The following is a 68,934-nucleotide window of genomic DNA, read 5'->3' on the forward strand; positions in this document are numbered from 1 at the left end:
ACTGCCCTGAGGAGGTACACTGGTTCAGATCCTCAGTATTTTGTCTGCTCTGAAGCCCATAGTCCCAAAGGCCTGGATAGTTTTGCCATGAATAGCAGGAAGCATAATTCCCATTGCTATGGGCACTGCAGGGTCTGAGGACCTCAGTCACCATCCTGCTTGTCTGTGCACCTCTGTATCCAGCCTGGGGCTGAAGCAGCCATCACCCATCTTGCTTGATTTATGGTCATCCTACTGAACTCAGTAAGACTTTCCTGAATGTAGGACATGAATCACACCTGGCACATGAGTTAGAGCTTACCCATTGGTGGAGATGACCATGTTGGTGGCTTGGTCCAAAACACAAAGGTCCCATGTCTAGCTTTCTGTCCTAGGAAGAAATCTCTGAATTATCAGAGAAGTTAGAATTGAAAGTGATCAATTGCAGTGGAGCCTGGCTAGAGAGGAGGCATGGTCCCACCTGGGAATCAGAGGCATAAAGAGCTTCAACAGCTGCCGTAAGTTTGGACAGATCTCTGCAGTCAGAGCCCTACTGCTGCCCCACAGCCTTCCTCAGCATGTGAACAAACTTGCCTATAGGGAAGGGGATTACTCTGGTTCCCGCCTCCAGGCTGCCCTGGCAGCAGCATGCCTGGTGTGGGAGAGCTGCTCCTGACCTGTCTGGATAACCACCTAGGTTCACCTTCCTCAGGGGGATCCCAGTCTCAGGCACATTTTTTAGAACAAGTCTCAACCTACTCCTGATTCTACCCAAAATTTGCCTTATTGTGAGCCCTTCTATGCATGTCATCAAGCTGTGCCCCTTTGCAGGCTGCCTGCAGAACCCACACCCTGCTGCAGGCTCCCATCAGCAGTAGAGAGCAGAGACCAGTGCAAAGGAATATGACAGTTCCTAATGAATTGAACATCAGAAACAAGGCTTAAACACCATGCACAAAATAATTCCCCTTTTATCCCACAACAGCTGAAATAGATTGCTTTAGCTGAGCAGGGACTTGGGGAACACCAAGTTAGTCCCTGGGGCAAGGTCCTACGTGAGCAGGGCTGTGGTGCATGCAGTGGTGGGTGCACATTGCTGGGCTCGATGCCAAGCAGGGACACATGCTCAGGCTAAAGGGTTGCTCCATCTGGGTGGGACACTCAACAGGATGCACAGCCACAGTGCATGATGCACGTACATGTACACACATATAGGGGTATGTGGAAGGGGTTTGCAGAGATGCACATCTTGCCATATTTAAAGGAAGTGCACTTGAAGAGCTGGATTGTACATAGAGCTGACACAAACAGGGACATGCGGGAATGTTTATGAGGCTGTTTCCAGGTTGAGGATGTGCAGACATCTCTATTTGCAGCAGCAGATGCACATTTATATTTTGTATCTCTGCTCCAGGGCAGGAGCATTTGCCTCATAAGCTGCACCCAGGACACATCCCCTCCACTTTCCTCGGGCTTCCACCCTGCAGGAAAAGTCATTGTGGACTCCATCTATGCTTCTTCCCCTCATGGTGGAAGGAGGAGTACAGAGTTGGCCCCCTCTGAGGTTTCAGCCTCCCAGCCTGAGGAGCTTGGTGTGGGAGAGGCCAGGGCTGCAGGACAGGATGCAGGAGATGGGCAGGGAGAAGTTGGAAGGGGGGCATTTTCTGAGGGAACGTCAGGGTTTGGGGCACTGACAGCTGCAGTTTTCAGGGAACAGCCCAGGGTTTCATTTTCACATTTTGGCAAAAGGGAAGTATGGACCCAAACTGGAGATTTCAGGTTTGACAGTCCAAGAGCAAGACACAAGTGGTGCACATCAGCACTCAGCCTTCCGGGTTCCTCAAAGGGAAGATAAGAGGCATGGAAGAAGCCACCAGTCAAGGCTGGGGAGGGGAGAAGAGACCTGGAGGGTTCAGGGATGGGGAGAACCGGATTAAACAAAACGCCACGAGTTTGAAGTCACCTCACATTTCACCCCAAAAAGGGTGTGTGTGCAAAAATGTGCTGCAGTGATTGTGGCGCTGGGGGCTCGGCCAGGGCTTCAGCGTGGAGTGGCAACAATATACAGGGATAAAAGAAGCAAAGAGGAGTCAGGCCATGCTCTCTGTTCCCATGCCAGCTGATTTGTTCAAAGGACCCAAGAGAAATGTGCTATAAAGTGCAGATTCTGGCCCTCCAGTCACCAGGGAGAGAACTATTCGCACCTACCACCACTGGGCTTCCGGGGATGCCTGTGGGGTGGGAAAGGAGTGGCCGGCGGTGAAGGGAAAAAAAAAAAAAAAAAGATCAAAATGTTTGCCTTTATTTGATTTTTCTTCCCAGAAATATTGCCAAAATCAGAAACCAAAGAGCTGGGCTCCCTTCCAGACCCAGAATTCAATTTTCCAACAATTGATTATTTCCAAACGTTAAGTCTTTAAGTAGTTCCAATTTTTCCCTTTCAAACTGCTTGGGGGTTAGGGTTGGTTTTGATTTTTTTCCCTCGTATTTTGTAACAACGACTTCAAATTCAATTGCTTAAAAAATTTACAGCCAGTTAAGAGTTATTTCAAAGCTTTTCGGATTCCAGATGACATAAATATTAAATGGATCCTATCGAGAATAAAATAGCAGAATAGTTGCAAACTAATAAGCGTTTTTAATAATTTTAAGCACGATTGTCACGAGAAGAGAGGAACTGGTAAAAGAAATCACTCTTTTCTTTTAAAATAATAACGTTCCTCTTGCTTTATTGTGACATAAAATATCACACTGAATTTTCAGCGTAAAATCGTCGAAGGACAGAAAGGTTATTATCAGTTTGGAAGCCGCACTAAACTATTTCCACGGCAAAGCGGGCTCAAAATTTTTGCAACATGTTATAAAGAAGAATAGCTGAAGGGAATCGAGATCTCAGAAGCACGCGGTATGACAAAAATTCGAAAATAGGTAATGCCGATAAATAAATTAGCCCAAGTGCAAATTCTCGGGGAGCCAGGTGGAAAGGCAAAGTCCTCTCCGACGCTGCTCCTGCGGTCGCTGCACCCGCGGAAGGCAGAGGCGAGGCTGCTGCTGCCGGAGCAGCGCGGCGGGGTCCGCCGGCCGCGAACCGCCGCGCACCAGCCTGCTCGAGGGTTTCCGTGAAACGGAGTGAAATCACATTTCCGAAAATCAGCGTTTCCTTTCCCTCTGTTAATGAGGGTGTCTGTGCGCGTTGGGCTGCCTGGGTGCTTCTGCTGGTGGATCCCACTCCTTTTCTTTCCGCGCTTTGAATAAACAATAAATAAAGATAAATAAAATGACAAACTAGCAGGAAAATCTGCAGCCAGTCGCTTTGTCCGCGGATCCCCCTTCAGGCTCAGTCCGGGCCACCTCGGAGGTTCCTCCCCGCAAAGCCGCCGCGGGTCCGTTCCTCGCAGCCGCCGGGACCCACGGAGCAGCCCCGACGGCGGCCGCAGCTCCCGCCGCAGAGAAGCCCCCGAAGTAAACAGGCCCTTAACTTTCAACTTGGCCTTGACCTCCGGATTAAACCCGACCTTTCTGCGAAGGAGCACCGCGAGACGCGGGGGAGCTGCGGCCCCGTCGACAAACACTTGGCCGACCGTCGCGGCCGCCTTGTCCCAGCGCCCGAGTTGTGAGCGCTGGCTCAAAGCAAACGGGGAGAGGGCAGGAGCAGAGCATAAAAAGAGCGTCAAAGAAGGAGTGCAGTCGTTAAACTACAGAAAGGGAAGAAAGAAGCTCTGAAATAGGAAAGGTGAAGGCTAAAAAGACAGGACTTTTTTTTTTCTTTTCTTTCCTCTGATTCTTTTTTTCTTCTGGAAAAGAAAATCATCGGATTCAGCAAGACTCCGAGATTTTTAACAAAAGAGAGAAAGAAGGGCCGAGCGAGGAGCCGAGACTGGGGGCTCAGCTTTGCGCTGTGGTTCAGCTGTTTTCCTGCGAAACGCGGCGGGCAAGGAAGCGGTGCGGGAGCGGATCTCGACGAAACAGACCGGGACAACCCCCCTCGCAGATCTCCAGAGCTGAAAGGAGCGGTATGGGAGTGGGGAGGCAGCCTGCCGCAGCGAACGGGGCTTTTCCGCGTCGGGTTGGAGGTGATCGAGCCAGTCCTACCCCTCGGCTCGGCGGCTGCTGCCCCCGGGGCCGCAGCCCGGCCCCGGCAGGCTGAACGCCCCTCACCCAGCCTCCCCAGACACATACACAGGTAGGAAGCCACAAGACACAAGCCAGGGGCTTTGTCAAGCCGGTGTTTTTCCATCGTGTCCATTTGGGCACTGCCAAGTGGCTCCGAAACGGACACGGCGTGGGATTTACCTCCCACAAGCCTGGGGGGGGTCCCCCCGGGGAGGCATTTCGGGCAAGGTAACGCTCCCATATGCCTGGCCCAGCATCACAATCCCTATTTCCTGACTTTTTTCTGTCTCTGCGTGTGAAAGGCTGATGCAGCTCCTTCGGGAAGAAGGATCATGATTTGGTGGCCTAAAGACATGACAGAAGGAGCAGTTTTTCTATAATTTGTTAATAAGCAAGGAGAAAATCTCGATTTCTTGAGTTGATCTCTTTGCAAGAAGGAAACGATGCAGAAACATGGCATGAACTCAACTGTTATTTGAGTAACTGTGGTGAAAGTTTCCACCAGACAAAGGCCTTTGAGAGAAAAACAGAAACAGGAGGGAGAAATGAGGCTGTGTGTGTTTGTACTGTGTGTACAGGTGATGAAAAATGCATGTACCCAAAAGATTTATTAATAAGCACTTATGCACAGGCCTCATCGTATTTACTCCAAACTTTTCCATGCTGATGTAATCCCCTACCTCTACATCCATCTGTCTTTACCTCTTCTGCCTGTCTCTCCACCTGCCTGTTACTCTGGGGCCCAAAGGGGTCTCTGTATTATTTCTCCACCCTCTTTTCAAAACTCTTTCCCTTTGAGCTACTTAGCTGGGATCCATACTGACCTGCAGACCAGGCCCAGTTCCACGCCAGCACTGTGCAAAGAGGCAACAGCTGGGTGCAAGGAGGTTTGGTTTTTTTTTTTTCCACTCTTTGCAGTTATTTTTCTTTCCTCTTTTTTTTTTTCCCTCTTTTTTTTTTTTTTGGGGAAAGATTGGGGTGCATATGTGATATGTGTGATGATGGGACACAATCCCTGAGCATGAGTGGAGAGCAAGGCAGGGGCAGAGGGGAAGCCCTGTCCCACGGCAGTGCCGGTTCTCCACAGCCTCACGGAGAGCAAAGCTGAGGGCCCAAAGGGGTCCTCAGGTATCCCCAAGTCAGGTCGGATTTTTTGCAAAGGCAGAAACCCTCGGACCTGTGTGGGAAGAAGGGGACACACCGCTGAAAGATGGCTTTAGTATGAGCCTGTATTTTTTTTCCAGGACTGCTCCCTCTCACTGTTTTCGATCCTCCCTCTCCCCCCCACACACACACTTAATTCGTCCCTCTACTTTTTTTTGGGGGGGGGGACATGATGCAAGAGGCACCTCCTGTGTACCCACCTGTCACGTGCTTGGGGGGGGGTCCTCCCTCCTCCTTCTATTGCAATAAAAGTATTTTCGCTATTTCTGCAGCCAGGGTTTATTAGGACTGGAGGGGTTGGGGGAGGTGTTTTTTTTGTTTTTTTTTTTTTCCTTCCTTCTCCGTCCTTTTCCCCCCGAGCAGCAGCCAATGAGGCAGGCCCTGGCCATTGCGTCAGGACAGCCCGGCGGGGAAAGGCAGCTCTCGGCAGCTCACAGCCTTTTAAAAAGATCCGGGGACCCCCCTCGGACAGCGCCCGGGTGCTGTCGAGCAGCTTCTCCCCATGCCCCATCCCCCGCGCCGCCCCGCATGCAGCCTCCGGAGCCCCGCGCCCCCTCGGGCCTCGAGGGGCTCCTGGCAGCCGGGGGCTTCGCAGGCGGCCAAGGCAGGGGCCTGCTCCCCGCCCCGGCTCTCGGCGGCCCTTCGCCTCCCCCCGGGATGAACCCCAGCTACCCGGCGGAGGAGCCGGCCAAGCCGTGCCTGGCCGCCCCGCCGGGCCCCGCCGCCCCGCCGGGCCCCGCCGCCTCCGCCCCGCTGCCCTACGGATACTTCGGCAGCGGCTACTACTCCTGCCGCGTCGCCCGCAGCGCCCTCAAAAGTGGCCCGGCCCAGGGCCCCTTCACCCCCGAGAAGTACCTGGACCCCCCCGCGAGCAGCGAGGACTTCCAGAGCCGCCCCGCGGAGTTCGCCTTCTACCCCAGCTACGGGGCCCCCTACCAGCCCGTCGCCGGGTACCTGGACGTGTCGGTGGTGCCGGGGCTGGGCGGCCCCGGGGAGGCACGGCATGAGACGCTGCTGCCCGTGGACGGTTACCACCAGCCGTGGGCTCTGGGCGGCAGCTGGAGCGGCCAGATGTGCTGCCCCAAAGAGCAGGGCCAGGCCGGGTACCTCCTGAAATCCGCCTTTGCAGGTAAAGTCCCTGGGCTGGAGCTGCGGAGGGGCTGGGAGAGGGGAGGTGTGGGGTGCTCGCCGTGCGTGCGGGTAGTTGGGATCACAGCTTCCAGTAACCTCCTGGGGAGCTGCTACTGCAGCTCCAGGAAAGCTTGTTCGTGAGCCATTTCACTGTAGTCGGTCCGCAGGCTCCAAAACCAGCAATTTAGATTAACACTGCTCTTTGCAACTCATCGCCCTCTCAGAACGGAGGCAATCGGTGACACATCCCAGGTTCAGGAACGATCCGGGTAGTTGGGGGCCAGCCGCAGTCCGCAAGCAACGGGACGGATTGGTTTAAAGGCTGGGTGTACGTGGTCCTGAGAACAGGGGGGCCGTGCCCATGCCCCACGTCCGCTGCCCATGCCACGGCGGCGGGAGTGAACTTGCCCCGGCCCTGCTCGGCCGTTCACCGGCCCCGCGTTACGCGCTGAACCCGCGGAGCGAGTACGCATTGAACCAGCGCACGTCGTATCAGCTCTCTCACGTCGGTTGCTGTTACGTGGAGTCGTGTCCCCTTCCCCCTCCCCCAAAAAACAGTCAGATATGAATACATTGAGCGAAGAAAAAAGCTGACTTCCATTAGGAAAGAAATTGTCAGGAGACAGGAAGGTTCGAGGGAAGAAATGGGGAGGCAGGGAAAAGGTGCTGCTGCTGTGAGGAAAAGCCGGCGGGAGAGGGGTGCGGGGGTGAAGGGGTGGGGATGCCCGCCCACCGACCCCCCGGGCCCTGGCATCACTCAGACCCGTCTCTCCCTGCGCCCAGACGCCACCACGCAGCTACCCTCCGACGGGTGCTCCTTCCGCCGGGGACGCAAGAAGAGGGTCCCCTACAGCAAGGGGCAGCTGAAGGAGCTGGAGAAGGAGTACGCCAGCAGCAAATTCATCACCCGTGACAAAAGGAGGAAGATCTCCGCTGCCACCAACCTCACAGAGAGACAGATTACCATCTGGTTCCAGAACAGGCGGGTGAAAGAGAAGAAAGTCGTCGCCAAAATCAAAAGCAGCAGCACTCCGTGAGGACACGGCCACCCCGCACCGCAGCCCCGAAGAGTCCCAGTCTGCAAGGGGACTCCGGCTCCTTCAGCGGCGAGAGCGAGCGGCGCCCGGGGCGGGCCGCACCACCCCCGCCGCCCGGTGCAGCTCGGGGCGCGGGGCACCGCTCGGCTCTGTTCCCGAGGAGTTAAACCCAGCCTCCAACGAGGGCAGCTTAAGAAGATGCAACGTTCCTGCCCGGTCTGCACGCAGAGGGCCCTCTCGTCTTACAACGTCGCTATAGACATCGTGCTCTCCGTCTCCCACCGCTTTTGTTTGAACTGCATCCTCAGAGCGTTAAAAAAAAAAATAATAATTGCTTTAATTAACCCCAAACACGCAACTTCTGTCTCGCCTCCGTGCAGGAGCGGGCTGACCGAGGCGGAGGGGTGGGGGATTTCACAAGGAATTTGGTCTTTAGAGAAGAAAAGCTGTACTTAGAGCGTAAAAATAAAATTTCCTTAATTGCAGGCAGAAGTATCAAAACGTGTGTGTATACTCCAGGTGTGTTACATAGAAACACACGTGATTTTTTTTTTATTGGTATAAACGTGCGGTTTTGCGTGAATGCACAGTACATGTGTACAACATGTACACATAGACATACATTTATGAAGGCACGTAATACGTTTTGTGCTGTTATATATAAAATATACATATAGGTATGCACATATATAGGATTATGCATTATTTTACCTTTTATCGTATATGATATCGGTGTTCGTGTGTTTATATATACCCAGATACCCAAACGTATGCACGTATATACATGCAATATAGTAACCAGCTGTGTGGATATGAATATATATACATGTGTTTGTATACGCACATATATACATACACTTACATGTATGTTCGTGAATATATTTTGATACAGGTAAATGCAATTCGTATAATTTCATAGACGGTTTCGTTTGTGCATATATACGTATATTTGTATCCACATTTTCCTTCTCTTAATAATGCAGAATTATAGCGATACGTTTCATAGCATGTCTGAGACAACCTTCGTATATTACTGAATAATATTGTTTAATATTAAGAAACTTTGTGATCGTTTACAACAGCATAAATAGGGTGGAAGTACTCAAACATGCTCTCTTCTCTGCACTTGTATGTTACGGCTTCGGGGAAGGGCTCGGTGCAGGATTGCAAACCACGTACAGGATCTGTTCAATATCTCGGTGTTTAAAGGCAGCGGAGTGTTGCCTTGGAGAGTCCCCGCAGCAGCGTTGTGTTTAAGTCTGCTTGTAAACCCCAAAACAGCCTCTGAAAGGATGAATAAACTTCAAAACACCGTTACCACGACCCGCGTTTATTTTTGTTTTTTTAATTTTTCCTGCCTTTTCTTTCACAGATTCGGAGCATTGAGCCGCAGCGTGCCCTAATTAATGGCTATTTTAGGCAGCGATTTCGCCCGTTTCCAATGACACGTGTATTAACTATTGCAGGCAGGGGCAGGCGCAGGCTCCCGCCAGGTGCCCGGCAGGGAGCGGGCTGGGGCCGGCCGCGCTCTCCCCGTCTTTGCGCGTCCCCCCGCGGTGTTTTCGCCCCGAGCCCCGCTGGGGGGGGGGGGGCGGGCACGGGCGGGCGCCCCTCCGCCGTGACGTCACGGGGAGCGAGGCGGGGGAGCCAATGGCGCGCGGGGCAGCCCGGCCCCGGCCCCGGCCCCGGCACCGCAAAACAAAGGTGAAAAAGGAGCAAAACGGGAGCAAAACGGGCGCGGAAACGTGCGGGGAACGCCGCGGAGACACGAAGGCTTCCGCGCTCGGCTGTAACGCTCCTCGGGCTTCGGACAGGGGCGCAGGCGCTGTCGTGCGGGGACCGACTACACTTCGCTCTTCCCCATCCAGATTCTGCTCCGAATTGCTCTGTTTTGAACCAGTTGGGGCATTCTTTTTTTTTTCTTTTTTTTTTTTTTAAATTTTGTTTTCCAGTTTCTGGCTGGGAGGGAGGGTCGGAGGTTCACCGACTCGCGGCTGCACCCTCCGTTCCCGCCACTCTGGAAAGCGTCTCGAAGGGTTTGTTCTGCTTTCCTGAACGTGCCGGTCGACGAGAATCTCAAAAGTATCTTTTTCTTTAAGCCTGTATGACCGGTAATGAATCTCTAGCCCTGATTTCCATGCCTCTGTAGGGGCCGTACAGAAGCGGCTTTAGCCGATAAGAAGTCCCTCGGATATTCCCCAAAGAAAAACAAATAATACGATAAAACAAAAAAGAAATCCGTCTGTGATCTCCAACGGCCTGTACCTGCGAGTGACTTCAAAAGAAACCAGGTCTACTCCAGGGTTTGGAAATGGCTTATCCTCTTAAAGTGCCCCTCTATTGCAAGTTAAGGGTTAATCATTTTACAGACATGTTTCTTTTTCCCATTCTTTTTTACAGCTGGGGTCTTTCACTGATGTCCCAAAACGTGCACTGGAACGTCTGGAGACGTGGTGGGTGGACCCCAGACACCTCCAGCCCCGTTAGGATTGCTGCCTCCCCCTCCTCCTGGAGAACTGGGCTGAGAGTGGGAGACATGACTCCCCCCCCATCCCTGTCCTCCGCTCCGGCCCCGAATCCGAGGCGGAAAATGCAGATAGGAAGGGGAGGAGGGAAGTCTCGGGGAGAGCTGTAAAACCTTTACGCGGCGGCCTCAGCAAAAGGCAAGAAAGTCCTGACATTCTCGTAAAACTCCGGGAAGGAGCCGCTGCCGGGGCCAGGTGAAGGCTCCCGGCCCCCTCCCTTTGCCATTGAACTTGAAAATCAGAAAACCTGGGGCAGAGCAACCCCAAAACCGGGGCAGAGCAGCCCTAGGAGGTCCAGGGTGGGCGGGGGCCTCAGGTATGGTTTTAGTAAGAGCGCTGCTTTTAAAACACGGTTGTTGGAGAAGCGCCCTCACCCACCGGCCGCCCGCCCCAAGGTGCTTCTCAGCAGGTGAGGTGTGCCGGGCCCGGTTCTGCAGGGTCTGCGAGTATGGCATCCTTCTGCTTCCCCTTCCCTTTCTCCTTCCCTCTTTTTCTTTTTCTTTTTCTTTTTTTTTTCAGTCAAATTAAAATGTAACACAGATACACCCATGAACAAGCAAAAGATAGAAATAGTGGGGAAACATCTTCCAAGTCCTTCCTTCATGCCTCCTCCTCTTTCCCCCAGCCTTTGACTCCTTTCTTTTGTTCAAGTTCATTCCCATTGCACAAAGTGTCTGGCCTTTTTTTTTTCCCCTTCAAAGGATTTTGTCATTGAACTTGAGCCCACGTTGTAAACATTCTTGGGTCTTACAAGCATCTTGATGAGATGTCATTAACAAGGACCTCAGACTGCTCTGTGCATTTCCCTGCTTCTCCTTTATGCAGCTAATAACAGAATCCTATCTAAACCTCATGACAGAATCAAAGGTGCATTTTTTATATCCTGACTCCTTTTCTTTCCTAATCTGAGTCCAAAAATAAAATACAATATAAAAGGAATCTCCGGGATTTCTGAGTCTCTCTTTCTTCCCCCATCTCTCTTGTCTCTCTTTCCTATTTTATACTGTTTTTCAAACACGAAGACGATGTGACTTCCTAGTGAGTGTGCCGCTGTACACCATCATGCAGTTTTACACCTGTACACAAAACAGGAAATTTTTCATTGTAGTTACACCCAATAAAAATAAGATAAAACTCTTTATTACAAAGCAGTGTCAGGAAATGTCTTTTAGATAAATTATATCGTTACACTCTGTACAAAAGCAAAATATTATTAAATTTATACCGGAATCAGCTTTATCCTTCTCTGTTAGATGACAATTGCCTTATATAAAAGAAAATAAGATGAAACAGGTTTATTGTCTGCAAGCAAACTCACCAATGATTAGTCTCACGCCACTGTGAAAGAGCCACTGCGATAAAATATTTCCTAAACAGCTACTAAACCTCTCTTCTCGTTAGAGTTCTTGCTCTAATGTACAGAAGCCGGCTTCCAAGTGAGAAATATTTCGATTTTTCAAGCTGAAATTCAATATAGTCATGGTTTTTGAATTGTTTTTTGTTAAATAGCACTCAAAACCATTTCATTCCCACCGAAGAGAGCCGTGTGCTGAATGTTAATGTACACTTCAGGACTGTGAAATATATGCATTATAGATCCATGTACGATTTTCTGTTGCAATAAAAAAGAGGAGAAAAGGGGGCTCTTTTTGACTCCTTTGAAGCGCAATCTTTTCTTTATTTCTGCCAGCTCCGCAGCATGATGGCCAAACACGTTTTTTGCTGTAAAGGGCGAGAGATGAACAAGCAGGAAACCTTGTCTCCGCTGCCCCTTTGCATTTCGCCGCATGTCCGCGGAAGAGCGCGAGGGAAGCACCGCGCTCGGGAAGGCGGCTCCGCGCCTGCGGCCGCTCCGCGCTCAGGCTGCACCCCCGCCTTCACCGGAGCGCCGCCGGTTTGGGTGCAGGCGGGACCGCAGCGCAAGAAAGAGGCGATTCTGCTGCTCTCGGTCGTCCTGCAGGGCGGGAGGAGAAACCCGAGCCCGGCGGAGAGCCGAGGGCAAGAAGCCCGATTTATTCTTTTCGCACCGCAAACGTTTTCTCCGATCTCACGGGAACGTGGGATCCCAGCTCGCCGGGAGCGGCTGCGGCCCCGAGGCTGGAAAAAATCACTTTTAAGCAGAATTTTACACAGAAAGAGTAGAGCCCTAGTTGTGTCTGCGCTCACCTTGCACGTGTCTCCCGTCCCTTTGAACAATTTGCAGCTCAACAGCTTTGTCCATTATATGTAGGTTTTCGTTTGGTTGATTTTAATCTTTAAGTTCCAAGGCTAGCAGAGATTTTATTATTGTGATGATTATTATTATTTATTATTATTTATTAATTATTATGAGAATGCCCATTTGCTTTTATTTTTATTAGCAAGAACGAAAACCTTTCTTAACAGCCACAAGAAGGGTAATAACTAATGAAGAAAAATCTGTCGAAATCAGTGCATCAGTTAGTATGACACTACAGTTTTTGTTGTTGTTTTGCACGGAGAAGGGAAAGAAAATCCCGGCTGTGCTTATATTCAGTTTCATAAAGCAACAAAAGCAACCAAATGAAAGGATCTGTTACATTATCATCAGGTAAATGAAATGCAGGAGATTAATCATGCTTAAGACTAGGCAGCTTTCAAGCACCTTGTGGGACATGGGGCTTCTAGCATTGTCCTCTAGCACCCATGTAGCTGTAATTGTCATGGTAGATGTGGCTGTAAATAACCAAGGCTGCTAGGACAGTCATTGCTTACCTGAAGTGCTGTTGGCAGGCAAAAGAGAGGAGAAAAGCATTTCTGGCTTGGAAAATTCCAGTAGGAAAAGGCTACCTGGAAGAAATTTGCTACTGAAAAAAGTTGTCTTTAATCCACTAAAATAGCTATATGCCTTCATCCTGCCCAACCCCCAACAATTAGTGAAGTGCTTTAAATTTCCTTTGACTTTAGCAGTCTCTGGTTCAGGTACCTGCATAAACACTCACATCTGCACACTAAGCCCAGAACCCACTTTTTATGAAGTTCATCAGAAACAAAAGCATTGAATATTTTCCTAAGAAAAAAATAGAGAAAGAGTAATAATGCCAAAGACAAAACAAAAAACAACACATTTTGTTTTTCAGCACTTTATTACATGAAACAGGAGAGATGAGAAGTGAAACGTCGTTAAATTATGTTAAATACCATTCTTCCTGTACTGAGAAAGGTTTGAAAGCACTGGGGCTCATTCAGTGATGAGCTCTGGAAGCAACAGCTTTCAGCAATGGAAGTTCTTTAAAATGGGGGACATTTTGAGAGCAATACGTGCAACCAGAACAGGGCATGACAGAGATCTGCAGACACTGCATGACTGAGTCACTATTACTCACCTACCATTTCCAATCAGTCTAGATTGCACCTCAGTTTGGGATGAAATTTCTGAGCAGCCTTTGTCCAAGTTAGAAGGTCTAAATATGCACTAAAAAGCCAGGAGTTGTGAGAGGTAAAACTCATTTGGCCTTGATGAGGTCAAGGGTGAACCTTTCTTTCTGTCATGTGGCCTTGGTGCAACATGTCCCTCCAGCTCTCTCTTTAATCTCCAGGCTTATGTTGATGTGAAAAAAACAGCTATTTTGCAGAAGTTCACCAGCAAAATTCTGCAGTCTCCTGCATCGGTTTAAGTTCAAAGCAACCTCTCCAGGTTTAGTGCAGAGGAGACTGGGAACATCATTTCATGCACATTTTCAAGCAAAGAAGTAGAGCCTTTTTGCAGCATGAAAATTATGATAGCTTCTCCTATTTGTCAGTCCACAACATCTCTTGGTTTACATTGCTGAAACACTGACCTAATAACGCTGCAGCTCCACTGAGGATGGAGTTGGCGCTTCTTTCAGTGCAAACAGAGGTGCTTCTTTCAGGCAACAGAGGTTTTCTCCTACAATTAATTTCTGTCTCTCTTCTCTCCATCTGTCCTGTGCAAGCTGTGGCCTGTTAAGGCAATGTCTTTCAGATGGACAAGAGATTAGTGACCTGCAGTAGCCAAAGTAGCATATGCCCATGTGTTTTTCCATATGTGCACCCAGAAACAATCCCCACAGACCTGTGAAGATGAGACAGAGCCAGACAGTTGAGAAAGAGGTGGAATTTCATAACTTCGTATTTTTATTCACCAAGAAAATTTGTCTTGGTATAAGATGAGGAATTTGATCACGGTTTTGGGATGTTCAGAAACATGGAACAAAGGAACATAAGACAGGATGAACTCCATGAAGGTCAAGGAGTCTGATGTATTTAGAACATGCTGGAACCTACTGCCTGTGAGCCAGTCTGTACAGTACACTAGCAGCAAGTCCAGCGCCCTCAGACATGCTGTGTGGTACAAGATCTTTTTGTGCTGGGGGTTTCCAAGCAGTAACTGTCCTTCCTGCCCCTCCTCCCTCCAACACTAACTTCCCCCCCTCTGAACCTGAAGGGTTTCACAGCAAACAGGTTGCAATCCACAGTGTACTGGCTCCAGTGGAACAGGCAGTTGAGCAGGGCTAGCCACTGGGACCATTTGCTGGGCTATTGCTTCTACTGGTGTCAAGCAAACACAAAGTGCAGATCAGCTGTTGGGTCAAACGTATTTACTGGCCCATGTTTTCAGGTCTACAGTATTCCTAAAGCATCTGTGTGAAATCTTGGATGCTTTTGCTGAGAGTATACAAGTTACTGATTGAGAACACAGCATGCAAACAGCCTGAACGTTTTTGGCTTATGGATATTTTTTTGGAATTCAATGCACCACCAGTACCTTCACCTATATGTAAAAACAAAACAAAACAAACAAAAAAAAAAACACAGTGACAGGGAATTTAATCATTAGAAACAATATGTAAACTGATGTGCTTGATTAAATTTAACAATGTGTGTTAAGCCATAAAGGCCAGTGCTGAGTTAGAAGAGACAGGCAGGTGCTTCTTGTTAAAATTCTTCTCTTGAATTACATGGCAGGTTAGGGTGAGTTTCCTGTCATTTGAAGGATCACCCTGCTTGCAACATCCATCCATCTACGCTTAGATTTTATAATAGTCAATTTTAAAACGGTACTTAACATCTCCATATTTCTTAAACGTTTCAAATACTGACATTTTTCTTTTCTTTGTCAGCTTATCCCAGATTTCAAAATATTTTCCCGAAAAAGATCTGATTCTTAATTATAAAGCTCTGAACAATTATTTTGTTCTGATTTCTCACTCCAAGAAGTCAAGCATCAGAATTTAGCACTGACATAGCTTCAGCGTATTTTTCCAAAACCCAAGGAAGTAAATTTCCAGCCTCCAATATTTCACAGCAGCATGCTTGCCCAGCCCTGGTCCCTTCCTCTCCATGAGAGGAGGAATGACAGTTAAAAGAGAAAGTGCTTTTGTGTAAACAGGGAAGCAAACACTGTGGTGTTGCAGCTCCTCAGACATAAGGTTTTTGCAAGCAAAGGAAGGTCAGTAGTGATTTTATGGCAATCCTTGGTTAAAGTATGTTACCATCTCTGGTAAGGCCTCCTGTTTTTCTGTTCCAGTTTTCATGAAACCCTTTCTCCTTAATCCTGAATAACTTGTAACTTAAAAGGGTTTTCAAAGAAACATGAAAGTTTGTACACAGCAGCAAACATGCCACAGGTACAGAGTCTCTTGAACAGACCACAGAACTGGCATCTAAACAAATGTTTACATAAAAATCACACACCTTAGTCTTTATGATACCTTACGGCTCTGTCTGCAGTCTGTCCAGGTGATCCAAGGCTAGGGTCATTTATGTGCATCCTGCTCTCACAAACAGCCTATTGCACTTCTAGGGGGAAGCGTAAGCCTGGCCATGGCACCTGAGAACAGACCTAGACACTTGCCTGTCCAGATGGACTGGGCATGGCTGGATCCAAGAACACTGCTGCCCTCTGCTCCATTGCCAGGTGATGAGGGTGTTGATGAGTCCCCCAGGGTGGGAATCTTTGTGGGGACTTTCAGAGGAACCTCAGGGAAATTAGTACTTGTTTTTGATGGCAATCAAAAAGATTCTGATCTCAGTCTTATCACTTTGTTCTCATTACCAAATAAGCTTACCCTCTACAATGACTCAGTTCAGTACAAATGAAAAAAGGACAAAGCTCGTTCCTACAGGGATGCACAGTCCTGCTTCCAAGTGGAAATGGCAAATCAGGATTAATAAATCATTCTTCATGCTCTATTAGTCCCTAAGTCTGGATAGCTCACTGTGAAGTGTAAGAGCACTTTACCTTACACTTAAGTTTATTCTGCTTTACCCCTTCAGTCTGAACTTGGCTGCATTTTGAACAACTGGCATCTGGGACTCACAGTAGTCCTAGCCCATCTGCATGGTGTTGTCCATGCACGGAGCAAAGCCCCCATCATTGTAAATCTGTGGAGATGGTATTTTTTAACTCAAACCATTGAGCTATCCTCAGATTTTTCACTTCTGTTTTCTCACTTGCTCTGCTTTTGTTGCCAAATCTAATGATGAGCTTATGTCTGAGATGCTGATGTTGGGACACCAGCCACCCCATTTCCTGTCTTTCTCCCAAGCTCCCCATCATCATCAGTCCGTAAAGGATGTGAAATCTGCAGTGAGATTCCAGGGCTCATAGGCTCCATTCCTGCTAATGCGGCTCTATTCATTGCCAATCCCATGTCCTTTCTTGGAGTGCTTTTGGCAGTCTTTTCCTACATCTGTGCTCAACCGTCATTCAGACACATTCCACTAAACCTAGGGTTACACAAAAGCATGAAACAATGTGAGATGTACAGAGCAGAAATGGAAACACACTGTTTCTTTTTTGGTATTTGGTCACAACCCACCACTGCCAGCACCTTCCTCTATGTTATGTATCTTTAAACTTCACAGAGAGGTAAAGTAGGTGAGCTAAGAAATCTCCTTAATGTAATAGTTGGAGTTTTTGGACTTGAAGTGATTTTTTTTTTTCAAAATATTTCCCAAAATCAAGCTTGTTCTTTCCCCTTCCCCACCCAAGTTTTAGAAGAAAAGGATCTGAGATTCCTCAAAGACAAAAATAAATGTAGTCTGTCTTTGTTCTCAGCGTGAATTCAAACCCTAAGGCTGAGTGTTCTTAAAAGATGTATCCCAAGATTTGGTTTGCATTTGGTTTACAGCTTTTGCTTGAAAAGAATTAATGTATTTCTGAAGACCCAAGAGGCCAGTGGTTGGGGTACTATCCTGGGTACTTGAGAGATTTGAGTTGTACTTTGGGCTTTACCATGATCTCTAAATTTATTCCCAGTTCTTACAGCCATTGTAAAATACTCAGAGATCTCCATGGAACTCAGCTATATAAGGGCCAATATCATTTATAGTCTAAGTTGCAAAGAGAACCTCCCAAATCTGCCCAGTGTCTATCTTGGCTGCCAGCAGCAGGCCAGAAACACAGCGAACTCTGGCAAACCTGTGGGGTCCTCCAGCTTGTCTGACAGCAGCGTTCATAAAAAAGTCTGAAAAGATGCTGTGTGGACAGGAGGCATTTCTCTCTCTCTCTCTCTATCTTTTTTTTTTCTTTCTTTTTTTTTTCCTTTGCTACAATGTCAGATGCAGGTGGGAGAATAAGTGGATATCAAAATTCTCTCAAGAATTTGTGGACACCAGTTCTCTGTTCTCTCCCCTCACACTCCTGTAAGTCTCTACCGCTCTGGGACACTTCTCACACTTGCTGCTCGCTTCACCATCAAGCCCTTCATCGCCCATTGAGAGCAGAAGGGCCTCGGGCACGGCAGAGCCCCAAGGGGAGGGGTAGAGCTGGGCCGAGTTCACCCAAACCCACTCCAAAGTCTGGTGCCTCCTCCCAGGCCGGTGGTGCTCTCAGGAAGCGTAATTCAATCCAATAATGCTCTGGGTATAAATCAGGATCCTTTCCCCGTCAGAGAGCCCGTGTGTGCAGGGACTGACAGAAGTGGGGGCTTGACAGCACCGGGGCAACCCTTCTGCCGGGGTGTGTGTGTGTGCTCCAGGGGGAGCCGGGGTCCCACCCGCAGGGACAAAGCTGCCGAGAAACAACCGGCCGCAGAAGCGAGCCCTTCCCATCGCGAACCCGGACCCCCTCCTCCCCCCCGCCGCGGCTCAATTTGCTGCGTGCCACAGGGGAAATTTATCGCCGCCTGAACAAGAGCACCGTTTTTTGGCGAAAACCTCTGGCTAAGCGACATCCCCAGATTCAAGCCCCTTCCGGAGAGGCCGCCGCAGCGTTTTGCAGTAAATCTGCCCGGTATTTCGGTTTCCAAAGGATCGCAAGCAGCTCCCCCGCCGCCACCCCCCCTCCGCTCTGCTGGCCGCGGCCGCGGCCGGAGAGCGCGGAAAGGCGAAGCCGGGGGGGCTTTGGCCGTGGAAGGAGCCGGGGGAGGAAGAGGGGGGGATGCCGCATATGAGCGATTAATAAAGGAAATATGGCTCGTGCCCGAGCACCGCGGGTGCGGTCCCCGGCCTGTGCCTTGTCCGACGGCCGAGCCAGGGCTGGCGGGCGAGGGGGCAGCGGCGGCCCCGGCAAAAAGACCTGAAAAAGCCTCGGAGAAGCGGTTGAGGGCAGCAGCCGGCCAGGAATGAACGGGAAAGGTTTGGGTGCAGGCGCAATGTGTAATCTGTGCCGGGTGGTGGGCTGGGGTCCTCCGGACTGGGCTGCCCGGTTTTCTTTCTGGCTTTTCCTCCAGCAGCACGGACGGCAGACGGCGATAAACGAGACGGAGCTCGAGGTCTTCCCCAGCCCGTCGTTTTTCTCCCGGTAGTTTCCCTCTCTGGAGCCGATAAAAGTCACGGCCGTAAATACGAGCGTTTGTCTTGGATCTCTCGGCGCGCTGGGGGGAGGTCACTCAGCACACGGGGCTGGGAGACGGTGTCTTCTCCCACCTCCTAAACAGCCTGGTGGACGTTTAGAAGCACAGAAATCACACGATTTCATTTTCTTTTCCAAAAAAATAAAGGAATAAAGGCAAAAAAAAAAAGTTTCAGCAAAATCCCTGATTTATTATAAAAGCGAAACTCGCAAATTGAGCCAGTTTAAATTTTATTTCTGAAAACAGCAACTGTGTAATGCATAACCCCCGTCCCAGAAAAACACAACTTAAAGCCCCACCTGCCATCCTGACACTTTGTTCACACACCCTTCAAATCTGTATCCCAAAATTGTCTGTAGGCTGAAGCGGGAAGCAGCGGCGTGGCTTCGTCACATCGCTGGTTGCTTCTTGTGCACGGTTGCAAATCCTCTATAAAAACAAACAAACAAACAAACAAACAAACAAAAGCCACTCCTCTCATTTTCTGTTCTTTTCATTTTAATTTTCGTTGGGTACTTTTCTTTTTTTTTCTTTTTGTTTTTTACGTGCACACATAACAAATAATAAGGAGGCATTTCAAAGGAAGCTCAGAGATGTGTCCTTCTCACAGGGGTAACAATTTCACAAAACACTCCTATGTTTCAGCCTTGAAAATATTTCCATGAAAATAATCGTACTCACTCTGTAGAAAACGTTGCACTAATTCCCACATAATCACTCTTTTCCTTCCAGAATCAGAAATCAAATTCTTCTTAGATACAGAGTTTTTAGGCTACAGATAATTACTTGTCTCTATTTGCAGTTACACTTCCCACAGTGTGAATTAAATTATCCATACTGATTCCATGTGTGTAAGGCTTTCCTTTGCCAGCTGTCTGACTGAAGTAAAGGTAATGGGGCGCACGCAGTTAAAAAACAATAGGAAGGTGTAACTCATAGTAAGAAAGGTCCTGCAGCCCCAAGTTTCACATGGAAAAGTGAGGATGGTAAGTGAAATGTGAAGCAGATCTGAAATTATGCTGTAATATCTTATGTTGCCACTTTGCATCATCCTCAATTCCCATTTTGGAGAAAGCTGGCATTATATCCGTAGAAAACAAAATAAAACAAAGAAGGTCATTTCTTCCCCAAGTAAAACCATAGTTTATTTTGTAATTTTCCTTGTGCATGTGTTTGGCTCGCAAAGACACTTGCAATCATTCATATCTTGGTTGCAAGAAACTATATTCTAGGCACAACACAAGGAAGCAGAGCTGCTTGTGCCCCTAACGCATGGTCTCTCCAAGCAACAGCTCCCTCATTTTGTCTATTTGCAGACGAATCTGATCAGCTTCTAGGAAGCACAAATGCAGCAGCATTGTGTTATCTTTTTTTTTTTTTAAACCACTTATTTTCTAGACTTTCCCAACCCTGCAAGAAGAATTAAAAGTCATTCTTTCAGTACATCAAAACATCACTTAAGGCAAGCGAGTTCAGTTTATATTGTTGCTTTATTTTTTACATTTTACTTCTGTAACCCAAGCTGTTTGTGTTATTTTACTTTCTTAACTTACGTGGTGGTGCTCCTGTCTTGTTGCATAGTGACCTCATGCACTACTACTAATTAATAAATGCAGGAAACAAAAGCAAAGCACCAACCCAAATAACTGGAGTTATTTAATGCCCATGTTGCTTCAGGAAAGTGAATAGCAAAGCTGGCTGCACACAGAGCATGGAGGACCCTTCCCAGTTGTGGACTGATGAGGACTCACAGCCAATACATCTGATCATATCCATCATTACTGTTCATCGCCTGCCATGGAAAGGAGGGTCAGACCGTCACTGTGGACTCCCTTCCTTCCTTTGATAAGAGCATTGGATTGGAAAAGAACCTTGATGGTGTAGGTGGAGCTGTGCATATCCAGACCCATCTGTGCTGTCACAGAAAATCTGTGGCTGGCCATGTCCAAACAGAAGGAGGCTTTGAGACATCTACCTAACTCCCAGTCGTCTCCCACCAGGATGAGCGATCCTCCAGGCCGGCGGAGGCAGGGCTGCCCCATAGGGTGTGGAGCTCTCCACGGTGCTGCAGGCCCTGGGTTCAAGCACTGCCCTGGACAGCAGCTGAGCTGCACAGCTTGCTTGGGAAGGCTGCCTGGGATGCCAAGACTGTAAATTCCTGTTGACACCGGGGTGGAGTATTGCTTTGTGTTTGCCTAACAGTGAGGTGGGGTTTCTGAGCCGCATCTAGGCACAGGTGTTCCTGCAGGACAGCTAATAAATGCTAATAACTTCTGACACTGCTCAGTGGTTCCATGTCAAGTTTTGAGACTGTGTATTTTCTGAGCATTTTCTGGGTGATTAAGTAAAAAGTAACATTCATTATATATGTTCTGTCACAATGCATATGAAATTGGACTTGATTTGCTTATAATTTTCTCTGTGATATCGCTCTTCAAAAGAACAAGACCCATCTGCTGGGCAGAGCAAAGCTGCTCAACTTTAATTCATTTTTGTTACCATTTCAGGGGTGTAACCTTTGACAGAACATAGTACAAGTCTTTGAACAAAACAGTTGTGCAACTAGCATTAAATAGCCTAATTGAATCTTTCACTAACCACACCCACTTGCTTTGGGCAAAGGCTTTCTCTGTGCAAATATAATCATAACCATTTGCCATGAAATTTATTACCTTTCAAATCATGTGAGTTCCATACTACATGCAGACTTAAAAGAGTAAATGCCATGGATTCATCTTCAACATAACCACGTGTTTCATTAAGGTGCCTCATAAATTCATTCTGACTTTCATTAGTTTGCCTTTGCTTCTGTGTTACGCTTGTTTCTGCCTTTCCAATGCATCTCAGTTTGATTGCCCCTTTAAGCTCTGCCCTATGAGATGGAGACATGATATTTATTCTTGTGTGTGTTAAACACCAGTCATTTCTGTTGTTATGAGACAAAAGTAACAGTAAAATTAATTTAAATTACTATTTCTTTCTGGTTTAGGTATCAGCATTAAGTAAATTGATTTTCAGAAGGTGCTGAGCACCTGCCATTCAAGGGCAGCACCCAAAATCTTTTCAAAAATTTGCCATATTATTTCTTCTTGCTCCCAAAATGTCTAGTAACACCAGTGATCCAAACAGGGATGTCCAAAGGACAGAAGCAGAAGGGGAAGTGGGGACAGGCCAGGGCTGGTCTGTAGCATACTCATCAGCTGCTCCTGGTCTGCACGATCAGAGGCACTCTGCAAAGAAAAGGCACTCTGCAAGGAAAGAAGAAGGTGAGAACTGTGAGAATGAGACTTGTACACTCCGCCTAAGGTCTTATTTCCACTCTCAGCCTTCTACATGGTCTCCTACAATTTTACCTTGTTATTACCATGACATGTATCCTCCCACTGCCAGAGATCTCACGTTGCCTTTAGACTCCAAATCCATGCTTTCTGTTACTTGCAAATAAAAAATCTTTGAAAACATGTCATATAAATCTTCTTGGTTGTGATCTAAACCATTATTTCATGTCCTGTCCACCATGAAAGTGACAAACATGACACACACTAGTCTTGCAGCCACTTTCATATGTTATTTAGACAATGGTCTGAAATTTCTCTTTCTACTTTACTTCTTTAGACTAGTGAGTCTTCAAATATCTTTAAGGACTCATTAAATTTATAGAGAGGAGGAGAAATTGATGTGTAACAGGCATTCACTGCTCAGTGTTTGGAAAGTGTTTGGATGGAAAAAAAAAAAAGTTATAAAGCTATTGGAATTTATTTTTTCCTACTTTGTTATCACTTATCACTTTGAAAGTCCATGGTAGGGTCTGGCTTCACACAGCTACTGGAGTGCAATAATTTTTGTTAACAATGATGGCAAAATGAGATGTGTATGGATTGTATTGTTACAATATAACTGGATTATATTGTTATGATTCTTTATTTTTGAAAGAATCATTAAAAATGGCTATGAAATGGAAGTTTAAATTAAAAAGCTGATCTGGAAAAACAATTTATTGTATTGCATAAAACACTCATCAAGCTGCTTGATCTGCCTTTTTCTTCTTTATAGCTTTCTGGGTGATGGCTAAGAGGGGACTTTGCCCAGACTCTGCACCTCACAGAAAGGAAGTCACTCCTGATGGTTATCAACTGTTTTGTAGACTTTAAGGAGTTAACTCCAGACCTTGTTCTGGCTTCACTTCTCATGAGTGGATTTTATGGGCTCCTTTTAACTCACAGCACAGACTTGACACTCTGGCCTTTTGCAATAATCCTCTCACTCATGTTGTTTCTTCTGGAAACTTCTCCTGCTCAGCTTGTGCCAAAAAGCTCCACATTCCAGTTCTCCCAGACTTCAGTGGTTTGTGTTGATTTTTTTCCCCTTCATTTCTGCTTTCTTTATGTAGTTAACAGTTAGCAAGAGACAGAATGGACAAAGGACTTTTTTAATAGGCTTTGTTCATTTCTTTTCCAGATATTTCAGATATTCTTTCTCTGAGCACCCATTCCGTTCATGACCACACACCCTCACCAGGATGAAGTGGCCCAGTGGGATGCCTACTTTTGTTCCAATGCTCATACATTAGGTTTTCCACACCTTCCCCCAGGAAGCAGTTGGGAAGTCACTGAAGTGTTTAGCAGCTCTCCTCAAATGGGTGCTTTTTTTACTCAGAAGCATCTTGAAACCCTTTCCCCTCCCCATCTTCCCCTTCTGCTAGGTCCTAGACACATTCGAGTGCAAAATTATAATCATTCTCAAAAGTAGTTTCACTGAAATATACGTAACACCTGTGGCACTCATAATAAAGCACATTTCAAATATCAGCTTGGATCTTCACTGTTGTCTTAGGGAGGAGGAGATATGAACTTTTTTTTTTTTAATTCATAGATTCTGCATATGGAATTTTGCAAAATTTTCCAGTTTTGTGATCCTTATTTTGCAGATGAGGAAACAGAGGCAGAGAAGAGGCTGAGTTATTTGATCTATTTCACACAATGTTATAGAATATACCTTGGAATAAATATTGCCAGTGTGTTGCTCACCAGCCTGTCTCCACAGGGCAGAACAAGAATGTATTTGCTAGTGTGAGCGTGTATTGCATAAATAAAACTGTATCTGTAGCAGAAATAAAATATTTGGTGGAGGTTGAGAGAAAGTCTATAAAAATCTGCTTGTTTCACCAAAGATATACCTGCATCTTCTGTCTGAGTCTTTAAAAAGGTAGAAAATCAAAGAAGATTAATTAACCACAAGCCTAATGAAAATAAACGGTGAATTATGCTCATGATTGGATCATTCAGCACAAAGTTTTGACTGATTTGAAAGAAAACACGCTTTATTGTTAACTCTGCTTTTTCCTTTAAATTAGAGCCAGTTTGTAATAATGAATACCACTATGTAAAGAAACATGGGCTACCGAAACTCACAATCCCTGTAAGATCCCCCATCTGTGTTTCCATTTTACAGCCTTCCTCCATCACAGTAATTTGAGCTTTTCCTTGGAAGGAGCAGCGAAAGAGGAAAAATGCTCTGAAGTATCTCTTTTTAACTGGTGTTTTTCATTTCAGTTCTAGCCAGGGATTGCCCCCTCCTGGATGATAGGAGGAAGTCGAATACCACGACCTTGGAATCCTTCCCTTTAGGCTGTAACCCATGCACCCGCCAGACCTCCGGGACAATTTGCTTCTGCCAGGGCAAGCTGTCCTGTAAAGTAAGATTAATGCCACAAAAAATGTGGGTAACCACACCATCCACTGGGGACTAAGCTGCCAAGGATAGAGGGATAGCCAAGACAGAGGATGATAGAGATCTGTCCCAGCCTGGAAGGCAAAAGGAAGAGTTCGGGGGAATATTTTTTCACTGTTTCCGGGGATGGACAAGTTGTTTCTCACATACTGTGGAACTCACATACACTGAGGAACTCACTGCTACTGGAAGCTGCAGAAGCCAAATGTGTAAACAAGAGTCAAAAAGGGATCCAGTTGAAGGACACATCTACCTTTGGCTTTCAACCACAACAGTCCAGGCAGAGACACCAAGTTAAAAAGTACATGGCGCTTCCCAGTACTTTTTTGTCCACTTGTCCTCAGTGTTTTTCTAACTGGAATCTATATCACTGTGAAAATCCATCCCAGTGACATGCCACCATGCCCTGGCTGTCAGTCTGGGTTGTGTGGACTCTTTTGTCTCTGTGGTTGTGTTCCCAGGTCTTTCTCTGTCCCCATTTTCAGCATCTACTGCCACTCCTCTTGCATCATGTGAGCCAGGAAGTTTCCAAGGTGCTTGGAGGCTTTCACCAGGCGGTGAGACAGAAATGCAAAGCATACATCCTTTATGCATTTAAGACTCATAAAAAGGAAGCCTACATCTATTTCATCTGCCCTCTAGAGTCCCAGAGTTGGCCTAATAGGAAATGGGGATTGGGGGTGGTGGTGGTGGTAGTGGTGGTGGTGCTGTTTGTTTGTTTTTTGTAATGTTGCTATTTAGATAAGCAGGCGAGAAGGTCCATTTCTCTGCCTAATGGTGATTCTAACACTTGTGAAGTTGAATGAACACCACTAAAGGGAAAGATTAGAAGTCACTTTAAAGTGGAAATAGGGGAAGTTTTCAACCCAATCTATTTGCAACCATGACACTGTATAAAGATAGAGCTAATGTGAGTGCAGTGAAGTCATAAAGATAGGCTGACTTGGTTTTAAATTAACAGCAATATTGTTTATACTCAGGACATCAGATAAAGGAAACCTTTTACAGAATCTCTGCTACTTCCTAATCGTCCCCCTCCCCTCCAACAATATTAGTTAATTAAAAAGTCAATATAAAACTTCAGAAGGCTTGATCCCCCTCTTCCCCCCCCCCCCCGCTTTTTTTTTTCTTTACTGAGTGCTTCATTTTTATTAAGGTTGGTTGGCTTCTGTCAAGATAAATACATAACATCAGTGTTTTATTCTCCAAAGAGCCACTGGATGGGATGCTAATAAGATTAAAATGATAATAAATAATCCCAACAGCAGCTTTTATGACCTGGTTTCTGCTGAGCTCCCTTTTGGTTCAATTTTGCTAAAACTCCAGCCAGATCTCATCCTACACACAGTTCCCATTCACCATGCCATGGTGGCCTGAGTGGGGCCTGGGGACTGGATCAGGCCTGGGAACCTCCCTGGAGCAGCTCTGCTCTGGCCTCCCTGTTCATAAGCTCGTGGCTCACAAAGACAGGAGATGTTTCACTCTTTCACATTTATTCCTTACATTTCCCCTTCCTACAGAGGCACTTGAAAAATCTATACCCGCATTAAAAAAAAAAAAAAAAGAAAGGCTTTTTGGAGACAGATTGATCCCTTCTGTTTTCTCTCAACTGCTACAAAGTGAAGAATACATATCTAGACTGAAGACAGAATGGGACTGACAGCCGTTTAAATCAATTAGAGCCCAAATTACCTCGAATCACAAATGCACGGAGCCGTTACCTTGCTGCATTTCGCTCTAGTGGTGTCTTGCTGCTACACTTTTTGATGTAACTTGGCATAAATGCAGACTGAACCCCCCCTTCCCTAAAAACACAAGTAACCCAATTCTCACTTTCTCTCCTAGGTCCAATGTTTTTCTCCTCCCCAGCTAATTCGCGCCAGTTAATTAATTGAGCCCGTGGCTCCCCCTAGCGTCGCTCGGGGCCGTTCCCGGGGGCGGGGGCTCTGCTCCCGGCCCCGACCCCCGCCCTCCCTGCCTCCCTTCCCTACCACTGGGCCGGAAAGGGGAAAGGCTCTATGAGCTTAAGCATCACAGCAGGACCTGGCCTGTGTAGTTTTACTGAAGAGCTTTCCGTGTGTGGTTTGCATGAATGACACAGAGACATTTGCTCTCTTTAAAAAATAATGGAATACAGCTAGGCCAATTTAGACCGCAAGGTCTTCTAGACTATAGTGACACCAGACAAGGATCTGGAGCTGAGTCTGTTCAAATTTGGGGCTTCAGTACAGTGGGCTGAGGTGATGTTGAAGGTCCTGGACCTTCAAACACTTTCCTGCATTCTTACTTCCTCTCAGAGTCAATGGATTTCACCTCTGTGTATTTGTATGTGGACATGAACACCATGTTTAACAGCCAAAGGGACCTGTTTATGGTGGTGCATGGCACCTGCAGTGCAGTCTGGTTTTGGTGGGATGTAGAGACATTCAGCAGGACTGTGCCATGATGCTGCTCACACTGCCCATGTCCCCTCATCCCCTGAAGAGAGCAGAGGCACTGCCTGTGCACAGGTACCGAGGAGTCGACAAGCACAGGCTCCTGTCTGCAGCATCCATGGGCACAAGCCAGATGGCTCTGAACTAGCAAATATGTTGCTTTCTTCATTTGGATATGAATTCCACTAGAGAAATTAGGTTTCTGTAATCAATTGGTACGCTGAAATAAGTCTGGAAGTGCTCTTTGCTTCTCTTATTGTTATTTCTGTGGAGAAAATGAGGCATGCAGCTGTGATTGACTCCCCAGAGCTCTGCAGGATCTCACAGAGGGAAGCTTTCATAGTTGTGTTAGGCACAGATTAGAGATGTCGTCTTCTTCAGTACCCCTCTGTTACTTCCTTGACCTTGGCGGGATCTCTTCCTTTCTTCCCTTCCTGCAAAGATGTGCAGACTCCTTGCTCCTAACCTTCCACCTCCAGGCTGCCATGATGAGGGGATGTTCCTTCTCTTGCTTCCCACAGCACCTATCTCCATAAAACTGCCAACATCAGGGCCTCTGGGACTGCCCAGAATATAAATAATAATAAATAATGTGGGTCTTCAGGCTCCAGCAATCTTTCCCCTCCTTTCTCCTCTCCTTTATCCCCTGTTTCAGCCATTGTGCATCCTTTGGGCAGTCTGCAGGTATGCAACCATCCAGAAGGAGGTCATAATTCTTGGGGAATTTGTCCTTTCTCACCCTGACTGAGGCATTCTTCTTTGTTTGGAAGACTTTTCCCTGTGATCTCCAGCAGACGCACCTCAAATTTCAATGCCAACCTTGCACTCCTGCTCCTTATTCAAGGACCGTGACCTGTGACCTTCAAGGTCAGACATCTCTAATCCCAAGAATAACAACTCTCTAGTCAACAGGAGGATCTCTCTCTCTCCAAATTTATGAGGGGTAGTGACTCTGGGGGTGGGGTAGGGAGAAGAGACCTTAAAAGGTCCACATCACCCATGGATGTGAGCTAAATAGTTTCAGAATGGTGCTACAACTTGCCTTTGCTCTGTCAGAGGGAAAAGACACTGGGATCTTTTACTGGGATCCACGGCCTCACTTTGTTCTTGTGACTTACCATGTGATTTTGGGGCCTTTTTTTAAAAAATAAATAAATAAATAAATAAATTATTCTTCTAAAGAAAACTGGCAAATTAAGGGGCAAGACCAGCCCAATCACCAGGGACAATCATGGAGATGGAGAAGTAATTTTTTTGGCCCTATTTGGGTTCCAAACCTTCAGAGAGACTGGAGAAGAGGAGGCTATTTTTTCAAAGATGTGAGACACTGAAACTGCACAAAGGAGAACCATAAACCTGAGAGGCCAGGGGAGCAAGAGGGAGAGGAGTGCTTACATCCATCCCCTTCCAAGGGAAGTTAAGTCATGGATTTGCTCTTGTGCTTTTTCTTTGCCTGGATTTCCAGTTATTTCCCATTATTTCACCTCCTTCTTTCTCCACCAACCTCCCTCTTTGAACTCCAAAATATGTGATTAATTAGAAAGAAAAGCAGCAGGAACAGCAAACCGATATATCTATGGAGTTTCTGCAGCTACTTCAGGCTGGTGTTGGGCTGGGATTTTTCTGTGTGGATGATGGCCTACAGGGGAGCTGAGCAGCCCTTTCCATGTCCCAGGGATGGGAAATGATCAGGACAAAGAAGCCCCATTGCCTTCCTGCAGAGACTGGAGCTGCCAGAGGTGGAAAGGCTCTCCCCAACATGGACATCCCATGGATGTTTTAGAAGCCAACAATGCCTCTGACTGGAATCAGAATTCAGCTCCAAACAGTTTGAAAATCCTGTGTTTTAAGGTCAAGTCGTGAACCAGCTCTCATTGCAAGGTTTGACTGCTTAAATTCATGCTAAATCTGGAGGGATCTCTTGCTGGGAAATGTAACCTGGAGAGAGGGGGAACACGGGTTAAGTTAAGGAATGAAATGAAACTGTGTCCTGGGAGTCAGGTTGTAAAAAGTTGTTACCTGGTAGTGTTCAGGCTCAGGCACTGTAAAAAGACTTTTACAAGAAAGGTTTATTTTTTGGACTGTGGGCAAAAGGGCTGAGGCGGGGAATGCAGAGGAGCCCCGCACTTCTCGGGGTCTGGCTGGACAGGACCAGAGGTGCTCATCCCAGGGTTGGTCGTCTCCAGTGCCAGTGGCAAAGCACATTAGTACCTGCTGGCAGCAAACATCGAGAGGTAGTAGTTTGGGGTTGTTTACTATGTGATTACATGATGTGGCAAAATTCCCTGTGTTTCCTCTGCCCTTGGCAGCAGGTGCTCCAAAGCCCTACACACTCTTTGCTTCAGGATTTAAGCACAAAAAAACTAAAGCAAAATACGTTTCCTAAATCCTAAGGCCTGGAAAGCCATCAGCAAGGGGAGGGTATGGTAGTGGTGTCCCCTGCAGCCTATAGTATCCTTTTCTGTCACTCATTTCTGACAAACTACCAATTTTTGTTTTAAAAAAAAGGAAAAGGAAAATCATTTCTTCTAGCTGAGACACCCTGAAACCTCAACCACTGACATTTCCTTTAAAGGTTCTGTGCCCATTTCTCCTTTTTTTTTTTCCCCTCCCCAATTCCCCAGTGACTCACAGTTATGGAGGGACATTGAGGACAAGTGAGCAAGTGTGGGGAGTAGGGTCAAGGCTGCAGAGAGCCTGGCAGTAAGGTGGGGATTGTAGTGGTCAGTTCCCTTGGCCACTCTTCTTTTGTCTCCCAGATGGCTGAAAGCACCACTGGCTGACACTTTGGACTGTACAGTCAATGTGCAAAGCAGTTCTGGACTTTGATCCCTGGGGAAAGGAGAGGGTAGAGTGTGAATGGAAAAGGGCACCCCCAAGGGACCACAGTGCAGAATCAGACCCTGGAGGAGGTCTGATTTTTATTTTTTTTTCATTTTTGTGAAGGACTTTTGGCTACATTCCCTGTGCAGTGCAAAGGCCCATTGAGAGCACAAGTGCAAAACTGTTTGGAAGAGGAGATGGGAGGTAGAAAGATGCTGAAATGGGGAAAAACACCACAACTCCATAGCTCACAGCTGCAGCTCAGATAACTCTGGGGAGCTGAGTCCTGCACACTGCTCCAGGTCAGTCCTGACTGCTGGAGGGGAGCACTAGTGTTGCAGACCACTGAAAAAGGGTCAGATATCCTTCTGGGGCTCCAAGTGTTTCCAAAATGCCCTTCGTTTTGGTTGTTTTAAAGCAGAGGTTGGTTTTGGTTTTCGGAGCTTTTTTTTCCTATATGAGGTTTTGGTTTATATTTGTAATTTCCAAAATCTGTAAAATCCCTCCCCTTCCATAACTCTTTTTGAAAGAATTGCCCATTACTAGCTACTAGAATCAGCATAGTTTTATTTTTGAGATCATGTTGTTAATTCAGAACCAAATGTGACTGTAAAGTATCTCCTCCCAGCATGAGCTTTAATAGGTTTCCACCAACACCCTGTCCCCGCAGGCTTAATTCCAGAAGAGAAGGTGTGTTGCAAGTGAAGGAATTGGATAAATAGATTCTAACGAGGAAACATTTTTTCCCTTTTCTTCATGCTCCCAGTCCGCGTCGTTTTGGAAACGGTGCCTTCAACCATTGGAAACCTGCTGTTGTGGTTAGGATTTTTTTCTTTGCAATTACAGCTCTGCAGAGGATTGTGCCACAAAGCATCATTTTTCTTAAAGACAGAGTCAAAATTAATTCACTGTGATTGTTAAATTGCCTTGTGTGGCCAGGCATTTAATCCCGTGTATAAATCCTTACTGAAGAGAGAGGGAGCAGACTGGGCACGGCCCTCCAAGGCAATCTGGGTTTCCCCTGTGTGTTGGACAAGCCCTAAAGCAAACCCCAAAATTGGACGGAGTCCCCCAGCCCCGGCTAGGAAGGCTTAGGGTCCTCATCCAGACACCCACCAAGACCCTGAATTCCTGCCGAAAGGGGCGAGAAAAAAAAAAAAAAAAAAAAAAAGGCTAAGTCGTAGCATGTAGGGCACAGGCGGGAGAACAGGGGCGAGGGCTGTTCCCCCCACCCCCCCACCCTGTGTCCGTGCAGAGCCGCGGGCCGCGATTTTTCCGCGAGCGGCGCGGTTTGGGAAGGGTGAGGTGGGGCGGGGGGACTCTTCCCGGCGTCTCCCGGCCTTCGGGTGCCCCGTGCCACAAGAAGGGAGGGAGAAGCCCCAGCCCGGAGGCTAGGTGATCTTTCCTTCCCTGAGAGTGCTACGGTCTTTTTGCATTTAATATTTAATATTCAATATTCCCCTCTCCCTCCTCCACCGCACGTAGATGTGTGCAGCCTGCAAGCACAGTACACTGCAGGGAGGTGAGGATTTGTCCTTTGAGCCTGTGGGGACCGAGCTGAGCCCTCCTCTACGGCAAAAGCTTCGAGGCCGGCTTGCAAACGCCGCGTTGAGTGCACTCAGCTGGGGGTCAACTTTCGCAAAAGGACTTTTTCTCCTCTCTGTTTTTCAGGATAGGTTTTTGTGCTTTGGCACAACCACAGGCTTCCGCTTCATCTCCGCAAGACCTTTCTCAGAATAGCCGCCACCCCAAAAATGGGGAGGCTGGAAATAGAGGTGTCAGCAAGCTGCGTCGGAATCGAGTGAGTGGGGAGGAGCGAAAGGAAAGTCGGCGTTAGCTGCGGCCGCATGTCCTCAAATTAAAAAATACATATCCACCCCCTGCAAACCAGTGAAGTTTCCCATTAAAATTGACACCAGGGGATGGTCTTAGCAGTCTCGTCCGCCTCGGATTGGTGAGCCCTCCGGAAGCCTCTTGCACACGCATTTTTTAACAGATAAGTCAATCGCCAGAGACTTGCCCCCTTCTTCCCTCCACTTTATCCTAAAATACCTTTTTGCAAAGCCAGAGCCCGCTCCCCTAGCCGTGCTGGCAGCTGCGTCTTCCTCCTCTGCATTCTACCCTCCGCTCAAGGCTCCTCATTGCAAAGAGGGGTGTGTGTGCGCGTGTGTGTGTGTGTTTGTGTGTGCGTGTTCGTGTGTGTGTGCGTGTGCGTGTGTTCCTCCCCTTGCACCTTCCTTGGGGTGCAAATCAGCCGGGACTGTGGTTCCCCGCACCATGCTTTCCCCACCGAGCCCGCAGGTTCCCAGGAGCCGCTTGAGCACGTTCCCCAGCTGCAGGCGGCTGTCTTTGGGAAGGTGGCTTCGCACCCGCTGGGTCGCACGCTGCAAGTGGGGATTTTGAGGTGCCCGTTGTGCTGGACCCTGATTGTGGACCGGGGGAAAGTAAAAAAGAAGATGTCCTTTTGCGGCAGGAAGCTCCATCTTTAGACAGGTCTAAAGATGCTAAAACATCACAAGAAATCCAAGGTGGGTAGAACTAATAAATAAAAATTAAACTCCCCTCCCTAGGTTTTATAGCGGACGAAGGCAAACAATCAGGAATTAACGATGAACAGGCAAAGCCGGCAGTTTGCCGTCAGACTAGAATGGTTTCGTCTAGACTGCTAAACAGGGGGAGGGAGAGTGCTTTTTTTTACCTTCGTTAACACAATGGCCTTTTAGTTAAAAATTAATTTACAGCACCCTCGCTCACAACCCAGACTCACGTTCAACCAGAAGGAGTCTCTAGGAAAGAACTGAAAAAAAATAAAAAATTTTTAAAAATAGCAGGAGCTGGGGAAGGTTTGCTAGGTTGTAACAAGTGGTGGAAGGATGCCTCTGCGAAGGAGAGGGGCTGCCTTTATTTATTCATTCCCCGTATATGTTTTTGTTTTGTTTTGTTTTGTTTTTTCCGGGGAGGCGGGGGGGACACTTAAAAAAAAAAAAAAAGTAAAAAGAGAAGGCACAGAGTAAAATAATTGAACAGGTAAGTCATTGCTGGATTCGACCTCTCCGGGAGACTGGGGAGGGATGTGTTTTTCGTAACGTGTTGGTCTTTTTACACTTTCCCACACGTAGATTCCCGAGAATACTTTATCCTCCTCATCAACTACAGAAGTCCGGATAGAAAACTGTTACACTGCTCTCTGGACGGGCGAGCAGCCTTGCTTATTTTCCCTTTTCTTTGTTTTTAATGATAAATCAATTCTCCGTCTTCTAAAAGTTCAGGCTCTCTTTTAAAACAAAGATCAGATGCAAAACTGCTTTGTTTGTAATCCCCCTTCTCCACGCGTCTGTATCTCTGTTGGGAGTTTTGACTATTATTTGTCACGGTTCCGACTCTTCATCATCAGCACAATTTATTTGTTTATGTATATGGCTAAAACCACTAACCTGCGCCATCGACTCGGGGAACGGATTGTAAATGAAAGGCAACCGCGTCGCAGCTCCAAGCACACCGCAGAGAAATCGCACTTGGTGCAAGGCTGGGAAAATCTTCTGGAATAAATCCCCCGAATTAGTGGTTGCCTCGCCTAGTGCCTACCTAGTTAAAATACAATAACAGTAATGCAACCCACAGCTTCTTCGCATGACTCTTCTATTTTCACCGTTGTTCTTTCTCCTTCCACTTTTTTTTTTTTTTTCCTCTGATGATTCTTAGAGCCTAGCGTTTGGATGGGAGGGAAGGCTGCTTGCTAGACTTGAAATTTAAAGTTCGTTTCGACAAGATTGCCAAGTCCACTTGCTGAGGAGGACTCAGCCTTTTATGCTGCCATGTATTTCTCTCCGTGTGCATAAACTTGTGTCCGTCCGCAGCGATGTAGAGGTAGGAAAGCAGTTGTGCCGCAATGAGGTACCTTTAAATTCAATTTTCTGTCCCCTCCCTGCTTTACGGATTTCTAATAACAATGTTGGAAACCAGAGAAGAAATCTCTTTAAGTCTCCGGGACAGAGGGCTTACGTAAATAATTGAAGGTAACCGGGCTTAATTACATTTCATAACAAATGGATAGAATAGGAAGAAGTGTAGTATTTTATTGAAGGGAGCACCCAGTGCTGGATATATTTCTGTTGTTCCTTTCTAGATATTTTTTATCAAGATTGCTCTTTAATTTTTAAAACATAAATAAGCATAATTAAACATAATTCTAAATACCCCGACATATAGCAATTAAAAAATGGGAATATTTTTTTAAATAAATTATCGCATGAATTGTTGGACCAACAAGAACTTGGTAAAGCGAGAGGTTTGATGTCAGAAAATTAAATTCGCTTTACCAATAGGTTTCGTATCTGACTCTAGGCTTGTTCAAAATATTTTATGTGTTGACAGCCAGCGTAAAGTTTCTGACTCTTGTACCTGCTGCTAGATTACTTATTAGGGTTCTGCCCTTAACCACTCCGCCCATAGCTTCTATTGTGAATTAAGGTCTCATTTGATTAACTTAGAAGGTTTGCCGTATCTGTGGACACTAATAAAATTATTATTTTTTTAAAGTGAAGCACCCCTGCCGTTCCCCGTCCCAGGGTAACGATGCCGTTTTGGGTCCGGGACCCTGCAGCCGGGCCGGGCTGTGAATCCGCGGCGGGGGCAGAACACCTGCAATGGGGCTGAGCTCAACCGTGAACCTGCAAAGGCAGCTTCGGCATCTCCAGACACCCTAAATTAAGTTCGAGAATTTGGGGAAAATGCTTACGTCTTTGCTCGCTGATGAGATGTGTTATCGTTTTGCTTCTCTACACAGCCTACAATTCCAGTTCGCCCTGAAAAGAAAGTTATTGAGATAGGTGTGACCGAGCTCACTCTATCTTTTTGTTCCTATTAATTGGAGTTTTCCAGCAGTGAAGGGGACATTATCTTGCCCGGATTCTGCTTTTATTTCCGGGACTTTGCATAGTTTGCTTTCCTTAATTCCACAGGAAGTGGGTGCCGAGAGACAGAGGGGAAGGCGCTCCCGGGGCACTGCAGGGGCACGCCTGAGCCAGTCCTTGTTTTTGTTGTTGTTGTTGTTTTCCTGGACTAATGACTCCGTCTGATTGAGGGTTTAGTCTATAAAATCAGGGTCTCCGTCTCTCCTTGATCTCAGGAAGAGCCTGGACGGCCACTCACACCGATATCGGGAGGGGAAAAACAGAACGAAAAAGCAAAACCTCCAGCCCAGTCCCGACGGGGAGGGCCGGCGGTCGGGCCGAGGGGCTCCCACTTCACCCCACCTCGCGTCTCCCTTGCCCGGAGGGAAAGTTTTCCGCAGCAAGCATCCGGGGAGGTGCCGCCCTCGGGACTTGACTTCTCCCCATCGGAGCAGATTGCTGAGCCCGCGTACCCCGGCGAGGAGAACCGCACAAACAGAGCTGCTCTGGTGCAGTTTTTGGCCGTGTTTTAGGCGGCCCACGGCTCAGTCTCGCACCTCACTTCGGAGCAGGACCCAGGACTTCTGTCCCCTCGACATCACGGGGCCGCCGCAGGGTGGTGGGGGGAGGATCGCTGCACTCCTCGTACCAGCTCCTCGCCGTTGGCTCCCTGCCGGTCACCTTGGCTAGAGGCCGTGGCACCCTGGATGCCCCGCGCACTCCCACCCCGCCCCGGAATTACCGGCGTAAACCTGGCTCCCAGGTGGCTTCTGCCCCCACCTGGGAACATGCCGCGGGGAGTGGGCTTCAGAGAAACGACTTTAATGCAGCCTTCCTTAAGGCAGAATGACTAATTTTTATCCCAAAAAATCTTTTCTCTCTTTACCTCTTTGCTTTTCCTTTCTTTCGCAGAGGGAGAGAGAAAGGGAGGGAGGGAGGGAGGGAAGGAAGTAAAGAAAGAAAGAAGAAATAAAGTGAAAACGTTTGTGTTCTATTTGTCAGAGGAAACAAAGGCTGCACCTCTAGCTGGCAGCTGGCTGGCGCGGAGGGCGGCGGGGCCGGGGGCAGCGCGGCTCTCGGGCTGATCCCGGCCAGCGAGCGCCGCCCCGAGGCCACCGAGGCGCCGGCTCCGCTGCCGCCAGGAGCGGCGAAACTCCCAGCGAGGGTGGCCGCCAGTCCCGGCCAGTTTCTGCCGTGGACAAGTGGTTAAATACAGCCTCAGTCAGCGGACGGGAGATAACTTTTTAATAATTATTATTTATTGCTTATGGTTTATGCTTTTTACTGGAGTTATAATGATTCAAGCGTTATCTCTCTCTCTCTCTCTCTTTTTTTTTTTTTCAATGGGTAGTTAAGAAATATCACAGTGCAGTTTTCCTCGCATTGCTTTGTATCTTTTGGTCCAATGGATAGCTAGAAGAAAGAGAGAAAGAGCCCACACCGAGCTGTTTCCCATTCACATGCAGTCCAGTGAGGTGGAGAGGGAGGACAGAAGGAGGGATTAAGGCCAATTTTTTAATCTTTTTCCTGTAACTGCGACAAGCTCCTCCCGTTTGTAATGTGCTCTTCTTGGGAATATCTGTATGATTCCTAAGGAGCAGACACCAAATACCCCCAAAGGCTAATGCTGATGAATAGAAACTGTGAAAAACAGCTACTATAACCTCATTTTAATAAAAATACTGCTTTGTGAGCACCTAAGTAAGTCACAAAGAATCCCTTAATGATATCTTGAGATTCAGTGCCATTTCACTTAGATAATCTTTAATAGATTTTTCTATCATGTAACGGTGTATGTGTGTGTAATGGATATGTACACATATATATATTTACTGATATATGCTCATGCAAACACTTGAAATCCCCCTATTCCAGCCTATTAATTATTTTAGCACTTATTCCCCTGACAAGCAGAAGTTATCTTATAGCTAAGACATCCATTTACTGTCTAAGAGCTCTAACTTGCCGCTGACGTCTAAATTTAAAATATCTTTTAAACTTTAGCATCGTCCAGAAGGGGAAAAAAGATCTCATTACCTTAAAATATTATTCCAGCCAAAGAATTAAAGCTAATACATCACCTACTTAGATTTTTTCCTTTTTCTTCCTTCCATTTTTTTAAACCAATTGTTATTTATTTTAAACATAATCGTGAAATTAAATGGCACATGCAGTTTTGTTTTTCATGTTTAACTTGAGTGGCTTTCCTTATTTATGTTTTCCATTTGCAGCTGGGGGAGGGCTTCATTTCCTTTTCAAGTTGCAACAGTGAAAGCTCTGTTATATATATACATTCCTCCTGCTTGATTTGTCTGAAAGAAAGAGCTTTTAGTAGAGCTTTTAGTAGTACGAGTTCAAGTGTGACTACAACTTTTGGTTTACAGATTCTATTGGCATAAAAAGTGCAGCAATGTGTCCTAGTGAGGTTTTTAAATCATCTTTGCAGGAAATAGAAAATATTCAACAAATTGTAAACATATTGTAGATGTGATACATGTAAGTATACTAGACTGTACGTATACATCCCTGGAAACATCATATCTACAGACCACAGGAACGTAGTACTATAGGTTCCTAAATTAATATGTAAATATAACTGAACTTTAAGAGTAAACTTAAAATGCAATCCCTCCACAAGTTTGATTAAAACTTGAACCTGCGTATATTTGTGTACCAGAATGGTGAGAAAGAGAAAAACGATGATTTGTGAAGTAACAGAAAAATCTATATTCATTTCAAGCTGTACCCTTTACGAAGACACGGAATTAGACGATCTTTTCTCCCCTCGCGCATTTAGAGACCTCTAACCTAACAACATAAAAGTAAAAACCCAAGCTGCACAACATTCTCGCCCAGAAGACTTTTTTTCCCCTTTCTATTATCTTTTAAATGTTTGTTTGTTTGTTTGTTTGTTTTTCCTGGGGGTGGATGTTCTTTGTGGGCTTGTTTGTTTGTTTTCTCATTCTGCCCTGTCTTTCTGCTCCCCGCCCGATGTGGTGTAAACTGTTTGAAGTTCAACAACATGGCTAAGTTTTATTGTATTTCCGGTACAATAGATTTATATACCGTCCTATCCAGTCTTTTAAAGGCTTTTCAAATGAAATGAAGTTAAGTTATAGACAAGTTTCTGGCTCCTGCGTGTATCTCTTGAACTCGGTGATTTGCTTCTTCAATGAACTTTTAAACTTCACTAAACATGCACTTTCGGGACGGCTGTCTTATTGTCTTCCGTTTAGTTATTTAATTCACTTGAGGACAAAACACGATTTTACAAGGTAAGACTTTGACTTTATTTTATATATTTAAATAAGTGTGTGTGTATGTGTTTGTGACACGAAGGGACCTAACCTGATAATCTGGGGATGTTTGTTCCATTTTTGCCGAACGAAAACTTTTGTTATTTCTGCCAAAATTCCACCGCGGAGGTTGCTCGGAGCTCAGCAAGGCCCTCGGGGCCTGCACGCCTTCTATCTCCTCTCCTTGGCTTTAATTCTTCTTTCTATCACCACCAAGTCATTACTCTATAACTTGTTCTTCCAGCACATGGTGCACGTCGGAGGGAGGAAAGAACAAATTAAGTTTCTCGGAGTTGTTATTTGCACCTATAAAATAGTCTCAATGACGCTTTTTCTCGTTTTACTTGATTTATATGTCCTTGGATTCTTTTTTCTTTAAATGAATCACCTTATACATGCATTCATGGGATGAGAATATGAATTAATAGCATTATTATTATTATTATTATTATTATTATTATTATTATTATTATTATTCCGGAACTCACGGCTTTGACTTCATTTTCTTCCCTGTGGAAAGTTTTCCAAACGTTAATGCTTTTAGATTAAAAAATAATAATATTATCATAATAGTGTTTTAATATGAAGTCTTGATGAATCAGCTTGAAATCGGAAAGGATCCTCTAAAGTAGATTTCCAAAGGAGGTGGGGGAAGAACTTTGGGAATTTTTAGTCTTTTTTTTATAGCCTCGATAATCGCTTGTTTCTCAAAGTCAATAGCATTTTACTGTTTCCTCTGGTCTATTTGTAAACTATTTGTAAAGTCCTGCAGGAGGGATCTGCTGTAGACACTGTACATAGGAAATCATTTGAATAGTTATTTCGTGAAATCGTAGGGGTTTTATTTCGTCTTTGAAAAGATCCTTTTGTTGCTTTTGTTTCCTAGCAACTGTTTTCTATTATAAAAGTTCAGATTGCAGATGATGTCAAACAAAATGGCCGCCCAGGCGCCTTTCTTGGTAATTTTAGCCTTTGACCCAAGAATGAACTAGAACTGCTCTGTGAATTAGGTAGTTTCATGTTGTTGGGCTTTTAGTTTTAAACACAAGAACATCGAACTACCTGATTTACTCCAGTTATCCTCCTCGGTGTGTTTGCTGAGGGCAGCTGTGCAGGGCGGGGGCCGGCCTTATCCCCCCGTCCCGGACCGGACCGCAGCGGCCCCGGGCGCGGAGCCGCCGCCCCCCGCCCCTGGTGCAGACCACGCCGCTGCCGGGCCCCAGCACCGGGCACCGCCGGGCAGGGGTGCTAGTTTCTTTGTTTGAATCCCCGTTTCGGGGACCTTTCGCGAGACAGCGCAGTCATGGCCCAAATAATAAAGAGCTTACTAAAGGTCTAACTAGGCTGCGGCGCCGCTCAGAGGCCCAAATCCCTCTCCTCAGAAGCAAGCAGTCTTGTGTTATCAAGCCTCTGTGCAATGACGTGTGGCCGTCGAATAAAACATATACATACAAAATACGTAAAATATACACAGAGTTGTAAAGTAATTTTAGTGCTTCTTATTTTAGTAGCTGTGATCTACACCACTGTGTAAAGGGTAAAATGTGGGATTAGGGAACGCCGAAGAACTGTGACCAGTTGATGAGTTTAATTGTCCCAGTTGACAAGATAAGTTTATTAAAGGCCCTGCTGCACATCTCCGCAGGGCTTCACATTTGTCATTTCACTGGCAATGCTATAGGTATCAGGACAGCGAGCAGGTCTCTATGGCTTCTCCTATTGAGGTAAAAACACCCGACTTAGCCATACTTGTTGGATATCGAATTCATTGTCATATTTGGTCTCTGAGGAGCTCCTGCATCTCGTAGGAAACGTGCCTACGTCTTCAGAGACTAAGTGTATAAAGGCGCAGTCTGTAGGCGTGCACCCGTGCACAGGCGCGTGTCAGCTGCACACAGCTGAGCGCTCAGCGCTCTGAAAGCTCATCTCCGGGCCCCAAATGCACCATCTTTAGACTTAAGCTAGAAGCACGCCTGCGAAGTTCACTTAATGAAAGGGTTCAGATGGTATCAGAAATGTCCACAGACACTTTTTCCACATCCTTCTCCCGTATTTCAAAGTGTTGTATGTGGGAATACGCTAATTTTATTGTATTTTATTCCAAACGAACGAGCAAACAAACAAAATCAGTGTGAATGTGAGAAAGAGGGAGCGCAGAGAGCTTTATGTGTCAGCTTGTGTGGTTGAAGTCTACCCATTCCTTTTGGACCCATCTACTTTCTACAAACTGGAAGCTCGTAGAGTGGTGTGTGTGTTACCACTCAGCTCGTGGAAGCAATTTTCCCTGCATTGGTGTTTAAAATATCCATAAAAACAAGTTTAGCATGGTCTAGGCCACGGCTAAATAAGCTTGCGACTGCATGTCCCTTCGAGGTTTGAAGAATTAAACTCTGAAACGGTATCCAGGATCTAAACCACCATCTGCTGCTACATTCCGTGGCCGATGGATTACTTGGGATTTTTTTTTTCTCTCTTTTTTTTTTTTTCCCATTCGGAGTGTTAAAACACAACGAAAACAAACAAACAAAAAATTGTATAGGTTGTAGTCCGGTGTGTGCTTATTCCCGAAGCTGGTGATTGTAGCGCGCATATTGCCTATCTCTCCTATTAAACAAACAGCCACTCCAAGGGGAGGAGAGGGAAAGTCAAACAGCGTAAAATAGCTCGGAGTTTTCTACCTAATTCACCAGCCCTGTGACTCCTTCCTTGGAAACAACGTGCTACTTGTGCCCTGACTCAAAGCCCTTAAACGGAAAAGGACAATCTGGGAAAGTTAATCATAAACTATTCGGTAATAATGTCCCCACAGGCAACCACTAACCTGCCTTGTAAATGTCTGGGCTTCTGATTTTGATCTCCCTCCTACCCACGTAAATACAGGAAGCAAGGGCCAGGGAGGAGAATGGGGACACAGAGCTGGGACAGAGCAGAATCAGGCCCAGGGGGGTCTGTATTACTGCCTGAAATCGGGAACTGGGACTCATTTCCCCAGGCTTTGGGAAAGGACTAGGGAGAGGAGGGTGAGATAGGCTGGTCCCGCTTGTCCCACAGGCACGGCTACCTCTGGAGCGGTTTGTTTCTCTTTTCCGAATTAGAAAGATAAGAACGACCTTACCTGGAGAAGGAGCTGTGTGGGGATAGCTAAAAAATCCTCCGCGTATTAACTGTCTCTTTTGAGACATGGTACGCACTTCTGCTCTAAGAGACAACGAGCAACTGTGGTTAATGTAACAAATTTCCCCCAAGTTGCTCTCCTGCCAAGGTCCAGTCTGTCTGATATTACCCGACTCAGGATGAGTTCTAATTAGGGGCAAAACTGTAGTGAAAAGAGCCTATCTATAAGAAGCTCCACCTTTTATTTTCCTGAGGCTCAAGGTACGGATTTTACTGGAACTCTTCCATGAGTACTTAGTTCTTGTACCTGTACTTCTACTTTCACACCCTCCTCCCCCGCCTGGGGTAGGAGCGGCAGATATCTCACCCCGATGGGCTGTTACTTCCCTTCCTTCCAGATGGATGCGGTTTGGAAGATTTTTCGGGGGGCTCCAGTTACATCGTGGTGACCCCAAAGTAGATCCCGGTCTCAGGGAAGGGGAATGAGCAGCAGTTGCACCAGCAGCTCCCGGGGTGTAAAACCTGCGGCAGCAGGAGCGAGGCAGGCGTCCAGCTATTTTATGGGGGTTGAATATTATTTCAATGAGGGAGGCGGGGGGGAATTAGTCTAGTAGCCAGAAAGTGGGTTCCCGAACAACAATCAAACTTTATTTTAACTTTCCTCCACCTTCCCGTTTCAAATGCCGTTTCAAATGCACATACGCTTTTGCTTTACAGGGGATCTAAATGCTTTATTAACTGCTGAGATTACAAACCTCATTTGAAATGGTGTTTTAGCCAGAGTGTACTTTTGGTTCTTGGAAAATTTCCAACATGTGTAACTTGTTTTTGCTTCTCTTCAGACAAGGAATTCCTCCCCCCCTCTCGACGCCCCCCCCCCCCCCCCCCCCCGGCACACACACGCTCCCTTTACGGATTTTTAACAGACGGCAGCATTCAAACTGAGAGCCTGCACAGGAAATGGCAAAGGTAGATCTTTCTGCTTTTAGGCTACAGAAACTTATTTCACTTTTTTTTTTTTTTCAGAGGTTTTACTCTTCAAGAGAGATTTTTTGTTGCACTCTCGTGAGTTTGGAAGGGTATGTGACTAAAGTTTATTTCTCTTAGACCCATGTAAAAGTATCATACATAAATTATTTGCTTTATGCTGAGTTTTTATTTATGTTTCCTGGCTTTAAAAGGTTGTTGTTGTTATTATTATTAATATTATTATTACTGAATGTTTTTATGGCCTAAAATAAACGCTCATCCCTTTGAAAGCTGGGTAACCTCTGAATCTGGTCTCCAGACTCTCTATAGCCATGAAGTTCACGCTCAGCTTTTATCCTCTCTAGCTTATCCTTATCGACTTCAAAAACTAAACTGAAAAGCATAGTGAAAGCACTGCCGAAAGTAACGCACGTTACACACTGATGACACGTTGGCCTCTGAGTCTTAAGATTCTAATAGAACCCCCCTAGTTCTGTCCTGTCTTCAGTGCAGGAGAAAGCTCTGCAGCCCCCAGTCTCCTCCTCCTTCTTCATATCAGTGATAAAGAGGCAAAAATATCTGGAAGAAGGTGCCAGTTCTCATTAATGAGAACAACAGTCTTTAAAAAGTGCCTAAATATATTTCAGGCAAGAAATAAATTATCTTATATATATATATATTTATTATGCCAAAACTTATACATCAGTAAATAATGGCAGCTGAACAGACTTAAAATCTGCATATTTTGAATGTATTTTATATTTGGTAGTTTTCAGCGTAGAAATGGCAAGCCAAAGAGCTGTTTGTTAAGGATGAATTTTTGCAGCTGTGTATTTCAAAGGGAAGCACTATTTGGAAATTATTCCTTCTCTCTACAAACAATAAAGATTATTTATAAGCAGCATCTGAGTTCAGAAGCCTTTGGCTTTCCATTGCAAGCTGACAATACTTCAAATTTCTCCTCACAGCCAAATACACTTGGTGCTTATTCTGAAAGCAGGAAAAAGTTTCCACTTCAGACTTTTTTAGTAACTATTTCCAGTCCCACTTCCCTTTACTAACTCTCAACAATCGCATATCTAAAATTAAGTCAGCTACGATGCAAAACGAGCAAAACTCATATCCTGTATCCTCTTGCTCAAAGATTCATCCCTGCAGCTGACTTTTAGATTCTGCTCGGAGGTCACTTTCTCTTTGGCTCTTCCTTCTCTAAGTTTTTTTGCAAACAAAAGAGCTTTTCATGCAATTTCTGATGGGCTCTATTTCGGGCTTTAAAGTATAAATGTCTACGTAACACCACCGAAACAGACAGCACCACACGACTTGGTCTCTGTAAGCGGGCAGATCTGGAATAAAATGGTAGCTTGCCTTAAGCCCCATTCAGAAAAGGCTGCAAAGAGATGAGCTATGGGGATATGCATAAAAAATAAACTACTGAACAAACGGAAACCTCCAGAGGACCAAAAGCAAATGGATTTTGCAGATCTTCTTGTGAGGTTTCCATCCACTAGGGATCCGAAAGCCCTTAGTTTCTGCCTCACAGCCATACTCATAAGAGTCTTTTCGGTTTGAATTTATATACTACAGAAAATTATATACTCACATGCTGACACAGTTCATCATTATTTATAGGAGGCGCACCAGGATTTTTTACAAGAATATATTTATTACAGGTAAGACATAGCCAATCTATCTAGCAGACAGAGAACAGGTGTTTTGCTTCAATTAACGTTCAATATTTTTGTCTAAACTTATTCAACACACTGATAACAACACGGCTGTTTATCCATCAGTTGTATAAACACTTTTCCATGAGCCAAGAGAGTTTAATCTCCACAACACACTTAAATCAGCCTTTTCCTTTTCCAAGCTCTCATAACATTTTCAGAATCCCTCCGAATCTGTTGTAAAATGTGTTGATTAAAAACAAACAAATTAACAAACACTGAAAAGCAATAGAGCCGAGAAATATGACAACATGGGCAATCAGCTCGCATTTCGTGTCTGATAACACGCGACCTTGAAATTTAAAAACTCCCTAAGTCATAAAGAAGTTAAAGAGAAGAACAAATACGATAGAAAAGTTGGAAAAAGCAGGAATTCCACCCGTCGCTCTACACAACCGTCTTTTCTGAGATGAACACTGGAGAAAAGCAGCGGTCCTGCCCCACTCTGTTCACTGGCAAGAATTCCTCTGCTTTTACTAGTTTAAACGCAAAGGGTATGAAGTGGAGTTACTTTGGATTTACTCCCGCGAAAAGGAGAAGAAAGTTTGCAAGCCAGTGGGGAGTACTCACCTGGTCACATTTACTCACGGAGGTCTTTGCAAGATCTTAGACCAGGGGCTGGAAAGGGCTCCCCAACCAGTCCTCAAACCTCACCTTGGCTGGAGACTGGAGACTGGATCTTTTTCTCAAGAACAGAGAGAATTTTGCTCTGGCTGGGGTGCTCTTCCTACTTTGATTGGTGCAAAAATTAAAAATAAATCTGACCTCCGGCATTAGGCTCCGGCTCTTCTTGCCCATCATCCTGATCCCCTTGATTTTTACTTTTATTATTTTAATTAAAATGAACAGCGTCTTAATAGCGCCTCTGTTAGAGGATCTCTGGTTCTGAACATGGGGAAATGTGTCCTTCCATCACGCTGCAGGGCACATACTCATGGAAAAGCACCGCTTATAGGAATAAACGAAAATCTAACAGTTTGGGTGTCGGTATTCAAGCGTCTCTATGATCTTCCTGTATCAGTAAAACACCTCTGATAGCAATTTCATACATACGTTTTGTATAGATGCGGACATCGGGAGTCATGTACGCACATGCACACACAATATCATAGAGAGCTGCGTAATAAATTTTATCCTTGGTTTCAGGTGGCTATTAACACATCCCAATGTTATTATTAGCCTGCTAATACAGACTTACATCCCTATATACTTCAGGAACGACTCGCGATGATTTATCATTGCTAGAAATCTCTTTGCCCTTCACATTAAATATCCTTCTGTTTTGGGGTGAGAAGAAGAAGGACGGAGGGGTAATAGATTAAAGGAAACGAATTGATCCAGACTGTTACAGCTGAAGTCCAGAGAAACACTTTTGCCCTGATCATACAGTGCACATTTTCCTTAACCAACATTTACGACGCCATCAGATCATCTTGCAATAAATGCATTTGTCATAATAACTTCGTAAAACTGACCCTGTTACCCTGCATCAGACAGGATCGGAGCCGCACTGCACTATAGTCCCCTGTCAATCACTTACGTCGGTGCCGGCCAAAAAAAAAAAAAAAAGAGAGAGAGAGAGAGAAAGAGAGAGAGAGAGAGAGAGAAAGAAAGGGAAGGAAGGAAGGAAGGAAGGAAGGAAGGAAGGAAGGAAGGAAGGAAGGAAGGAAGGAAGGAAGGAAGGAAGGACGGAAAGAGAAAGAGAGAAAGAAAGCGAGAGAGAGAGAGAGAGAGAAAGAAAGAAAGAAAGAGAGAAAGAGAGAAAGAGAGAAAGAGAGAAAGAGAGAAAGAGAGAAAGAGAGAAAGAGAGAAAGAGAGAAAGAAAGAAAGAAAGAAAGAAAGAAAGAAAGAAAGAAAGAAAGAAAGAAAGAAAGAAAAAGAAGGAAAGAAGGAAAGAAAGAAAGAAAAAGAAAGAGAGAAGGCAGGAAGGCAGGAAGGCAGAAAGGCAGGCAGAAAGGAGGAAAGGAAGGAAGGAAGGAAGGAAGGAAGGAAGGAAGGAAGGAAGGAAGGAAGGAACGAACGAACGAACGAAGGAACGAAGGAAGGAACGAAGGAAGGAACGAAGGAAGGAACGAAGGAAGGAACGAAGGAAGGAAAAGAAAAAGTATTTTTGAAAACACTCGGAAAATGCACGAGGCCGGGGTGGGGGGTTGACACGCACACACAAGGCACATACATGCAGCTATGTGAGGTGTGAAAGGGGAGGGGGGGGCGGGTGTACCGTGACTGAAAATGCGAGGGATTCCTTTTTACCCGCTTTCTTTTCCACAGGCAATAAATTCAAGACTATAAAAATCAAAGAAAGCTAATGTAAGTTTTATTAAACTATTTAACCATCACAATTTTAAGGCATTCTGTAACAAAGCAGTGTCAGTGGCACGCTGTATTTTACTAGCCTTGTAAAGTTAAATGAAGGCTTACGGTTTCAGCAACATAGTAAACTATTTTAATCCAAGCAAAGCAATACTGATATTATGCCGCAAAATACGTGAACATGTACTCATATATGGAGATATTTTTTAGATAGTATATATATATAAAAGCATTCAGTCTAAGACAAGCTTTGGAGGTATACAGGAGGTTGTGTCTCCTCAGCTTGATGGTCAAAGTAGTAATGTCATGTGCGTACCAGTGACATTATAAATTTCATATTAAACCACATTATTTGACCGTGTTAATAATCCATTTTCCAATGCCAGAGGGTTAATTAGTTATAACATCGTCCCCACTACTCTTACTACTTACATCTGTTTTTTTCTTTTCAAAAAATGCGTATATATCAGTATTTATGTATATATGCCTGTAATGGACACACACATACATGCATGTGTACGAAATCACCGGGTGTGTGGTGGTCTGTATGTAGTCTCTGGCTTTTTGCTGTCATACTCTGGAGACGAGTGGCAAAGAATAGCGTTTATCTCTATTCCCCCATGATGGTTATTAAAGGCAAAGTGAGTACATCAGCATCTTTCTTTAAAAAAAAATAATAGTAAAAAAAAAAAATCCTTCCCCCCTCCCGGACCCCCACACAACGTTTCAGGAGCAAATCTATGAAGGGATTTTAGCTATTAGCCCCAGCGCTGCCTGTTTCGTGGCTTTTCTAAACTACTGACGTTTTGCAGCATTGCATAAACATAAAACAATCCATCCTTGATATGGAATGCAAGGGCGGATGACAGCGCAGCGCAGCCCCCTTGGCTTCGATTGATTTACGCTGAGACTGACGCTTTATCAGGCACACGAAAAAAGTTTGACCAATCATTTTGCTGGGAGCTCACAACACAGCAGCCCAACTGTACTTTGTTGGCTAGGAAGTTCGAGAAGGGGGTAGAGTACAAATCTAGATCTGTCCTATATATTTTTTTCCCTTCATTGAACCGTGCTTTGTATGATGTCTGAGAATGTCCATTTCTGGGACTCTTAGCAATTATTATGTCGACTCTATTATAAGTCATGAAAGTGAAGACTCGCCTTCAGCCAAATTTTCATCTGGGCAATATACAAGTTCCAGGCAAGCTGGGCATAATGAACATCTAGAATTCCCCTCTTGTAGTTTTCAGCCAAAACCTCCAGTTTTCAGCGCCTCCTGGACTCCTTTGAATCCACATTCTTCTGGTACCCTTCCTGCCGTCTACCATCCATATATTCAACATCAAAGCGTCCCATCTGATAGCAGGTATCTACGGAGCTGGCTGGATCCAGTGCCCAGAGCAGAGAACCTCCCCGGGCAGGGATCTGTTAAGGCAGAGCCGCTGCTGGGCCGTCCCGGGGATGTCCATAAACAGGGAACACAGGAGTACAATTTAGAAACTTCTGCTGGAAGGGAAGGGATCGTTTCCAATCAAAGGCCCAGCTTCGAGGACAATAAAGTTTGTGAAGGAAGCGAAGACAAAGACAGAACAGATCAAAGTAAGTTATAAAAGTGAGGAAGTAAACAGTATAAAAGCTGGAGGAGGTGCAATAAAATGGGACAATGCTGCATAAAGTTTTAAAATCAGGGCTTAAAGAAAACTCTCAGATTGCTGATGCCAACATAAGGGGAGAGGTGGGGAGGGGAGAGGGGTGGCATTGTCTCTGCAGATAAATAAAAATCAAAATAAAAATGAGCATCGTTTCTGAGCAAAACAGAGTCCAGAGCGGACAAAAGCTGGATCAAATCATCCTCTTTCCTACAGAGCGCTGACTCCGGCTGCAGAGATCACTTTTGTAAGCGGGAGCAAATTCGTGCGGGGTCTGCGTGTGGAGGGGAAAAAAAGGGGGAGAAAATAAATGTCGGGGGGAAAGATAGGGAAAGGGGAGTGGAGGGTGGCGATCGGGGGAGAACAAGGGGGGAAAGAGAGAAAATTACGGAGGAAAAGTTCACGTGAGGGAAGTAAACAGCAGCGAGGTCTTTTCCATGCCCGTTGCTCTGATTTACCTCGGCAGATTCAGGGAAAGGCTCCCCTCCTCATATTGTTTCGTGTTTGGTGGTGGTGGTGGCGGTGGGTTTCAGTGTGTGTTTTGTTGTTGTTGTTTGGTTGTTGTTTTCTTTGGGGGGGTTGCTTGTTTATATTTAATTGTTTATTAAGTGTTACGGTTCAGGGTATGAATATTTCACAGCCATGCACCCTCATAGTTAAAAAAAAAAAGGGGGGGGGGGTGCCTCCAGATTAATTAGTTCTTTATTTGTAAGGTAGCCAGATAGGGGAACAGTTAAAATTCTGCATACGTTTTTTCAGTGACCTGATTAGTGTTTTTTTTTTATCTAAAATACAGAAAAGAAAAGCTTTCTCCTTGAAAGTACTTAATACTACTATAATTAATGCTATTATTATTATTATTGTTGTTATTATTATTATTATTAAAATTATGCAAAGGCATTTAAGTAAAAAAGAATCAGAATCTTCACCTCATGCAGTTTCGGTTAGTACCTAGTTTCCATCTGAAAGGTAAAAGTGAGCGAAAGCTTGTGTTGGAGGTGAGAGAGAGAGAAACTTGGCTTCACCGCCACGGTAAATATTTTGCAATGAAAGCCGAAGTTGTATAAACTTCCCGGCTGGAAATGGCAGAGAAACAGCCCCCGCAGAGGGTATAACTCTGCAGAGTGTATGCAGGACATACTGTCACAGTCGTTCTTTTTCCTCCTGAATTAACTTTTTTTTTTCCCACCAACATGCAAGAGCAACAGAGATTGCCATTGCAACCATAGAATTAAAAATACAGTATATTCTCGAGCCTCGTGATTTCCTTTCCTCCGTGTCCAGGATGTTATGGTGACATTTTTTTCCTATCATTTAACTTGCACCATGCACGCGCACGCACACACACTTACACGCGCGCGAAAAAGAAAGTCCTGTTCTATTGTATTGGGCAGAGATCCAGAACAAACTGCGACCGTGAGGTGAATGATTTGAAAGAATTAAATATCCAGGTTCTGTGCTCAATGTCCCTGAAATTGAATATATAAAAATCTTGTCCAAGAAAATGTTATTATAAGTAAGTGCAGGGACCCACTCTAAGAGGATGCTGTGTGGTTTCTATGGCATGTGGTTACGATGCATATTTTGTTTTAAATAATAGTTTAATTTGGGGTAATGTTGAGAGCCTGCCAGGGCGGGAAGACGGAGCTGTTTTGCAGAAAGTACTCCCACCAATTTCCCTGACTATTTCAATTTTTGAAAGTATTTCACAATAATGAATCTCTACACTGTATATGGCACCGGGATCTGTTAATTTATTTGCCAGATTTTAAAGAAGGCATGTGCCAGAACTTCTACTCATTCTCTTGCCAGTTTAGGCACGTGTATACAGTAGGTAGATAAAACAATACTCGCATTTAAAATATCATATATTTTAACGATCCAAGATATAACCAAAAAAATAAAATCAAACCAAATAAATATCTGTTATGAAGCACAGCCCTCCATTGCCATTAAAGGATGGGTAGCAGGATTAACAGTATCAATTATTAACAGCTTTCTTCCTCTTTAATATTTAATTCTGCATATTAGATTAAGTCAATTACATTAAGGAAATAGCCGTGCAAATTTGTAAGAGGCAGTACTTACAGTGGAAGATTAACCGGATTATTTTAAAAAAATATTCAATATATTTAATTTTACAAAGAGGAAATGTTCTGATGGTGCGCGTGTGTGTGTATGTATATATTTATAATGGTCCATTTAATTGGTGTAAAGGTTTATGGCTTCAGTCATAATTTCAGAGAACGTAAAGGAAATAAAATAGAAATACGTGGTCTGTCTATAAACCTTCATTTTGCTTTTCCAGTATTCAGTTACCCAGCGGTCCTCTAAAATTTGCATGTGATTACTAAATGCTCTATTGTTTATTCCAAAAGGACTTCACCTTTGTGTGCAACCTTCCCATAGCACCTTCCCCAAGTACTGTCTGTGGGACTCATTTCTAAAATGTTGTGTCCCGTCCCCCCCCTACCACCCCGCACCCCACCCCACCCCACCCCGGCTTGATTAGGCTTATTCCTGAAATGTGCTTTTTGCAAAGGATTCCCACGTAACTTCTCCCATACGCGAGAGTGACGGGCAGTCTGTTATTTATTTTTGGCTGCATTTCTCCCCTTCGAAGCAGCCCTGCAAATGTCCGTGTCTCTGCATAACACTGTCCAGATCTCCAGCAGGAGAGTCCGGCCAGCCCTCAAAGGATTTTTATGGTATCGAGACCATTTCTTGCCACACAGCAAAACAGGCAGAATTTATGAAAGCTTTTTTTTCAGGCATCGTCTCAATATTATTTGCCTGCACGCTGTGTCTGTAGGAGTGCATCTGGAGACACGTGGGAAAACACATCTGAATTCTATATATAATTTTTGCATTGGTTTCTCTGAGTATAGCATATGGAACGCGCAGATAGGCATTATGCAAATCTGTAAGTGCATATATGTGGGTGTTTTCTGGTGCGGATAGACCTGGAGAAAAGTCGACGGGAGCTCTGCTACTGGGTACAGAAGACACGTGCGCACCCAAACATACGTGTGCGCAAGCACGTATGTGCAAGTGAGCATGTGTGTGCAGACATGAATGTGCACACAGACACGCGGGGAAGTCTAACTCGCTGCTGCTCCTTGCCTGCAGCCCAGACCCCCACCCGCGGAGGCGCAGGGGACAGGCGCGGCAGCTTTTCGGGACCGGGGCACCCCCCACATCTGCGCGGGTTTGTTCGCCCTGATGATGCTGTACTATTATCATAGGGCCTCTGCTGCCAGCTCATATCTCAGCGAGCATTTTTCACTCGGGCGTGCATATCCGTATGTATAATCTTAATATTTGATGGCATGATTAAAACCTTCTGAGAAACACTCAAGCTGCATCGTATTGATCTTGCTGCTTTTCTTTCAGCCAACCCAGCTGCCAGCTGGCTTCACGCCCGTTCCTCCAGAAAAAAGCGATGCCCTTACACGAAATACCAGACCCTGGAACTAGAGAAGGAGTTTTTATTCAATATGTACCTGACGAGGGACCGTAGACATGAAGTGGCCAGACTCCTCAACCTGAGTGAGAGACAAGTCAAAATCTGGTTTCAGAACCGAAGGATGAAAATGAAGAAAATGAACAAGGAACAGGGCAAAGAGTGAAAACCAGAAAAGCAGCACCCCTCCCTCCTTCCCCAGCCTCTGCGGCCGCGCACCCGAACTGTAGTGCTAACATATAAATAACCCAAACAGCGGCAAAACCTTCCCATTTCCCATCTCCATCTTTGCATGCGAGATGTTGCTTATTATTTTTATCTTCCTAGTGTTGTCACGTATGAGGCAACTTAGCAAAAACTGCAGCTCCTCTTTGGAGACACATGCTAGGTTTTGTTTCTATTTTCTTGTTGTCTTTCTCTATTATCATTTTTTTTTCTTCTCCCTACAGCGTTACATAGATACAGGCTCCTGTCTGAGCAGCAGCTTTCTCTGCTTGCATTTTCTCCATGGAAGGCAAGACGGCAAACAAAACTGGCCACAAACAGATCTGGTCCAAGCTCCCACCAAACCACGCTGTGTTTCTTTATCCACGTAAGGACAAAGATTCTCTATAATACTCACAGCACCCCGGTGCACCCAGGCACACAAACACACAGACACACAAACGTTGAGGTGGCCAAGGAACCAGACGATTTAATTAAACTACTGCAAGACAGACACATTCGTAAGACTTGCGTTTAATTGCACCCAACAAATCATTTTCAATTCGTCAACTTTACACTGGGCAAGTCGGTCAGTGACAGCCCAACTCCCAGCTGCGCTGGGTTTCTTTATTTCTTTTTCATTTTCTTTCTTTTTTTTTTTTTTTGTTTGTTTGTTGTTTGTTTTCGGTTGGCGTTATTATGCGGGATTTTTATTTCAATCTTGCCGTGGCAGATATGTGACTTTGACCTGGAAGTTTAGTAGGATCTTTACAGGCAAACATCCTCATCTGGTAGCTTTATATTGAGTCACTTGGAAGAAGAGAAAGACGGGGAAGGAGACGAGAGTGCGTGTGGGGGGCACTCTCAGAGCCGCATTGTAAATTATTTAGGAGAAAAGGGGGCGGAAGAACCCCTGCCAACTTATTCCTAACTTTTAGAGGACAGGAAGAATGGGATTTTCTAGTTAAAAAACTACCTTAGTAGAGCTGTAAGAGAGGGAAAGGTTGTGTTCTTAGTGCTAGCATATTTATAATTTATTGTGAATTGACTTTTCCTAAAGCAGTAGGCTGTTGCAGAGATAAAGTGCCAACCATAGAGTGTGTGTATTTCTTCCCCCTCCTGTTTGCCGAGATGCTTTTAATACTCCGGTGTTGTGTTTTTTTCGCCTGCTCCGTGGTGAAGCGAGCTCACGGCATGTTTTCCCACTGCGACCCCGTTCACTTCGGGGCCCTGCGCCTGGCCGGCCCCGGGGCCGCCGCCTCCCCGGGGAGGGAGCCCCGGCCCGCGGGTGGCACCGGGGGCTGCGGCGGCTCCGCGGCTCGGCGCTCAGCCACCCTTTTCCCGAAGAGCATCCAGTGTAACAAATATAGACCCTAATTGTTTACAAACGAGGTCTCATGTCATGCCGGACGGAGCTGGTTTCTCATCTGACAGATCCGCTGGAGGTTTCTCTGAACCGCCCGTGCGGGACTGGTTTTCCTTTATCTCTGTAAGACTTAACTTTGTTTTGGGAAGGGGGGAGGGAGTGGGTGGCGGGTGGGTTAGTACGAGTTGATTACATGGTGGCTATTGTAAAATGTGTTTGTGGTTGTGTTTCTGTGAATGTTGAAGCTCGTTTTCTGTTTCTATTGTGGCTTTTAAGTATACAAAGAGTTCTTCAGTTGTTAGTTGATGGAAAATACCGAAATAAACCTCTTTTTTTTTTTTTCTTCGTGTGCAAATTTGTATATTTAGCTGCCAGGAGGCTTTCTAGGAACAATGCAAGTGCAAGGTAGCTTGTTTTAATTGGGTGGATGGGTGGGGAAGAGAAGACACATCTATTTCTGTTGTATATGTGAACGAATCAGTGCAAATCTGACTTCATAAGCTACTAACTTGGGTATCCTTAGCATTAGTTTTTGAGACCACTTTTATCTGATGTGAGCAGAGATTGCCCTGGGAGGAAGTGATAGGAAGATCTGCGTTTTTTCCGTGGTTTTTTTTTTTTTTTTCTCCCAAGTGTTCCTGTTTTATTTTGTTTGTTTGTTTCTTCTTTCCATGATCCAGAGATAAGAAACAAGTAGCTGCACCTCGGTGCACCGAAATTTACACCAATTCAATTCCTTATGAAAGGGAAAAAAAATCTTTCACTCCACCAGAAACTAGTGTGTAAGACCATTCCTCAGAAAGTTTGTTTTAATGCCTAAACTTTCCCATTTGAAGCTTTCCATCATTTAGTAGCTCCTTTGGGGCTTCAAAACTTAGGGGGCTTCAAAATTTAACTATTACGTTGCCAGAGAAAGATAAATTTAACTAAACTTCACCCTGTGTCAAAATATCTATTCTCCTTCCTCAAAACTAAATTAAGAAAAAAGCTGCTGCAGATATTCTGAGCTGGAAAAAAAAAAAGTTCTGACGGCAGGATCATTTCTTTAAATCCAAATTTATATATATATACTAAAAAAATAAAAGATACTATGTTGAAGAAGATGATTATGTGTGTTTAACTACGTAATTATTTCAGTTTTATTTGATTCTTCTCAAGGGTGAATGAACTTTTTAATCTGCTTCTTGCTAGGTTGATATATTCCTCACATTTGGAACTGAGCATGCAGTTCACTAAATACACATTACTATATTTTTGAGAAGTGTACCCATGACTTAATTGATGTTTGCAACCCATCGGACACTAGAATTTAGAAACGTTTTTCACTTTCTTTAGAGTTGTGGTAAAGAGCAGATATTTTTAAAACAACAACATAAGGTTCTTTTAAAATAGAATTTAAAATGTTAGTTCGTTTTATTAGGAAATATACTTACTTTTAAAATGTTGGAAAAAACTGTCTTCTGTAGCATCAGCCTGGATGTATTTTCTACAGATGTTTAATGCTCCAGAATAAAAATCGATTTTAGAACAACAGTACCTATATGTCATTGTGTTATACTGCTTCGTCTAAAATTTCATAAATATTTTCATTGTGTTTTTCTGCGTTCTTTAGTGTCTCGTTAAATGTATTATAAGAATCAATTTTTGCTTAGGTTAAAAGTATGTCCAGAGACAAATGGAAATAATTCCTTTCCAGTGTAGCAAGTGCTTACTCGGTCTTTTGCAGATTTGATGCGTTTCTAAATCTTTTTAATTTTTTTCTTTAAGTCAGAGATCGTTAATCTCTGATTGCATTCACCGTTGCTTGCTTGTTTGTTTGTTCTTTTTTCAGGTTTTAATTTTTGCATTCTTGCATCAGCCTTAGGGGACCAGAAGTAGAAGTGCACAGTGGGTAGGCTTTATTTTACTTTCTCTCTGGTTTATACTTCTACTTCCCTATGAAAACTTTGCTAAAGGAAAATTAGAAAACCAAAACAAACAGTGAGAAACCCCACCCTGCCTTCCCTGCTTGGCATCACCTCGGATTTGACACGCGGTTCCTTTTTTCAAGGACTCAATTAGCGGTTACTGTAATTTCGTCTCTAAATTCTTTTGATACTTTATTGCTTGAGAATAAATACAAACGCCTGGAAAGTGTTTCCATCTATATATTAAAAACAACAACGACAGACAAACAAACAAACAAAACCTATTACATCAACAAATATACAAACAAAAACTGAGACCTGCTCAATCCTACAGGAAGCAGGTATTGAGAAACATAACCAAGAATCTTTTTTCCACTAACTTTTAACATAATGGGCGCTCTAAAGGGCAATATTTCACTTCTTTAAAAAATCCTTTCTTTGAGGAAGCTCTGAAAAGAAAACAAAAGAAGAAAAAAGATACTTAGAGCTTATTGAGGGAAGAGAGAGAAAGGGAAGTAACTTGTCATAAAAAAAGGAAAATTCAGTGCAGTGTGCTGCAATAAAAGAATATGACCGCTATAAAACTTTATAGGGTATAAATTTCTGAAGGTTAAGGAACTAAACGGCTGTAAAGCAAACAGTGCAAGAAAACTTTCAGGAACTCCTAAATTACTACAACGACTTGGGAATGTGGGGAAACCCAACGTGTAAAAGCTCTTCTTTCTGCTTCAGTCACATACAAAGTTCACTCCTTTTTATTTTCCCTATTGGAGGGGGTAGGTTAAAAAATAAGAAGGGGGGGGGAGGGAATAAAAGGTAGGGAGGGACTTTTGCTAATTTATTCTTCTCTTGCAGTTTCTGTGAAAATCCAGCACTCTGGATTATACCCTTTGTTGTTGTTGTTCAATTTTTTTATTATTATTATTTTTTCCTTTAAAGCAATTCCAGGCTGCCAGAATGCTGAGCCGTGCACACAATAACACCACCACCACACAGATGCACCCCCACACTCACACTAAGTTCTGGCGAGACGTCTGGGCTTGGGAAGCTCTTTATCGGTTTACAGCTCCGGCCTTCCCCCTCCAGAGCAGAATGACCAATTGTTTAGTCTCGGAATTTGAAACAATAGAGGTTTTCAAAAGCAACCCCATTTTGTCTCTTTTATTGCTAGTAGAGTGACTGGATGGTGGGGCTTTCGCATCGCAGAGAGCGCTTTCAGCGCTGAGCGGTGCAGAGGAAGAAGTCAGCTCTCCTCCTTCTCGCTCTTTTCGCTCCTCACCGCCCTTCGCGGTCGCGGTGCCCCGGGCCCTCGCGGGCCCCTCTCCGCGGGCCTGGAGGGGGAAGCGCCGCGGGGCTGCGGTGCCGCCAAGGGCCGCGCGGTGGCGCCATTGCTCCACGAGAGACGCGCGGCTCCCGCGCGCCGCCGCGGGGCTCCGCGGAACACCTTGATTGGATTAGCGGCAGAGGCCGGGCTGTTCGCTGCGGGCATGAATAATCCCGAGGCATAAAATATAGGGTTAATTATAGCTATTTTTCCGATTTTATAGGTTACATCTATTTTTTTTTCTCCTCGAGGGTAAATTATGTGAGGTTTAAAGAAAAGGGGGGGTGTTAATCTCGTGGCTCTGTGCTGGGATGCAGTGAGAGTTGGGACACGCATCTATTGTAAATGTTCTTAAAAGGGAGGAAAAAAACATCATTTTGTTTTCTGCGAGTTTAGATGGAGGTGGGGGGACAGCTTTATTATCTCAAACCAAAGATTTACGTTTGCAGCACTGGAAAAGAGAGTGGCTCAAAGATTTCGGGGAGAAAGAGGCACATACAAAATCAGGATATTTCTCCTTGGCTATTTAACTTGGCCGTTAGGATGGTTTGCGCTTTCTCGGCTCTTTATTTTATATGTTTTAGCTTTCTTAGCCATCACCTAAAAATGGGATATGCTTTTTAGATTTTGAGCTTTTTTATATACTTCCTCCTCCTTTTGGTAGAACTGCCGCTGTTTCTTGTCTTCATTAATAGGCTTCAAAATGCTACTATATAGTAAATTAATCTAAATTGCTGTGAACTTACCACGTTTTGTTATGCGTATAAATGCTCCAAGGATGCTGTACCAGCAAAAAATGTAAAATTTTAACTCTATTAGTTCACTTCTTCTGGGTACGTTTTTTTCTTCATAATTGCAAGACAATAATTATTCAGACGTTGCAATCCTTATATTCAGCTACAACTAGCACAGAAAGAAAAGACGGCAAATATCTCAACATTTTCATTCAAATTATTATAACAATGCATTTTCTGAATACAATCTCCTCCGAAGATACACAAGAAAATATGCCCATTTCCCGATATGCAGCATTCTGGTGAAGAATGTAACAAATTAAAACTATGCACACAACAGAATAGGAATCATTGCCCAAGCGATTTGACATGATGTTTAAAGAGTCAAAGTTTAAACATCTCAAGACTCTATTTAAACCCTATAAAATGAAATACAAATGTAAACAGATACAGATGAAAAAAAAATATAAGAGAAATACTGCCCTTGTGCATTCATTAAAATGCAGAGTAGTGAAAAGTTAAGGTTTACCTAACAGAAGGTTTGGAGTTCCTTCCTCCCTCCCTCCCTCCCTCCCTCTCTCTTTCTCTCTCTTTCTTTCTTTCTTTCTTTCTTTCTTTCTTTCTTTCTTTCTTTCTTTCTTTCTTTCTTTCTTGTCAATTCTCAATAAATCTTTCCTCCACTGGGTATTTATAAATTATCTTCTTTCACACACACACCCCCACATGCACATACATGCGCACTTGTTTTTTCTTATAATAGAAACATTTTCCTTTCCTCGGGAATCTGAGTACAGTATATGAAAGATTTAAGATCAGCTATTGATTTCTAGTGCATTGATGAGTTACCATCACTTCATGACCATAAAATTCTACTGCACTTGATAAAATGTGAACTTCCAAGAGCAACTTCCCTCAAGCCTTCTCAGGCTCCATATATGAACGGGAACGGCTGTTATTTTTTATTTTATAAACTTCAGTGGATGTGAGTACGCCTGTAAACACCCATAGAAGAACATAAATTATTTTCTAAAAATCCTTTAGTCAATTCATTGTTTTGCTTTCTTGAAAATTCTAGCATCGAGCATCCACACACCACGCTGTTTAGTTCTGTTTACTTATGTGCACCATTTCTAGGTTTTTATGTTCAATGATGAAACCAAAATCTGCTCAATCGACAATAAAAGTGTTGAGAAAAATAAAATGTTAACTTGTCTTTTAGGGGGGAAAAGCCTTAATTATACCACTGCAAGTACTTCAACCACAATAATTACTTGAAAAGGCTCTTAGACTCGGCTGAAATTATCCCTACACAAAATAAACGAAACGTATTTACTTAAATTATTTCTCTAAGGGTGGTTTTAAAGTTTTATTCCGTTATTATCTTTGTTTTCTTTCTTTCTTTCTCTCTCCCTGTCTTTTTGTCTACCTTAATTCCTTGCCTATTCCCCCTGCCAATGCAAGTGCTTTTTACCAAAGCCCAACAAAGCAAGGACTTTTACTCTTTTTCATGTTGTGGACAGTTGAAAATTGTCCTTCAGCTTAAGGCAGGCAGGAGTAAAAACGTGCTTTATTCACCTTTCTGTGTCAATACTGCGCAGACGGATGCAACGGATTTCAGCAGAAATCTACCTGGGGAAAATGGAAAATAAAAAGAAATGTTTAGAACAGTGTCTTTAACTCCTACTGAAGGTTGAAGGATTGGAAAATAGAGATGGCAATGCGAGGGGATTGGAGAGGCGTCGTGGGTGTTAGGCACGCTGGGACAGCATTTAAGTTGGGAGGGTTTGGTGTCGTTATTAGCTGAAATACGTCTCTGTAATATTTGCTGACTGCGATAAATGAATTTCAAAATCTACCCCCTGTGTGTTTAGATTGTGGAAAATCGCAGCGTTGGCATCTTAGGGGTAAGTTTACTTCGTTCTTAACAAATGTCAATAAAATAGAAAGCCTCTCTTTCATCTCACTTATCCCATCCCCCTTTTCTCCCTAGTTTTCATAAGTATCATGAAAAAAAAAAGTTATTGAGAACGGGGTGAGGTAGGGAAGCAGCCATCACTTACTGACCATAAAGGTTCTGTTCTGGATGTGATAAGCGAAACAATACTTTTAGTTTGTAATCATCCCCAAACACATCTTGAACAAGTCCTCTGTGTGAGCTGGGCACCGGGGAGGAGGCTGGGAGGGGGCTAGAAGAGAGATTCAAAAAGTCAATGTTATATATGAAAAACTATAATCGTTTTAATTCAATATTGACACCTCAACATCTCGCTGTAATGCGGACGGGTCCAATCGAAACCTCTGTTTTATAGCAGTAGAGGAAAGAACTCGTAAAATCCTAACAGCTTTTATGTAGTGCGGTATAAACAACAACAACATCCCCGGCTTTATGGCATTTTATAGTTTGTTAAACAGTTTACAGCCTTTTTTGGGGCTATTACAAATGCAATTCCCTTCATGTGATAGTTAAACCTTTATCAATAATAAGGAAATTGATCATTAAAATGTTAAATATGACTACCTCGTTTGTTTTAAAATATGTTTAGGGTAAGAAGCTGTATGATTTGATAACTTGTATTAAAATACCAATTACATTTATAGGACCTTTTAAAACTGGTAGCAATTAAATCGTGTTCTTTTACAGTTTTCCAAAGCGACCCTGACATTTAAAAAGGCTAAAACTGCCTCGTTAAAATTTTGAAATTAACGACTGAGAGCGCTCCTCTTTAATTTTCCAGCACTCCCCAAAAAATCAATCTTTTGGGTGGTCTAGGTATGTGATTTGTTGTGAGGCGAGAGATATCTCATTAATGTAGGTAGTTAAACATATTTAATCCGTATATTCACCCCACCTCCTTCTCCCTCTCTCTCTCGCTCCCTCTCCCTCTCTCTCGCTCCCTCTCTCTCTCTCTCTCCCCCCCTCGCTTGCTTTTCCTTCTTTATTCTCTCACACTCTTCCTTTCACAATCATGCAGTGCAGAGTCCGTGTGGAGTAAGGAGAAGCCAATAGGATGAGGTTTTGGTAATAGATGCAAATGATCATGAAAAGACACTGCAAAATATGAAACAACTCATTTGCGCTGAAGTAAATCACTGAAAACTGTTTATGAACTGGCATCTCTTCTTGGAAATGTAAAGCGAGAACTCTTTAAGTGGCGATTTTTTTTTTTTTTTTAGGGGTGGGGGGGAGGAAAGAATTCAATATCATGCAGGCTTAGAGTTTTGATTATATCCTCCTTTTATATTCCTGGAAAACACAAACTGTCGTTGCTTAGCATCTTAGCGCTTTCTTTTTTTGCTGATAGATTCCCGTGGTCAGGTTTGGTTGGCTACTTCTTTTTTTTTTTTTTTTTTTCCTCCTCCGAACAAATATTATTATTTAAATTAAGATGAGCTCTTATTTTGTCAACTCACTCTTCTCCAAATACAAAACCGGGGACTCCTTGCGTCCCAATTACTATGACTGTGGGTTCGCTCAGGATCTTGGGGGCAGACCCACGGTGGTGTACGGACCCAGCACGGGGGGCACCTTCCAGCATCCGACCCAAATCCAGGAGTTTTACCACGGAGCATCCTCACTCTCCAGCTCCCCTTACCAACAGAATCCCTGCGCCGTGGCGTGCCATGGGGACCCCAGCAACTTCTATGGCTACGACCCCTTGCAAAGGCAGAGCCTCTTCAGCGCCCAGGAGTCGGACTTGGTGCAGTACACGGACTGCAAGCTTGCTGCCAGCGGCCTTGGAGAGGAGGCGGAGAGCTCGGAGCAGAGCCCTTCTCCGACCCAGCTTTTCCCCTGGATGCGACCGCAAGGTGAGGCGAGATGGAAAGGACAGCGAAGGAGCGTTTCCAGAGCCCATAAAGTATCTCTCTTTCTTTCTTTCTTTCTTTCTTTCTTTCTTTCTTTCTTTCTTTCTTTCTTTCTTTCTTTCTTTCTTTCTTTCTTTCTTTCTTTCTCTCTCTCTCTCTCTCTCTCTCTCTCTCTCTCTTTCTCTCTTTCTCTCTTTCTCTCTTTCTCTCTTTCTCTCTTTCTCTCTTTCTCTCTTTCTCTCTTTCTTTCTTTTTCTTTTTCTTTCTTTCTTTCCTTCTTTCTGTCTTTCTGTCTTTCTGTCTTTCTGTCTTTCTCTCTCTCTCTCTCTCTCTCTTTCTCTTTCTCTTTCTTTCTGTCTGCCCCTCTTTCTTTCTGTCTGTCTCTCTTTTTCTTTCTTTCTTTCGCTCCCTTTTTCTTCTCCAATGACTGTATTTTACTGCTTTATGAGGGTAAACTTTTGCACTTGTAAATTGCTTTATAGTTTAATTACCCTGAAGGAGACCTTTTCTTCTGGGGGCTCAGCGAGCCGGGCTTTCAGTGGAAGGAAGCATCCTTAAAGTTTATGGCACTTTTACAGCCTTAAAAAGCCTCTCATTTTTTGTTTTGCGTTTGGTTGGGGATTTTGGTGGTGCTGCTTGCTCTCCCTGGGCTGCAGCTTTTTTTTGTGTGTGTGTGGGCAGCCTCCTGGATCCCAGGGAGCCGGAGTATGTTGTTGTTGTTGTTCGGGTAATAAGTGTACAAGTGAAGGCTTTAGCTGGGCTGCTTGGAATGGGCTTGTGTGTGACCCTCCCCCTCCTCCGCCACCATCACCCTTTTCCTTTACAACCATCTTCCCTTTTATAATATAATACAACAGTCTTTCCTTTTCCCTGTTTGCTTCCTGCCTTTGCTTCTGCGAGTCCTTTCTTCCTCCCCCTCCCGTGTGTGTGTGTGTGTGGGGGGGGGGTGAGTGCATGTGTGAGAGTGTGTGTGTCTGCGTGTCTGTGTGTGTGTCTGTGTGTGTGCGCGCCTATTCCCGAGCCTGGTTTATGTATCTTTCAACCTCCTTCTCTTCTTCCCCTTTCCACCCAACCTTTGCAATTCCCCAGCAGCCGCTGGACGGAGGAGGGGGAGGCAAACCTACAGCCGCTACCAGACGCTGGAACTGGAGAAGGAATTTCTATTTAATCCCTACCTGACCCGCAAACGGAGGATCGAGGTCTCGCATGCCCTGGGATTGACAGAAAGGCAGGTCAAAATCTGGTTCCAGAACAGAAGGATGAAATGGAAAAAGGAAAACAACAAAGACAAGTTTCCCAGCAGCAAATGCGAGCAGGAAGAACTGGAAAAACAGAAAATGGAAAGAGCCCAGGAGGTGGACGAGGAAGGGGAAGCACAGAAGGTGGACAAGAAATAAAAGCATTTTTAAGGACTGAAAGGCAAGCGCTGCTGGGGTGGAAGAGCCCCTAAGCCCCACATTAATGGTAGTTAATGTAAGGGAGGGGTGGGAAACAACAATGCATAGAAAAGAGAAAGAAAAAAAAAACATTTTATTGCTGTAAAACAATATAGCTGTAAGCACCACTTTCCTGATTATCCTTTGAAACAATGAACAGTATGCAAAAGTGGTCTGGAGGTCTCTCCTGCCTTTTGCCAGTTATTAACTAGTGGTAGTGTAACGCAATAGCTTATGTAAAACATGACTGTGAATTTTTTTTTCTCTCTCTCTGTCTTTCTGTCTCTCTCTTCTTTCCTGGGGGGTGGGTTGGTTAACATAGCTTTCAATGCTATAGAAGTTATGTGAAATTACATTTGTGCACTTTTTAAAAAATTTCCACTTTTTTTGTTGTGGTTTATCTGTATGTACTGGAGGTAGCGATTGACACAAACATCCCAACAACATGAAACTGCCTATTTATGCTACAGTTATCTCTCTCTTTCTCTCTCTTTACTTTCCTTACTTCTGTTCTTATGTTCGCTTCATTTTTTTTGTTTTGTTTTTTTCGATTTTTGAATGTCTCTTAAAAAAAAAGAGAAAAAAAACATTAAAAAACGTTTTCCTCTCCTTTAGTTAGCATGCGCACAGTGAAGCAAGTTGTAAAGTGATCTTTAGGTTAACTGTGAAAAAGAATGTATACTGTATACGTGAATTACTTTATTGGGGGAACTAATGATATATTTTGTTGTTCTTTCATCACTTTGTTCTATTGTCTAAACCTGGAAGCAGCGGAAGAAAGTTACAATAAAGTTTACAAGCGAGAATTCCGTGACATCATTCTTTTACCCTGCTCCATTTCCTCCAGGACCACTTTGATAGAAAGGAAATAAAAGTCATTGTGTCGGAGCTGCAGCCCTCACCATCAAAGACTTCTTCGCCTGTAGAGATGCTGGCAGGCTGGATCGCTGCTGGGACAGGCAGAGGCAGGGGCTGGGGCTGGGGAGCTGCATGGGAACCGTGGAGAAGGGGCCGGGGCGGGAGGGGGGGAGGAACTGCGATGGCTTCTTCTGTTGTTGTTTCTAACTGTTCATGTGTGGTGACAGGTTGGGAAGCTGTGTGGAAATCCTTCCTGAAGGTAATGTGTGTTTTCCTTCCTTCCTTCCTTCCTTCCTTCCTTCCTTCCTTCCTTCCTTCCTTCCTTCCTTCCTTCCTTCCTTCCTTCCTTCCTTCCTTCCTTCCTTCCTTCCTTCCATTCTTTCTCTCTTTCTCTCTTTCTCTCTTTCTCTCTTTCTCTCTTTCTCCCTCCTTCTTTCTCTCTTCTTTCTCTTTCTCTCTCTTTCTCTTTCTCTCTTTTCTCTCTCTCTCTCTTTCTCCCTCTTTCTTTCTCTCTTTCTCTCTCTCTTTCTCTCTCTCTCTCCCCCCCTTCTCTCCCTCTTCCTCTCTCTCCCTCTCCCCTTCTCTCCATCTCTCCTCCCCTTCTCTCCATCTCTCCTCACCCTACTTTCTCTGCACGATAAAGCCCAGGTCTGAATCACTGTCCTTTCTTCCCACTGGTCTGTCTGCAAAATCGCCAGTTGTGCGGCTGAGCTGTTCTCTACCCTTTCGTCTAGTGAACTCTCCTGCCATGGCAAGAGAGAGCGTATGGTGTATGGGGATGCTCACACATCCCCTTGCAACTTAACCTTGGGAAAAGGGAAACAGTGCAAATCCTAGATGCACATCCACCATTGTCTGAGCTGCTTTTCGTGCCACCCCCACCCCCCAAAAAGAAAAAAAAAAAAACAAGTCACATTTTGGAAGGTCTCTCTGCTTCTCCAGCAGAAAGCAAATCAGCCAGCTGGTAACGCTTTACTTATAATTGTAATTGAGTCCTGCAGAACCGCTGACACGCTGAACAACGGATCTGTACAGTCTTTATTTTTTGCAACAAGAAAAGCAAATGCCAGCTCAATACGAAACTCAAAGCCCGTGGCACTGGAATAAATTAGATATAGAACTGAAAGGCATTTGGAAAAAGAATCCTGAATCTATTAGGTATCAATCAGATATTTGTCCTTTGGGGGGTGGTCGCAGAGGGGGAGAGGGTCAAGGGGGGAGGAGAGGAAATTATGTACTGTCTTGTGAAAAAGTACCTCGGAGCCAGGGAAATGGTGCGAAGGAGGGAATTTTAGACGGGATCAATAAAAGGATAAATAGAGCTCCGCTCCTTTTTCTCCAGCAGAGAGAGACCGAGAGGGAGATGCTGGTTTATCAGCAACGTGCTTTTACACCCCCCTCGCCTTTCTCTTTCTCCCTCGGTCTCAGCTGAAAACTGATTACAGGTTGCTTATCGACTCCAGCACAATTTCACCCCTTCCAGCATAGATCTTGGAGGGTTTTATATCGCATCAATTATTTATCATATTTTATAAATCCAGCAGCACTACAATTTTTTGCCCCTGAGGAGGGAGCGGGCGGCGATTGGCGCCGCCGGAGCCACGTGCCCACGCGTCACATGGGCCGGGAGGAAAAAGGGCTCCTTTTTGGTGTAAATCTGGACTCTAATTCCGTAATATATCACGGTACCTCGTAAAACCGACACTAAAACGTCCCGACCTACAAATCACCCGGCCAAATTATGAGTTCATTGTATTATGCGAATGCTTTATTTTCTAAATATCAAGCCGCAAGTTCGGTTTTCCCATCCGGAGTCTTTCCCGAGCAAACTTCTTGCGCTTTTGCCTCCAACACCCAGCGAACGGGGTATGGGGCCGGATCCACTCCTCCCTTCGCCGCCTCCATGCCCGGGCTCTACTCCAGTGGCAGCGCCGTGCACCCCCAGGCCCCCACCATGTACTCCTCCGGCTACGGCCTGGAGCCCAGCTCCTTCAACATGCACTGTTCCCCCTTTGAGCAAAACCTCTCCATGATGTGCCCGGGAGATGCCTCCAAGCAGAATTGCAACAAAACGGACCAGAGGGACTCAGATTTGCAAAGCGACAGTAACTTCCGCATCTACCCCTGGATGAGGAGCACAGGTAAGCCCAAGCCTCCTTAAAGAGAGGAGCCCGGGGAGGTGGGGGGAGTGTAAATTATTTTATGGCGTGCGCGGGGGGTGGCGGAGGGGGAGGGGAGGGGGGGAATTGTCCCCAACTCCTTTCATGACGTTTCATCGAAAACGAATCTCTGTCTTCAAAAGGGAGAGAGAGAGAGAGAGAGAGAGAGAGAGAGAGAGACCCCCGCAATAAAGCCATCCTTTTAGCTTTAAATATTTATTAGTGTTGCTGGGGCTGTGTATGTGCCATCCAAAAGGCAGTTTGTCTTTGAGAGGACAGACAGAGCTGCAGAAATAATGGCCATCCCCTTCTTCTCCTATATTTACAGGATGAAGATTGTGCTACCCCTACGTAGATATAGATATAGATTCTGAAATGAACTGTTTATGGGAGGTACCCGCAAGCTTGTTTTGTTAGGTTTCAAAACCTTCATTTGCCAGCCCCTCACCGCAATGTCCCAGATGCTGCAATTAAGCCTAGCATGTTACCATCAGAAACAGCAACACATCATTCCTTGTTCAGTAAAAACCCTTCTCTCAAAACCCAGACATTCCAGCCGGGATCCGGATGGATGGATGGATGGATGGATGGATGGATGGATGGATGGATGGATGGATATAAGGACTGTGAGAGGGAGAGCACGTTTATCCGTGTGACCGCCAGAAAAACCCAAGCCAGGCAGGCGGCACGAGGAAGCGTACTGTGTGCTCTGCGCCCTGGGGAAGTCTCTTAGGAGGCGGTGGGACTTGTCCTGGGGCGCTCAGCGTGGCCCTGCCCGCCTCGGAGTTGGGGCTTCCCGGGCAGCTGCCGCGGCGCTGGCAGCGCAGCCCCGCGGGAGGCCGCGCAGAGCTCCGCGGGGAGCGGAGAGGGGGCGCCCCGCAGCGGGACGCGCTGCCGCCCGCTTCTCCCCCAGTGACCCACGCCGCGCCGGGCCGCCGCGCTGCCTGCGTTCACGAGAGTGCTCCATCTCCGTGTATTAGTGTCAATTAACATTTAATAAACATCCCGTTCCCTCGCATGGGAGCGCCCCGGCTCTACCCGGGCCCGTGGAAGGAGCGCCTGAGGCCGGGCTTCCCTGGGGCTCCGGACCCCAGCCGGGGCACGCCGGCCGGCGGTGGTTATACTCGTGTGAGACTGGGAAGAGGGGAGGAAGGCGCTGCTGTCCTGTCTGGGAGACGAGAACGCGTGAGCTCATTTCTACAGACCCCCGGCTTCGCCGGAGCCAGATTGCAATTTGAGAGCATCCCTGAGAACAAACCTCAAGCTGCAGCCAAATTATGGGAATGTGTCTTGTTAGTAAATTTCGGGGGCGACCGGACTGTGGGCCAGACTCCCTGCAAAGTAAAGGAGAAAGAAAACAACACAGCAGCCAATGCACTGCAGCTTATAAAGGCAGGAGATACCATCACAGCTATTTGGTGGTCTGTTCTTTCCACTACCTGCTCCACTGTTTGTTCACTTTTATAGTTGATTTATCAAAGACCAAATATTTCTGGTCGTAAACACTTCGTCTCTGCTTTTATCTGACCTTAGATTTAAGAAGCCCTCCGCCTCTCCCCGCCCCCCCCCCCCCCTTTCCCCCTTAGCATGTGACGCTGCGAGGAACAGCACTAGAGAGGGCTTGGAAGCAGAGAAAATGCACGAGCGTCCCTGTACTCCAAACCCTGGATGCTCTGGGATGTGTTCTGCCTAAAACTAGGGAAACTCGACCTCGGTCGTAAAAGCGGGTTCTCGTCCGCCGCCCGACACCCCCACCTCCCACCCACCCCCCCCCGCCTGATGCCCACTGTGCGATCGCGCTTGTGGAATTTCATCAGCGAGCAGAGATAGAGTTGTCATCCCTATTCAGCAGCAGTTTATGGCTCTCCTTCAGAGGATTTTACAACCCACATTCCACAACCTGCAGATTTTTGCTTTACAGCTAGCATGGCTATTTTACTTTTTTTCTCCTTTTAATGACTAGGTCTTTTCTTCTTTTAAAAAGAAAAAAAAAAAAGAAGAAGAAGAAGAAGTAGAAGAAGAAGAAGAAGAAGAAGAAGAAGAAGAAGAAGAAGAAGAAGAGGAAGAAGAAGGAGTCTAGTGGAATGTGTGGAGGAGAGGCCGAGAGCTGCTGTTTGCTAACCCGAGTTCTTTGGGAAATAATATATTATACTGTAGATATACACTTACATGGAAAATAGAGCCAGGATTACAAACACCATATTGTATAATTATTTCCAGTTGGACTCAGGAAATGTCGGTTTGGAACGGGGTGTGTGTGGAATTAAGGGTCGGGCCCTTTCCCGAGCCCTGCTCAAGGACAACAGAATAGTAGTGGCGAGTCTGGGGTAGGTGTTGAAGCATTCTCATGTATGCACACACCCACAGGAATAGTCCGAGGGTAGCAGCCCCCATGTCAGCCCCTGCCTGCACAGCCCCAGTGAAACAGAAGTCGCTGCTGTGCCCAAAACATTCCTTGAAATAATTAAGACCATAAGACACCTTCTAAGCAAGCACCCTGATGACAGCTTTAAGAGAGGACAAATAGTTGGATCTGGGTAGGTATCAGATGCCTCTCACACTCTTGCTCGGTGTTTGTGTGTGTGTGTATTTATTCCCCAACCATCCTAACTTTCTGGCGCCTAAAACTAAAGTAGGAACTTTGAGTTTGACTGGTGCTACGAGGGCAGGAAACTTTCTGAAGTTTGCTGTTCGTTCACGCACTAGCTCGGAGCCACACGCAGGCACAGGCTTATCAGGGATGCATGCAAAAAAACACTGCACGCATTTCCTAGAGTAAAGAAAATTAAATGTGCAGTGGTTTCAAAGCTAAGAACATGAAGAGTGAAGTTGGAAAAGCTTCTAGAATGCGGAGGTGATTTTGCAAATAAAAAGGCAGATAGTCTCATGTTGCACAGTTCATCCGAGGATTTTGCACTCCTGTGGAACTCAAGTGGATGGTGCTTGCTAGGCTGCACCAAAAGACAAAAGCAAGAGGGTAAAACCTAACCGCAGCATCAAAACAACACTCCCTCCCCCACCTCAAAAAAAAAAAAAACAAAAACACTAATACGGATCTAATTTTGCTTCCCAGGCACTGACAGAAAACGCGGCCGCCAGACCTACACCAGGTACCAGACCCTGGAGCTGGAGAAGGAATTCCACTACAACCGCTACTTGACGAGAAGGAGACGCATCGAGATCGCCCATGCCCTGTGTCTCACAGAGAGACAGATCAAAATCTGGTTCCAGAACAGGCGCATGAAGTGGAAAAAAGAAAATAAAACTGCCTGCTCTGGCTCCGGCAGCCAGGAAAAGCCAGACGTGGAGGACGACGAGGAAGAATGAAAGGGCAAAATGTGGATCCAGGAAACGTGAAAACCCACGCGAACAGAAAAGGGGAAAAACACACAGAAGAAAAGACTATATATTAAAATACATAAATGAGAAGTGCATAAATAATTAAAAACATAGGAATGATACATTGTGTTTCCTGACACTGAAAAAAAAAACTACCTATATTAAAGTCTTTTTTTGGGGGTGGGGGGAGATAAGACAATAGAATGAATATCTACCTATTAAATGTGGCTTTAGAGTCAGAATAGACACATTTTTCTATGTGAGTCTTCCGATAGTACAAGTAATTTGTAAATCTCCGTTTGTATTTCGCTGTGTACTTTTTGGTATGAAGTAATGTGGTCGTGTTTAGCACCTTTAATTTAGAAAATGTGACCTGAAAGTCTGAATGCAAATTATACTTAGCGTATATAGAATCGTGTACATAATATGAATGATTATCACCCCTTTTCCCTGTAACCTCTGTGGTTCTTTTCACGTTGCTATGCTGTTTTGTCTGTGTATATTTTTACTGGGATTTCTTCCCTGTTCACGTCTCTAGGAAAAAAAAAAAAAAAAGGAATTAATATTGTGCTACGTAAAATGTTATATATCGAAGTAGCAATTTATTTAATGGCAACGTGTTGCTTTTTGTTCTTCCCTCGTCTGTGATGACTATTCTTCGAA

General features: G+C 45.1%; 4 protein-coding genes and 3 long non-coding RNA genes across 14 annotated transcripts in view; 5 read left to right on the forward strand and 2 right to left on the reverse strand.

Moving 5' to 3' along the window:
• Positions 1-1,330: 1,330 nt before the first annotated feature.
• HOXB13 (homeobox B13) lies at positions 1,331-9,021 on the forward strand. 2 transcript variants are annotated; one of them, XM_083809435.1, is made up of 2 exons: positions 1,331-6,385; positions 7,171-9,021. In XM_083809435.1, exons 1-2 carry the CDS (start codon positions 5,626-5,628, stop codon positions 7,422-7,424), a joined length of 1,014 nt encoding a protein of 337 aa, XP_083665561.1. In that variant the 5' UTR covers positions 1,331-5,625; the 3' UTR covers positions 7,425-9,021. The 2 variants fall into 2 exon arrangements, with proteins under 2 accessions (XP_083665561.1, XP_083665562.1); XM_083809436.1 differs by having other exon boundaries at positions 6,612-7,303.
• A 21,947-nt stretch (positions 9,022-30,968) lies between these two features.
• On the forward strand, positions 30,969-44,583 carry LOC310885547. Of its 4 annotated transcripts, XR_014574847.1 has the most exons (4): positions 30,969-32,245; positions 33,420-37,884; positions 42,046-42,098; positions 43,621-43,654. It is a non-coding gene; the product is annotated as an uncharacterized lncRNA (long non-coding RNA). The 4 variants fall into 4 exon arrangements; XR_014574846.1 differs by having other exon boundaries at positions 42,046-44,583; XR_014574849.1 differs by lacking the exons at positions 42,046-42,098; positions 43,621-43,654 and having other exon boundaries at positions 33,420-33,584; positions 34,257-38,469.
• Positions 44,584-46,975: 2,392 nt separating this feature from the next.
• Positions 46,976-54,244, forward strand: HOXB9 (homeobox B9). The gene is made up of 2 exons (XM_083809022.1): positions 46,976-47,627; positions 51,071-54,244. The coding sequence occupies exons 1-2, from the start codon at positions 47,120-47,122 to the stop codon at positions 51,304-51,306; spliced, it is 744 nt and encodes a 247-aa protein (XP_083665148.1). The 5' UTR covers positions 46,976-47,119; the 3' UTR covers positions 51,307-54,244.
• On the reverse strand, positions 53,279-61,792 carry LOC310885548. 3 transcript variants are annotated; one of them, XR_014574850.1, is made up of 4 exons: positions 61,655-61,792; positions 58,740-58,861; positions 56,688-58,300; positions 53,279-55,066 (listed from the first exon to the last, which is right to left on the reverse strand). It is a non-coding gene; the product is annotated as an uncharacterized lncRNA (long non-coding RNA). The 3 variants fall into 3 exon arrangements; XR_014574851.1 differs by having other exon boundaries at positions 56,688-58,304; XR_014574852.1 differs by having other exon boundaries at positions 56,688-58,861.
• Positions 58,868-62,721, forward strand: HOXB8 (homeobox B8). 2 transcript variants are annotated; one of them, XM_083809024.1, is made up of 2 exons: positions 58,868-60,482; positions 61,569-62,721. In XM_083809024.1, the coding sequence occupies exons 1-2, from the start codon at positions 60,062-60,064 to the stop codon at positions 61,874-61,876; spliced, it is 729 nt and encodes a 242-aa protein (XP_083665150.1). In that variant the 5' UTR covers positions 58,868-60,061; the 3' UTR covers positions 61,877-62,721. The 2 variants fall into 2 exon arrangements, with proteins under 2 accessions (XP_083665150.1, XP_083665151.1); XM_083809025.1 differs by having other exon boundaries at positions 61,572-62,721.
• Positions 62,722-62,933: 212 nt separating this feature from the next.
• HOXB7 (homeobox B7) overlaps positions 62,934-68,934 on the forward strand; it is a 6,033-nt gene continuing 32 nt past the window's right edge. The window contains exons 1-2 of the mRNA XM_083809027.1: positions 62,934-64,914; positions 68,006-68,934. The exon at positions 68,006-68,934 is cut by the window's right edge and continues 32 nt beyond it. Of these exons, the coding sequence (XP_083665153.1) occupies positions 64,515-64,914; positions 68,006-68,259 (654 nt within the window). The 5' untranslated portion in view covers positions 62,934-64,514 and the 3' untranslated portion in view covers positions 68,260-68,934. The remainder of the gene's footprint in view (positions 64,915-68,005) is intronic.
• Positions 66,897-68,934, reverse strand: part of LOC310885546 — an 11,423-nt gene continuing 9,385 nt past the window's right edge. The window contains exon 2 of the long non-coding RNA XR_014574845.1: positions 66,897-68,934. This exon is cut by the window's right edge and continues 3,238 nt beyond it. This is a non-coding gene — a long non-coding RNA (uncharacterized lncRNA).

The sequence above is a fragment of the Anser anser genome, assembly GCF_964211835.1.
Source record: "Anser anser genome assembly, chromosome: 23".
Taxonomy (NCBI): domain Eukaryota; kingdom Metazoa; phylum Chordata; class Aves; order Anseriformes; family Anatidae; genus Anser; species Anser anser.

What these genes read in the sequence shown, in the direction of transcription:
- HOXB13 (XM_083809435.1), top strand. Translation starts at nt 5,626, where the DNA reads ATGAGGCAGGCCCTGGCCATTGCGTCAGGACAGCCCGGCGGGGAAAGG. An exon ending in CCTGAAATCCGCCTTTGCAG is followed by an intron (nt 6,386 to 7,170) that starts GTAAAGTCCCTG and finishes CCCTGCGCCCAG; the next exon opens with ACGCCACCACGCAGCTACCC.
- HOXB8 (XM_083809024.1), top strand. Translation starts at nt 60,062, where the DNA reads ATGAGCTCTTATTTTGTCAACTCACTCTTCTCCAAATACAAAACCGGG. An exon ending in CCCCTGGATGCGACCGCAAG is followed by an intron (nt 60,483 to 61,568) that starts GTGAGGCGAGAT and finishes GCAATTCCCCAG; the next exon opens with CAGCCGCTGGACGGAGGAGG.
- HOXB9 (XM_083809022.1), top strand. Translation starts at nt 47,120, where the DNA reads ATGTCCATTTCTGGGACTCTTAGCAATTATTATGTCGACTCTATTATA. An exon ending in CAAAGACAGAACAGATCAAA is followed by an intron (nt 47,628 to 51,070) that starts GTAAGTTATAAA and finishes CTTTTCTTTCAG; the next exon opens with CCAACCCAGCTGCCAGCTGG.